A 72,089-nucleotide genomic window follows, 5' to 3' on the forward strand; every position below is an offset into this window, starting at 1 on the left:
GTAATCGCCTAGGTAGTAGCAGCAGTAGTAGATTATTTCACGTGCTCCAGGTTGAGCTTTTAAACACCTGCCTGGGTAGTAGCAACAGTAGTAGTTTAATTTCACTTGCTCTAGGTTAAGCGGGTAGTAGCAAGGGGGTTGTAGCTCAGACCCACTTGCTCCGCAATGGGTGTTTCTGTCCACGGTTAGCTACCAGGACATGTTGGGTTTGGTTATATAACCGATAGATGATATCATCAGCCATAGGACAGGCATATATCATATGCATATATGTGTTTTGTTTGATTGTGCATTAATTGGGCTTGCCTATGTGATTATTATGATTATCTGCTATATTTGCTACCTGCTGTATCTGTATCCTACTTGTGTTTGCTTTGTCTGTATTGCTTGTCTGTGCATCGGAGTTTTGGAGGATTGGAGTAAGGTAGAGTTTAGAGCTTAAGTTAGAAGGAAATTAGAAATAAGAACCTTAGATAACCTACTCTGTTTATGGTTTTCAATTTATAAACTTTAAGATTTAAATCTGAGTGTCGGAGTCCTAGGATCGCCTCTGGCTTTTTCGGGACCTTATATATTATATATGTGGGAACTATTACCATGCTGAGAACCTCCGGTTTTCATACCATATCTATGTTGTTGTTTTTAGATGCACGTCGAGATGTGTCTCGGTGAGCATCTGGAGGTTTCTTTGGCAAGTGAAGTTAGGAAGTTATATTTTGCGGTTGTCTATTATATATTTTCTGTTCATAGACTCTCCTATGTATACATATATATAAATGATGTTTAATCCTCTTAGAGACTTTTTGGAGAACTAGGTATTTTCTTTATGCATGTTGGGTTATTTTTGGGATATATACTTATGCTTATACATGTATTTATACTCCGGCCAGCCTTAGCTTTGCAAGTTGCGTCTGGAGCTTTATATTCTGTATTTTGGTACTCGACTCCTTGTACATACTCATGTCTTACCCATATCTTTTCTCCGATTTTATGTTTTCGAGTGTAATGCGCTTTTCTTTTTGCGGTTTTTGCTTAAACCTTTTGGTGCACGAAATTGTGATCTCTGAAACGGTGCCAAAAATTTGGTACGCACAATCATAATCTCAACTCTTTTTCACAACTCCGCACAACTAACCAGCAAGTGCACTGGGTCGTCCAAGTAATAAACCTTACGTGAGTAAGGGTCGATCCCACAGAGATTGTCGGCTTGAAACAAGCTATGGTCATCTTGTAAATCTCAGTCAGGCAGATTCAAATGGTTATGAGGTTTTAATAATTAAAAGATAAATAAAATATAAAATAAGATAGAGATACTTATGTAATTCATTGATGAGAATTTTAGATAAGCGTATGGAGGTGCTTTGCTCCTTCTGAATCTCCGCTTTCCTACTGCCTTCATTCAATCATTCATACTCCTTTCTATGGCAAGCTGTATGTTGGGGGATCACCGTTGTCAATGGCTACCGTCCATCCTCTCAGTGAAAATGGTCCAAATGCACTGTCACCGCACGGCTAATCATCTGTCGGTTCTCACTCATGTTGGAATAGGATCCATTGATCCTTTTGCATCTGTCACTACGCCCAACACTCGCGAGTTTGAAGCTCGTCACAGTCATCCCATCCCAGATCCTACTCGGAATACCACAGACAAGGTTTAGACTTTCCGAATCTCAGGAATGGCCGCCAATAATTCTAGCTTATACCACGAAGACTCTGATCGTGAACCAGGAAGCTAAGAGATATGCATTCAAGCTTGTTTTCATGTAGAACGGAAGTGTTTGTCAGGCACGCGTTCATAGGTGAGAATGGTGATGAGTGTCACATAATCATCACATCCATCATGTTCTTGTGTGCGAATGAATATCTTAGAATAAGAATAAGCTTGAGTTGAATAGAAAAATAATAGTACTTTGTATTAATTCATGAGGAACAGCAGAGCTCCACACCTTAATCTATGGGGTGTAGAAACTCTACCATTGAAAATACATAAGTGATAATGGTGGTCATTGGCTTCGGCCCCAGAGGGGGAACCAGAATAACCAAGATGAAAATACAATAGTAAAAGGTCATATTTATAATGAACTAGTAACCTAGGGTTTATAGAAATGAGTAATTGATGCAGAAATCCACTTCCGGGCCCACTTGGTGTGTGCTTGGGCTGAGCATTGAAGCTTTCACATGTAGAGACTTTTCTTGGAGTTAAACGCCAGCTCTGGTGCCAGTTTGGGCGTTTAACTCCAGCTTTTATGCTAGTTCTGGCGTTTAACGCTAGAATAGGGTAGAAAGTGGGCGTTTAAACGCCAGTTTGTATTATCAAAACTCGGGCAAAGTATAGACTATTATATATTGCTGGAAAGCCCAGAATGTCTACTTTCCAACTCAACTGAGAGCGAACCAATTGGGCTTCTGTAGCTCCAAAAAATCCACTTCGAGTGCAGGGAGGTCAGAATCCAACAGCATCTGCAGTCCTTTTTCAGCCTCTGAATAAGATTTTTGCTCAGGTCCTGATGCACGGAAAACTTGTCTCGCAATAAATTTTCCTTCGGCAAGTATACCGAATTGTCGTCAAGTAAAACTCACAATAGAGTGAGGTCGAATCCCACAGAGATTAACAGATTAAGCAATCAATAGTTAATTGATTATCCTAGTTAGACGGTTCAGATTTGGATGATGAGCAGCAGGAATTGTAAATTGACAGAAAAGTAAAGAAAGCAATAAAGTGCAGAAAAGTAAAATGGCAAGAAAAGTAAATGTAAGAACTAAAAATAAAATAAACATTGGGATCAAGAGATATTGCAATCCTCCAGATCAAGTTCATTCATATCTCTTCCTCAATCAATGCATTCATTGATCTCCTTGGCAATCTTAAGTGATCGAATTACAATTCTTTGTAATTCGATCTCTCAAATCTTTATCAATAGCCATTTCTTGGTCAATTGCTCATGAGAAGAGATGAAGTATGGTCACTGATTATACCACATGCATTTCCCAAATCAAGTGTTGGAAGGATTATAGTCACATATCCATCCACCCCCAATTTGGTCCAGCATGAGAAAGCATTTCTAGCATGATTTCTTCATTCCTCTTTCAAGGTTCAGAAGAGATCCAAGTTTGAATAGCCTCTTTTCCAAGATACTACCCAATTGGATGAAGATCGAAAGCTTTCAAGTAAAACCAAGAGAAAAGAAAGAAGAAGAAGAATAAGAACTACAATTGATCCATTGAATCACAATAGAGCTCTCTAACCCAATGAAAAGAGTTAGTTGATCATTGTTCTACAAAAATAGAAAAGAAAGAAAGTGCAGAAAAGTAAAGATGAAGATAAAAACTGAAAATAAAACTTCCAAATTCATAAATGAAAAATACAAATAAAAGAAAGAGAAGGAAAAGTGTGTGAGGGGAGGGAGTCCGAAGACCCCTCTTCAATCCCCCATTTCCAGTATTGTCCAGATCCCTCCCCGATTTCCCTTTTCAATGTAAAGACTAAGGCCTTTATATAGGCTCTCCTAAATTACAAAATGAAATTAAAAGCAAATTACAATTAAATGAAAATTCCTATTCTAGATGCTTCTTGTGGTCTTGATTGGTTGACAATTGTGGGCTTGCTTGCTTGAGCTTTGAAGTGGACTTGAGAGAGAAGTGGGTCAAGTTGAGGTCCAGGTGCTAAAGTTAGTGCTAAAGTTAGCCACACTAATGCTACAAGTGTGGCGTTAGTGCTAAAGTTATTGTGGCTAACGTTGCACTTGCTGCCCAGTTGGTATTTTTGGGGCTTAAAAGATGCCTCTTGTTTGTGCTCCAATTTCATGCCCCCTATAGAGTATTATAAATCGTTGGAAAGCTCTGAATGTTAGCTTTTTAACACAACTAGAATCACCTCAATTGGACCTCTGTAGCTCAAGTTATGCTCCTTTGAAGTGGACATGGTCGCTGGCCTAGTTGCTAGCGTTAATGAAAAACTTGAGTGCCAATAACGCTAGCGATCAGGGCTTCATTATTGCCAGTTTTTGAAGCTCAAACTTAGTGTCCACCCCATACTATTATATATTGTTGGAAATCCTTGGATGTCTACTTTCCAATGCTTTTGAAAGCGCATCATTTGGAGCTCTACAACTCGAGTTACACTTCTTGAGAGGTGAAGAGGTCAGCTGGCCTTACTACAGGTTGATACCATATTCATCTTTGCACTTTCGGGGCAGGTTTTCTCCCTCAAATTTAGTGTCAACCATATAGTGCCATATATTCTTGGAAAGCTCTGGAATCCTACTTTCCAATGCCACTGGAATCACCTCATTTGGAGCTTTGTGGCTCAAGTTATGCGTGTTTGAAGAAGGCATGGTCAGGCTGCCAGGTGGGACTTTTGCCTACGTTAACTACCACGTTAACTAAGTTAGCGTGGGAGTTAACGTGGCTCATAGTGGCTTGTGTGGCTCATTCCAATGTTAGTGACAATGTTGGGTGTCACTAACGTTGGCGATCACCTCCCTTCTTCACGTTAGCTTCCACGTTAACTAAGTTAACGTGGGAGTTAACGTGGCTTATTGGGGCTTGTGTGGGTTCCTTCTAACTTTAGTGACAATGTTTGGTGTCACTAACGTTGTCGACCACCTTGTTTCTTCACGTTAGCTTCCACGTTAACTAGGTTAACGTGGGGGTTAACGTGGCTTATTGTGACTTGGCCAACGTTAGTGATAAAGTTGAATGTCACTAACGTTGGCTTCCCCTTTACTTCTTAGCGTTAGAGGCCACGTTAACTAAGTTAACGTGGCCACTTATGAGCTTGGTCCAACGTTAGTGATAATGTTAAGTGTCACTAACGTTGGCTCCATTTCCTTTCTTCAAAGTTAATGCCACTAACTTTTTTCACTAACGTTGTGGCTTTCCTTCCCTCCACGTTAGTGTAACTAACGTAGCCACTAACGTGGCTCTTCTCTTCTTCTTTTGGCCTGAAATCAATCAAACAAAGTGCATCAAAGTCTTGCTCTTAATCATGGGATCATGCATCATCCAATTTATCATATAATTCATGTAAAATTCTCATGAAATCATGTAAAGTGCACAATGTATGCTTGAATCAAGATGTAAGTGAATATCTACCCAAAACTAGCTTATTTCCTAAGAAAATGTATGAAACTAACTTAAAAACAGTAAAGAAAAGGTCAGTAAAACTGGCCAAAATGCCCTGGCATCACAACACCAAACTTAAAGCTTGCTTGTCCCTAAGCAAGTACTGGAACAAGAGAATGATGAATGGAATGCCAAGAGAAATAAGTCATTCTTGTGGAAGTTATGTCCCTAGTTTTATGGTGGTTTCATGCATAGCAACTTAGGTTCATTCCTGGCTTTCAGACCTTTATCATGTCTTAGAATACTCACTGTGATTACATCCCATGAGACTTTTATTCATTGATCCTTTTGTTGTCATTTCAGGGCTTATTTTTGTTCTTAGGCTAAGTGTTCTGTAAGGGGGCAACTCTTTAAAATAAACTTTCAGCCAACACTCCCGAACCAGTTGGTTCAAGGTGCTAGGTATTGAAGCACCCCCTAAGGACTTACTTGCTCAAGTCTCTCCCCCATACATACACACCACAGGCATATGGTTTATTTATTTTCTTTTCTTGAGACCTTGGTGTCCAGCACCTCTTTGGGTTACTAAATGCTCTGTAGTGAGGGTTACTCTTGATAGTGGAATTTCGGCTGATAATCCCGGGTTAGTTAACCTAAGTTACCAAGTGATAAAGCACCCAAAGAGCTTATTCATCCAAGTAGATCCCTCACACAGGAGCACCACAGACACATGCTTCAAGATTAAAACCATTGGTGCCTAGCCTTATTGCTTACTTTTTTTCTTTTATTCTTCCACTTTCATTGTTCTTTCCCTCTTTCTTATTAGGATCTTCTTATTTAGCTAGTCTCATGGGGTGTGTCTCAAGCATAGTATTCATGACAGATAGTTGTCTTCCCACCCTTGTGGTTGAACCAACTTAGCTAACCTATGACCACACCACAAACTCATGAACTCATTCTATAGTATGAACTCTACTCTGGTCTTTTAAAAACACTCATTCTCCTTTCATTTGATTCAAAAGGACAAGCATACAAGTAAGTAAGGAGATGATGCAGTAATGACATTCAGACTAGCAAACACAGCCCTAATCAACAAAAAGTTTAAAAGACAGAATTGACATGCTTATTCACAAGGAGAAAGCACACATACATACAAAGAACATAGAAGACAATCATGCAAATTAAAGTGCTGGAAATAAGTAAGAGGAGAAAGGAACTTTACCACCTTGTATTTTATCTTCCTTGTTGTTGCCCTTTTCCTCTTATTCTTCCCCTTCCCACACCAGACATAGAATGATTGCTTATACTCAAGCAACAATTAAAACAGTGGTGACGGGGTTTATGATAGATCATGAATGTCTTAAAATAAAGTGTGAGTATGCATGTGTTTCAGCAAGCAAGATTATGGATCACAACAAAAGCACAAGAAGTAAAACAGAGACAATGTGATTGCATTAATAAGTGGTGTTGGCATGGTACTTTGCTTGAAAGTTAAGTGGCAACACCAAACTTAGTGTTCCACTGTCAATTTAGACTGTTGCAAGTATCCAGTGAAGATTGGAAATCAAATTGTTGCATGGCAACACCAAACTTAGAGTGCAATCATATGCCAAATTATTGAAAGTAAACTAAGCAAAGCAAGAAAATGTTACCTACGGTTGGGTTGCCTCCCAACAAGCGCTCTTTTAATGTCATTAGCTTGACAAGTTGTTCACGACTTTCTTCCTCTTCTTCTAGTTTGTTAAGAGGAATGACCTCAAGAGGAAAGAGGAGCCAGCTAATGCCCCTTGTTTTGAGTGCCTCTCCCCAGCAAGCCTTCTTCTGTTGTTAGCTTGAGTAAACTTGCTTGTTGGGGTAGGGGTGGGATGGCTTGTGGTTGACCTTTTCTTCTTCATGAATATTGTCCTTCTTTTCTTAGTCACCATCCTTTTGTTAGTGTTCATGTTGATTGTCTTTACCACCTTGATTTCAGAACTTGGGTATTGTATGATGGTTGGAGCATCCTCTTCATCAAGATCTTCTTGAATTGGTGGTTCAATGAACTCACCCTCTATGCAACTCTCTGTTTCATTGGAGTGTGGGTTCCCTTGATTGACTTCCTCCCTTATTCTTGTCCTTTGAATGAACTCCTCTGTTTCTGGAGAGAGTGAAGTGGTCTCCCTTTGTGATCTCAGCTCTTCAATGAATTGTTCTTCAGAATAGAGTTGTGCATTCTGTCTCAATTTTTCTTTATGGTCTCTTTCTGCTATTTTCTCCTCTTCGATTGTCTTCATTATTTCTTCAAGGAGGAGTTCTATCCTAGCGAGTCTCTCCTCTACTCTACTTCTTCTGAGTTCTTCAATGATGAGTTTCACCCTAGCAAGTTTATCTAAAGGAGGTTGGGTAGGTTGTAATGGTTGGGCGGGGTTGGCTTGTGAATGGAATTGGTTGTTTTGTGATTGTGTGTCCTGAAAGTGGTATGACTCTTGTGGGTAGTGGATTGAGTTTTGTGGATGGTGAAATGAATTGTATAGATTTGGGATGGACTTTTGTGCTGAGGCATACTCAAATGATGAAGAATTTAGGCATGTAAAACTTGGAGGTGAGGTTGTATAATTGAGAGGTGATGGCTCTTGATGAATGGGGTATGAATGAGTGAAATCTCTTTGATTATGATCTTCCCAGCCACTACTTGAGTAGTGATCAATTTCACCAAAATATAGACCATTTTGTGGCTCTTGAAAGTACCCCATTTCATGTTCTTGATACTCCCACCCACCATGAGCATAGTAGAGTGAATCATTATGTGGTGGTGGAGAGTTTCCCATGAAATATGATTGACTAAAATATGATGGATGCTCCTTTCTTTCTTGCAGAAAGCTCTGTCTCAAACAATAATCACCAAAAGAAATTAGAATCTCCATTATCACAGATGAGGAAATTCCCAGTGAGGCAATATCACAAACAGTTAGTCAGCAAAAGAAAATAAAAAAACAAAAGAAAACAAAGACAAAAGAAAAGTGTCTAATCTAGTAAATCAATCAACCGGTAGTTTGTTAATCATAATTATTCCCCGGCAACGGCACCATAAACTTGATGCATGGAAAACTTGTCTCGCAACAAATTTCCCTTCGGCAAGTATACCGAATTGTCGTCAAGTAAAACTCACAATAGAGTGAGGTCGAATCCCACAGAGATTAACGGATTAAGTAATCAATGGTTAATTGATTATCCTAGTTAGACGGTTCAGATTTGGATGATGAGTAGCAGGAATTGTAAATTTACAGAAAAGTAAAGAAAGCAATAAAGTGCAGAAAAGTAAAATGGCAAGAAAAGTAAATGTAAGAACTAAAAATAAAATGAACATTGGGATCAAGAGATATTGCAATCCTCCGGATCAAGTTCATTCATATCTCTTCCTCAATCAATGCATTCATTGATCTCCTTGGCAATCTTAAGTGATCGAATTACAATTCCTTGTAATTCGATCTCTCAAATCTTGATCAATAGCCAATTCCTTGGTCAATTGCTCATGAGAAGAGATGAAGTATGGTCACTGATTATACCACATGCATTTCCCAAATCAAGTGTTAGAAGGATTATAGTCACATATCCATCCACCCCCAATTTGGTCCAGCATGAGAAAGCATTTCTAGCATAATCTCTTCATTCCTCTTTCAAGGTTCAGAAGAGATCCAAGTTTGAATAGCCTCTTTTCCAAGATACTACCCAATTGGATGAAGATCGAAAGCTTTCAAGTAAAACCAAGAGAAAAGAAAGAAGAAGAAGAATAAGAACTACAATTGATCCATTGAATCACAATAGAGCTCTCTAACCCAATGAAAAGAGTTAGTTGATCATTGCTCTACAAAAATAGAAAAGAAAGAAAGTGCAGAAAAGTAAAGATGAAGATAAAAACTGAAAATAAAACTTCCAAATTCATAAATAAAAAGTACAAATAAAAGAAAGAGAAGAAAAAGTGTGTGAGGGGAGGGAGTCCGAAGACCCCTCTTCAATCCCCCATTTCCAGTATTGTCCAGATCCCTCCCCGATTTCCCTTTTCAATGTAAAGACTAAGGCCTTTATATAGGCTCTCCTAAATTACAAAATAAAATTAAAAGCAAATTACAATTAAATGAAAATTCCTATTCTAGATGCTTCTTGTGGTCTTGATTGGTTGACAATTGTGGGCTTGCTTGCTTGAGCTTTGAAGTGGACTTGAGAGAGAAGTGGATCAAGTTGAGGTCCAGGTGCTAAAGTTAGTGCTAAAGTATTTCTGTAAACTATTTTCATTCATGTTTTAGTTTTGGCTTTTTGAAATCTACTTTCCTCTACTTTACCCAAACCCATTCATGAATGCAAGGCACGCATTCTTATTCTCTTTGATTTTCTTGTTCATATATTGCATTTTTTATGTTTGATTCCAATTTTTGCTATTTCTATATCTATTTGAATCCTCATCAACCTGTTTTCCTTGTTTGGTTATGAGTTACCTCTCGCTTCTAATTATGAATGCTTGTTATTTAGGAACTTATCCTTATGCCACTTACCTTAACCCATTTTTCATTAACTCACTAATTCTAATTTCCTGAATTTTTTTTTTAATTCTAACCAAACTAACCTTTTAAAATCTTTTTTTTGGTTTTTCATTTTCTTTTAACCCTCTAACTATGGCATACTGATAATTTTTCCTACTCAACATGCTTTCTATTATATTTTGGATTGTAAATTTTTCCTTTCGAACTTTTAACTCATATACAATCCTTAATGCACATTTACTTAACTCATTTACCTCATTCTAATTCTCCTTTGCCACTTTGTGTTTCTTTTGACTGTTTGCCTATTTGTTTTCCTATTTTTATTATATCCTGGTTCTCTGTTTTTCAGGATGTCGGATTTTCAGAGAAAGGGAAAAGGAAAGGCTACCACTGGCAAACGTAAAAGAGGAGAATCATCTATGTCTATCATAGATCTCATGCATGATGCCTCCTGGCGGGAGAAAAACTTCACCCCGCAGGAGAAGGCCGACCAGTTGCTCCCTGCTAATGACCTAGTGAAGTTTGCAAACCGATACTATGAGCTGAAGTATCCGGTGTTTGCAAACTCCAGGAACCTATACCTGGAAAGGACCTTAAAGATCCTAGGAGAACTCCAGCAATACACCTCTGATCAGATCAAACAAAGAGGCTGGTTCTTCCTGGAGAGACCCCTGACTGAGGTCAATGCATCTTGGGTTAGAGAATTCTACTGCAATTACTTCAAGACCTCCCTAGATGTAGTGAACCTTAGGGAGAAGCAGATTCTGGTTATTGAAGAGGCAATAGAAGAGGTTCTGAAGCTTCTGCCTAAATCTGATCAGCCAGATGGTTATCAGAAAGCTGAGGAAGACATGCGCTTTCTAAAGTTTGATTGGGATGCAGTCAAGGCCTGGATAGCCCTTGACCCGACCGTTCCTTGGATTATGGGTCAGAACACCACCATGCCCAAGGGAATCAAGTGGGCATACTTGAATGATGAGGCTCAGCTGTGGCATCAGATACTTAGCAACTTCATTATGCCGAGTACTCACGAGACCGATATACATGCCGCTATGATCACCCTCCTATGGTGTGTGATGGAGGGTAAGGACCTGTACCTGCCACGCTTTATCCGGTTCTACATGGCCAGGGTCCACGTCCGAGGCACTCTTCCCTTTCCCTATTTGGTTACACAGCTGGGCTGTCAAGCTGACGTGCCTTGGGAGGACGCTGATGAGAGGCCACCTACTGCAGAATGCAAGAAGATTATCCCGCACAGCAGGAACTTTCTGGCCTTGGGCTACAAACCTCCAGTCCTCACTGCTCCTGGTGACACTACCACACCATCTGCCGGCCCCTCTTCCTCTACAGCTACACCTACCACCACCACTGCACCTCCACCTGCCCCAGAGCCCATCTATCATCTAGTGCACCGCCTGTTTCGACGGCTTGACCAGATGGATCATCGCAACAAGCGACGCTATGAGCACCTGAAACTGATGATACGATCTGGCGACATCCCCTCCGAGCCTGACACGCCATCCGAGGCATCTGAGGAGGAGACGGATGCGCCCGAGGCAGAGACACACCCACAGCAAGAGGCAGAGTGGGCAGGCACCCAGCAGGCAGCACACCATCAGGAGGCTCCGCCCCAGATTCAGGCTGTAGACCCTGCGATCCCTCTTCAGACAGCCCTTCCTCCACAGCAGTCAGACCCTCAGATTACCACCTCAGAGACTCCAGCTACCATCCCTTCCAGTGATGACACTCCTTCACACCCTGCTTGAGTGAGCATCGGGGACGATGCTACATTTTAAGTGTAGGGAGGTCGCCATCTCTGGCATTTTTTTTTTTTGGTGAACCACTACATACCCTTTTTATTTATTTTGCTATTTTTCTGTATTTTTCTTTTTATTTCTATTTTGCAGTACTTATACATTGCTACTTTTTATGTATTTATACTCTATGTCTGCATTTTACATTTTTAGTTCATATTTTAGCCACTTAGTTTAGTTGCAATTCTAACTTATTAGTTATAGAAATTGTAGATTGATTAGTATAGTTTACCCTTTTTAGCATAAGATAACTCAGAATAGATTGAAAAGAAAAAGGAAGTAAACTAAAGACTTTAACAGAATCAAAACAACCCACACCTTGTATATATAGCATTACATGTTAGTTAACAACACTTCATCAAGGAGAAACACTAGAACTTTAAAGCCATTCAATATAAGTTTTACATTGAGAATAATGGGAATTTTTAACTAAACCTGCATGACATACATAAGTGATAAATGATTTTTGAGCTAGAGAACACATAGCCTGTGAGTTTTGAGCTTAATTGTATGGTTACACTCAAACCATAAATTTTATTCCTGTGTGTTCCGCCCTTCTTTTATATTCTGGTGTTCTTTACTTTGTTTTAATCTATATGTCCGATTATAGAATGTAGATACATACCAAGAGAGTGATTGAGGCCATTATTTGATTTTAGCTCACTTAATCCCAAAATAGCCTACCTTTTACATCACCCTTGTTAGCCCCCTTGAGCCTTTAAATTCCCTTTTATTCTATTAGCCACATTACTAGCCTTAAGCAGAAAAACAAAATAAAATCCCAAGTTGAATCCTTGGTTAGCTTAAGATAGAAAATTATGTATAGTTTAAATGTGGGAAAATCTATTGGGAACATGGATAATATAAAAATAAAAGGTAGAAAGGTTGAAAAAGAATAAAGATGTTTCAAATAAAAAGTTTTGGGAAGCGTGCTCATGTAAAATCAATTATAATTGAATTACCATGTGCATTAAAAAAAATAAAAAAATAAAAAAAATGTTATGAATAAATGGGACACAAAAAGAATTTCCCAATTATGAAATAAAGCAATGCACATGGGATAAAAATAAATATTGTGATATGAGCATGTAACATCAAAAGTGAGAAAATATGGAAAATAGGTAAAGAAGCTTTGATTTAGAAAGTATGTATGTTAGGTGAGATCTTAGTCTAATTAAGGATTCACTTATTAGCTCACTTAGCCTTATACATATACCCTTACCTTTACCTTGGCCCCATTACAACCTTACTTAAGACCTCATGATTTTTGGTATGTCTATATTCTACAATTGTTGATTGGTTAGATGAAGAACAAAGTTATAGAAAGAAAGAATAAAAAGAAGAATAGAGTGATTAACCCAGTAAATACTGAGTGATTAGAGAGTAAACACAAAATCCAGTGAGGGTTCAATAGCTCATTAACATATATCTTTGTTTAAATTATTAATTGTCTTGCAAGTTTTTAAAATGTTTCTCTCTCCCATCTCAATTGTAAAGGCACTTTATCACTATCTAAAGTTTGGCTATATATATATATATATATATATATATATATATATATATATATATATATATATATATATATATATATATATATATATATATATATATATACATGACTCCTTGAGAATGTGAATTAATTTAACTACATGCAAGCTTTATATACAAGTGAATAAAAATTGAAATTGCATGATGCATCATTCATCTAGGTAGTTGCATTTAGATTAGATTGCATTACATGACATTCCACCACTTTAACCTTACTTTTTACCTTGGATTTAGCATGAAGACATGCTATTGTTTAAGTGTGGGGAGGTTGATAAACCCATATTTTATGATATATTTTGTGTTTAATTTGAGTAATTTATTCAATCCTTCACCCACTTATTCATATTAATTGCATGGTTTTACTTTCCCTTCCTTATTATGTGATGTATGTGAAAAACATGTTTCCTATGCTTTAAAATTAATTATTTTAATTACCTTTATTTCCATTCGATGCCGTGATTAGTGTGTTGAGTAGTTTCAGATCTTCTAAGGCAGGAATGACTCAAAGGATGGAAAAGGAAACATACAAAAATGAAAGGAAAGCACAAAATGGAGTTCTAAAGAAACTGGCATCCACGCGATCGCATGGGCGACGCGGACGCATGCCAAGCGCGAATCGATAGCGACGCGGCCGCATGACTGACGCGACCGCGTGACAAGAAAAGCTCCGAATGACGCAACCGCGTGACAGAGGCCACGCACCAGAAATTGCAGAAAACGCTCCCAGCGAATTCTGAAACCCTTTTTGGCCCAAATCCAAGTCCAGAAGGCATAGACCAGAGGTTATAAAGTGTGGGAATGCATCCATTCAAAGGGAGCTCGCCAATTTAGTTACTTTCCATGATTTAGATCTAGTTTTGAGAGAGGTTCTCTCCTCTCTCTCTCTCTTAGGATTTAGGATTTCTCTTAGTTTTAGGAGTGACTCTCAATCCCAGGTTTAATGTTCCTTTGCTTCAAGCTTCCCTTTTACTTTTATTCCATTACTTTAGTTGATTATTTACTTTTGCCATTTAATTTATGAATTGTTCTATTTACTTTCAGTTTATTACTGCTCTCTTTTATTTATGTTATTGTTGCTTTACATCTGAAGGCATTTTTATTCCAGTAATTTTACTTTTTCCTCTTTTGGTCTTGGTTAAGAAAGCAGTAACTTAGGAGTTATCTTATCTCAACATAATTGATAACTGTTATCTTTGCTAATTGAACTGAACTTCAATAATCCCAACCTTTTCTTAGGAAATAAATAGGATTCGAAGATCAAACTAATTAGTCCCTTGACATTCCTTTGCTTTAGTAAAGGTTAACTAAGTGGAATTAAAATTCAACTTTCATTATTATTGATAAGGATAACTAAGTCTGGACTTCCAATTTCTCATACCTTGCCAAAGGTTTATTTTACAGTTATTTATTTATCTTTAATTGCCATTTAAATTATTTGTCATATTCGTTCCTCATTCTTAAAACCCCAAATTTGCAATCTCCATAACCAATAATAAGAACATACTTCCCTGCAGTTCCTTGAGAAGACGACCCGAGGTTTGAATACTTCGGTTAATAATTTATTTAGGGGTTTGTTACTTGTGACAACCAAAACGTTTGTATGAAGGGATTTCTGTCGGTTTAGAGACTATATCTACAACGCGACTGTTTTTATGAAATTCTTTACTGGCGAAAATCCTGACGTCACTCTTCCTCCAGGGTGAGCTATTTTTAATGCTGTTTTTCTTTCTGTTTTTGATTTTTCAGTTGTTTTTGTGACTTCACATGATCATTAACCTAAAGAAAACATAAAATAGCAATGGAAAATAAATAGATATAATTAAATAACATCAGGTTACCTCTCAATATAAGCGCTTCTTTAATGTCAATAGCTTGACAATGAGCTCTCATGGAGCCTCACAAATAATCAGAGCAGGGTTGGGGCTTCTCAACACTAAACTTAGAGTTTGGTTGTGGCCTCTCAACACCAAACTTAGAGTTTGGTTGTGGCCTCCCAACACCAAACTTAGAGTTTGAATGTGGGGGTTTTGTTTGACTCTGTATTGAGAGAAGCTTTTCATGCTTCCTCTCCATGGTGACAGAAGGAGAACCTTGAGTCTTGAATACAAGGTAGTCTTTATTCAACTTAAGGACCAACTCTTCTCTGTCAACATCAATCACAGCTTTTGCTGTGGCTAGGAAGGGTCTGCCAAGGATGATGGATTCATCCCCATCCTTCCCAGTGTCTAGGATTATGAAATCAGTAGGGGTGTAAAGGCCTTCAACCTTCACTAGCACGTCCTCCACTAGTCCATAAGCCTGTTTCATTGATTTGTCTGCCATCTCTAGTGAGATTCTTGCAGCTTGTACCTCAAAGATTCCCAGTTTTTCCATTATAGAGAGTGGCATGAGGTTTATCCCTGACCCCAGGTCACATAGAGCCTTTTCAAAGCTCATAGTGCCTAAGGTACAAGGTATGAAGAATTTTCTGGGATCCAGTTTCTTCTGAGGTAATGTCTGCCTCATTAATGCATTCAGTTCATTGGTGAACAAGGGGGGTTCATCCTCCCAAGTCTCAGTACCAAATAACTTGGCATTCAGCTTCATGATTGCTCCTAGATATTTAGCAACTTGCTCTTCAGTGATGTCTTCATCCTCTTCAGAGAAAGAATATTCATCAGAGCTCATGAATGGCAGAAGAAAGTTCAATGGAATCTCTATGATCTCTGTATGAGCCTCAAATTCCTTTGGTTCCTCAAAGGGAAATTCCTTTCTGTCCAGAGGACGTCCCATGAGGCTTTTCTCACTGGGACTCACGTCCTCCTCACTCTCTCCAGGTTCGGCCATGTTGGTCATGGTTATGGCCTTGCACTCTCTCTTGGGATTTTCTTCTATATTGCTTGGGAGAGTACTGGGAGGAGTTTCAGTAATCTTCTTACTCAGCTGGCCCACCTGTGCCTCCAAATTTCTAATGGAGGACCTTGTTTCATTCATGAAACTTAGTGTGGTCTTGGATAGATTAGAGACTATGGTTGCCAGGCTAGAATGGCTCTGTTCAGAATTATCTGTCTGTTGCTGAGAAGATGATGGAAAAGGCTTGTTATTGCTAAACCTATTTCTTCCACCATTATTATTGAAACCTTGTTGAGGCTTCTATTGGTCCTTCCATGAGAAATTTGGATGATTTCTCCATAAAGGATTATAGGTGTTTCCATAGGGTTCTCCCATGTAATTCACCTCTACCATTGTAGGGTTCTCAGGATCATAAGCTTCTTCTTCAGAAGATGCTTCTTTAGTACTGTTGGATGTAGCTTGCAATCCATTCAAACTCTGAGAAATCATATTGACTTGCTGAGTCAATATTTTGTTCTGAGCCAATATGACATTCAGAGTATCAATTTCAAGAACTCCCTTCTTCTGAGGCGTCCCATTGTTCACGGGACTCCTCTCAGAGGTGTACATGAACTGGTTATTTGTAACCATTTCAATGAGTTTCTGAGCTTCTTCAGGCATCTTCTTCAGATGAAGAGATCCATCAGCAGAGTTGTCCAATGACATCTTGGACAATTCAGACAGACCATCATAGAATATGCATATGATGCTCCATTCTGAAAGCATACCAGAAGGACACCTTCTGATCAATTGCTTGTATCTTTTCCAAGCTTCATAGAGGGATTCTCCTTCCTTCTGTCTGAAGGTTTGGACTTCCACTCTAAGCTTACTCAAGTTTTGAGGTGGAAAGAACTTTGTCAAGAAGGCATTGACCAACTTTTCCCAAAAGTTCAGGCTATCCTTAGGTTGTGAGTATAACCATGTCCTAGCTCTGTCTCTTACAGCAAAAGAAAAAAGCATAAATTTGTAGACCTCAGGGTCAACCCAATGAGTCTTAACAGTGTCACAGATTTACAAGAACTCAGCTAAAAACTGATGAGGATCTTCCAATGGAAGTCCATGATACTTGCAATTCTGCTGCATTAGAGAAACTAATGAGGCTTAAGCTCAAAGTTGTTTGCTCCAATTGCAGGAATTGAGATGCTCCTTCCACAGAAGTCAGAAGAGGGTGCAATAAAGTCACCAAACATCTTCCTTGCATCTCCACCATTGTTGTTGGGTTCGGCCATCTCTTCTTCTTTTTCAAAAAATTCTGTCAGGTCCTCTCCAATGTTGTGCTTTAGCTTCTCTTAGCTTCCTCTTTAGAGTCCTTTCAGGTTCCGGATCAGCTTCAACAAGAATGTTCTTATCCTTGCTCCTGCTCATATGAAAAAGAAGAGAATAGAAAAGAATAGAAATCCTCTATGTCATAGTATAGATATTCCTTTATGTGAGTAGAAGAATAGAAGAGTAGAATGAAGAAGAGAGAAGATGAAGAATTCGAACACAGAGACGGAGAGAGGGTTCGAATTATAGGAAGAAGAGAGGTGTTAGTAAATAAATAAATAAAATAGAAAGAGATGAGAGAGAGGGAGAGAATATTCGAATATTAAAATAAAATAAATAAAAAATATTTTTGTTTTTAATTTAATTATTAGTTAGAATTCGAAAATTAAGGGAAGAAATAAAATAAAATTTGAAAACTAAATAAATTAATAAATTAAGAAGATTTTTGAAAAGGTGGTTAGTGATTTTCGAAAATTGGAGAGAGAAAAGTAGTTAGGTGGTTTTGAAAAAGATATGATTGAAATGGTAAACTTTTAAAATCAAACAAAAAGTCAAGTAGTTAATTGAAAAAGATTTGAAAATCAATTTTGAAAAGATAAGAAGTTAGAAAAAATTTTGAAATTGATTTTGAAAAGGATATGATTGAAATCTTATTTTGAAAAAGATTTGAAAAGGAAATTAAAAAGATTTTATTTTGAAAATTAAAGTTGATTACTTGACTAACAAGAAACTAAAAGATATGATTTTAGAATTTAAAGATTGGTCCTTTCTTAATAGGCAAGTAACAACTTGAAAATTTTTTAATCAAAATATTAAATGTTAGTATTAATTTCGAAAATATGAAATAAAAGTAAGAAAAAGATTTTGAAAATTAATTTTGAAAATTTTCGAAAATATTAAGAAGGAAATTGAAAAAGATTTGATTTTTGAAAAAGTTTTGAAAAGATAGGATTTTTAAATTGAAAATTTTGACTTGACTAATAAGAAACAATTAAATTTTAAAATTTTATGACTAAATCATTTCAAATTTTCGAAATTTATGAGTGAAATAAGAGAAAGATATTTTTTTATTTTTGAATTTTTATGAGGAGAGAGAAAAACAAAAAAATGATGCAAAACACAAGAAATTAATATCAAAACTAATAATGCATGCAAGAACACTTTGAATGTCAAGATGAACACCAAGAACACTTTGAAGATCATGATGAACATCAAGAATTTATTTTTAAAAATTTTTAAGAAAAGAAAAACATGCAAGACACCAAACTTAAAAATTTTTAAACTTTAGACACTAATAATTCAAGAATGCATATGAAAAATAAGAAAAGACACCAAACAAGAAAATTTAAAGATCAAACAAAGAGAATCATCAAGAAAAACTTGAAGATCAATGAAGAACACCATGCATGAATTTTCGAAAATAAGAAAAATGCAATTGACACCAAATTTAAAATTTGACACTAGACTCAAACAAGAAAGAACAAGCAAGGAAGAACAAGCAAGTTGGCAACTTGGAAACCAAGTTGGCAACGTACAAGTGTGTGTGCAGGAAGGATGCACGTTGTTACTGGCGTGTCCAGCAACAACTTTGGCAACAACTTGGGCAGCAACGCCAGCAACCCTGGAGGGTGATACATTGCAAGTTGCCAACTTGAGAACCAAATTGGCAACACCAGGAAGCTACCAGAGGAGAAGGCTTGCACGTTGTTGCTGGCGTGTTTGCCAACAACTTGGGCAACAACGCCCATGCAAAATGGAGGAGAAGGCTTGCACGTTGTTGCTGGCGTGTTTGCCAACAACTTGGGCAACAACGCCCATGCAAAATGGAGGAGAAGAACTGGCGTTGTTGCTGGCGTGTTTGGCAACAGCTCCAGCAACAACTCCAGCAAAAATTGGCAGGCTGACCATGTCTTCTTCAATTGAGCATATCTTGAGATAGAAAACTCCAAATGAGGTGATTTCAGTGGCATTGGAAAGTAGACATCAAGAGCTTTCCAACCATATATCAGAGTATGAGATTTGAGTTCATTTGAAGACTCAAAAGCTGGCTTTATTTAGAGTCTCAGAGACTAAGGACGTTGTTGCTGGCGTGTTTTGCCAACAACTTGGGCTGGCAACGTCCAAGCACCAAGTTCCCAGCCCAGAAAATTCTTGGGCACGTTGCCAACGTGCATAAAGCTGGCGTGTTTGCCAGTAACGCCAGACCATTGGGCCAGAAGCGAGAAGAATGAGCTCTATTTCCTCTGTTTAGCAACACTTCCACCATTGAGCCAATATTCAACAAGGATAAAGCCCACATTGCTAACCCAATTGAAGATCTCCAAATGAGTCTTAGGACTAGTATAAATAGAGAAGGAGTTTGTACTTTGAAGGAGGATTATTTTTACTTTTACTTTTTAGACACTTTTACTATTACACTAGCATTTTTATTTTTTTTACTGCATCTCACCCGTCTTCTATTTTGTTTTTCTTGCAACTTTGAATTTCAGTTTTAAAGGAATACTTCTTCTTCTTCTTCTTGATTCTTCTCTACACTTAGTTTAATTTTCAACTTTTACATTTATTGTTGAATTTAGAGCTATGATTCACTAAACTCCACCTTCATTAGGGGGAGGAGCTATGTTTATTTGAATGGGTTGATAATTCTTCTTTTCCTTCTCAATTCAAGTGGTTCATCCAAGAGGAAACTCTTGTTCTTCAAAGATTCAACTACATTCGAGAGAAGGGTTGAATCTACATGAATTATATGGTAAACTTGAGAAAGGAGCCATGTAACTCAGTTTAGAGTTCATCCTTTCATGATTTCTTTGATCAATACACTTTGGGTTGGTATGTGAGATGTAACCTCCCTTAGTTGAGATCCTGGAAGTTGTGTGGCCTTGGATTAGAAATTGAACTTCACCTCTTCTCATGACCAATTAGATCACGAGAGTGGCAATTGATTGTGTTGAAGAGAAATTGAATTGCCAAGAGATTGGGATTCAATTATTCACAATCCGCCATGGATCTATACCCATGATTGAGAAGGAATTGAGTAACATCAATTCATGACAATTTATATCTCTGATCCCTAATGATCTCTCCGTCATTAATTCTCATCTCTTTTGTTCTTTAGTTCTTTGAATACCCACTACCCAATTCCCTTCTACATTCTTGCAATTTATCATTCTTACCATTTACATTTTGTTTCTCTATTTCTTGCAATTTACTCTTCTGCTCTTTAAAATTATGCAATCTTTACTTTCTTGCAATTTATCTTTAATGTCATTTAAGTTTCTTGAAATTTAAGTTTCAGTTATTCACTTTCATTTTCTTTCTTTATTCTAGTTCTTTAAATTCCTTGCCATTTAAATTTTTGCAATTATGTTCAAAAAATCACAAATCTCATGAAATTAAAACCATGTTTGCTTGACTAAATTCACCATTTAACTAAAGTTGCTTAATCTACCAATCTCCGTGGGATCGACCTCACTCTTAGTGAGTTTTATTACTTGATACGACCCGATATACTTGCCGGTTGCGCGTTTATAATATTTAAAATTTTCGCGTATCAATATTATATAGAATATAGTAAAATTAGGGATTTTAGGGTTTGGATAGTGTAGGAATTTTAATAAAACTAGAGGTTAGAGTAGTAATTGAAAACTAAATTCACCCCAATAAAATCATTTCAAGAACACTATTTGTTTATCAACTTACTAATTGATTTTCAAATAAGTACTCTAATTTAAAATTATAGATAATATAATTAATTTTTTTATTCATAAAAGTTAAATTCAAAACCTCCATATTTAAATTAAATTAATAAATTCTCCTTATTATTAAATTTTCAAAAAATTTGAATTCTTACACTTAAACTTATGAATCACAAAGAAATACTATATATAAACTTTACTAACACAAAATTAATTATAGGAATTAATAGGATACACACGTGCATAATAGAAAATATTAATAAAATTATATATTAACGTTAATATTATATTTATGGCTAACTATATTTGATTAAAAATTATATTATAATAATTGACAATCAATATAATTAGAATGATTGAAAATATTAATGATTGACAATTAATATAATTATGCATTAAATGCTGACTTTTATATAATTATAAAGAAGATATTTTTTTAAAATAAGTTGAAAAGAGAAAGGTATTAAGTATGCATACTAGTATTAAAACTCGTCACATCAGCATATTTGCTATTAAAATACTATTAATTGTAGAATAATAATGATAATAATAATGATATATTAGATAATAGATAGATAGTTCCTGTTAAATGTATCATTAGAAAAAAAAACCACAATTTTTGGCTTAAAAAATATTGTTTTCCATAAAGTAATTCTTTAATACTTTGTTTGGATGCAAGATAGAAAATGAGAGAAAAGAAAATGGAAGGAAAGAAAATGAGAAGAAAGAAAATGGAAAAAAAAGTTTATTTTTTTTGTGTTATTTGAATGAAGAGAAAATAAATTGAAAGAAAATAGGAGAAAATTTTTCTTTTGTTTGGATGGAAAGTGTTCGGTAGCTCAGATTCGAAGCAGGTTTGGTGATATGGAGTTCGAGAGTTAGTGGGGCTGGATGCCTGGCCTGGGTGAGCTCCGAAGGGCAGGTGAGAAAGACTCTTCCGAGCTTACGAGGAGCGGGGTACCATCTGCAAGGACTCCAACGCTCAAGTCAGGGACCGTATAAGAGGCGGCAGTTAGGATAAGGTGAGTGACGTACCTGGGGGAGGGGTAGGGTCCTCCCCTTATATAGTCTGTACCACAGTTGGTCCCACATGAGCAGACCCTCTTTCCTGGAAGCTTCCCTTTCCAGCTGTCCAGGTTCATGCAAAAGGGGAGGTGATGTGCGGGTCACCTCTCGGGTCGGGCGCGGCTATCTATTGGGCCAGCTAACCGTCTGGCCACGAGTTCTTAGTCTGTTGAGTTGGGTCGAACCAGAAAGAAAAATTATACCCAAGTAAAATTACATTAAATACCCTTACCTATATTATATATAAATTGTAACATATTAATGTATTCAAGTCATTTTTCTAATAAAAAAGTGATCCAAATTGTATTTCAAGATTTTAACATATTATCTTTGTTAACAATAATATTTTTTTGGAGTTATCATTTTTTATTGTCTTTTAAATGTCATAAATAAAAAGATGTATCATTGTTTTTTAAATATATACAAATAAATAATTTCATAAAAGAATAATAAATTTACTCATAGGCTACATCATTAATCTTTTTAATCATATTTAAAAAAAAAATTTCACTAAATCATCTTTACAAAATAAAATATTAACATCATAAGTGGCTAGCATTTCTTTCTTACTACATGCGACAAAAAATTATATACAATTTTTATAAACATATAACAAAACACTAAAAGAGTAACAATGATCAAGAATCTAGGAGAGTACTATTTTATCACTACACACCAATTTCAAAAAGGGTATTTCTTCATATTTAGAGTCATCAGTATACGCTTACTTTCAAAAAATCAATTTTACATAGCTTGAGCCATCTGTTCACATCTAATTCAAAAAAAAAAAGTTTTTTCCTAATTAAAGATATTAACACCAATCTGAACAAAATTTAAAAAATATAACCTTGTACAACTAAAATTACATGATAATTACGGGTACTCAAAAATTAATTTATACAGACAGATTTATAACTGAAGTAAAACTGTTCTATATATCTTAAAAAAATTGAACTAAAACTGTAATTTTTTTTTATAAAAACCAGTTTAATAAAAACCTGTGTAATAGTAGTATATATATTTTTCTCTAACTTAGTCAAAGATTTTTGCTTTGCTAACCTCAAAATCTAGCTTAATTAATGTCACACTTTACTATTTGACAACATCACTTTTGAGCTACTTAGCTTTAACAATAATAATAATTACAATAATATATAACTTGGTTACAAAATACATAGAACATTTCATACAAATAATCAGAAATAAAAAACTTTCATCTTGTGTAATAAGTCAACTTTCACTCAAATTTTTCATATAAGCTAGTACAGTCAAAGGCTTTTGCAACTCAAATATGAACGTTTAAGAATTCAATTTAAAAAATATAACCTCATACAACTAAACTTATGTGATAACCTTTAAAAACATGTTTAATAGTAACATATTTTTTTTTTAGCTTAGTAAAAAAATTTTTGTTTTTCTAATATCAAAATATAGCTTAGTTAACATCTCACTTTACTCTTCAACAAATCGCTTATGTTCTACTTAGCTTCAACAATAATAATAGTTATAATAATAATATAACTTGGTTATAAAATAAATAGAACATTTCATATCGATAATAAAAAACAATACTTGCATCTTGCGTAATAAGTCAACTTTCACTCAAATTTTTCATATAAGTTAGTATAGTTCAAGAATTTTGCAACTCAAACATAAATTTTTAAGAATTCAATTTCAAAAATATTACTTTGTACAACTAAAATTACATAATAACTAAGAGTAGTCAAAAAGTTAGTTTATGTATCTTAAAGATATAAACTCTTTCCACATAAATCAATTTCAAAAATGAAATTAAGCATATGTTTTTTTAATAAAATAAAATGATATGCCATTGATTTATGAGGTTGGGATCAATATGCTGTATCTAGATGACCTACCTGAAAGGAATACAGAATAAGTCTCGCAGTCTATTATTGCAATCCTAACGATGTGTGACAAATAGGAGTTTGCTTCTACTAGAGAGAGTATTGTTAAGACAGTTGTTACTAATTTTCATCTCCTTGATCTTCACATGGGTGATGTTCCTTTCAATTGTCTAATGTGATTTGTCTTAACGAATTTTTACCTATGAATTATGAATAGTCTCTGCATATTATTAGTTATGAATGCTTATAGTAGAAAGCCTAAAATTAATTAATGCGTTGATTTATTGCCAAAATTCAGTGATATCATGCTATTAAAAGTAATTAAAGACCAATCAAATTAAAAATTCTTTCTTTTTGGACCAAACATAAATTGGTGCAATGAAACACAAGATCAAAGATGTTTGGATGTTTGGGTAATAACGACAGACTCATTTAAAAGTAGAAAAGGATGAATAGGCTAATTTTTTCATAACAAAGATAAGAATCATCCATGCAATATAAAATCAAAACAATATTTTAATTGAAAAACAAAAGAAATTTACCAACTATGTGCAGTGATTTTTCCATTTTGTTTTGAGAGAAATTATGAAAACAACGAAAAAAAAGACTCACCTTTGTTGAGGATGCACGAATGAAGATCAGGTAGAGCTGTCACGACGATGAAGACGCTGTTGTGGCGCTATAAACGATGATGGGAAGCTATTGAGGATGACGGTGAAACGAGAACGTGTGTTTTTAAGTTTCAAACGAAGTGAATTAGGAATTTTGCTTTTTGCAACTAAAAGTATAAATTCGTACTTTACCCTTGTTTATCTTTTTTCACCAGTTTTCTTCGCAACCTTAAAGAAGAAAAATTTATATGGACTTCACATACGCTTTTTTATTTTCTACTCAATTTCATTTTTAATAAAAAAAAAATTCATTCATTTTCTTTCCTTTTAAACTTTTTGGATACAAACATTGAGTAAAAAATGATCTTCTAAAGATTACTTTCACAAGAGAATTGATTCTCTCAATTTTTTTTAACAATTGAAGGAATAAAGTGTGATCTCCCACCATTAATTTTATAAATAGAATTAAAAATAAATATGAAAAAAAATAATAAAAAATTAAAAATCATACTTTACACTCAATTTTTTAACAATTAAGAGGATCTATTTTTCTTCACAAGATACACCAACCATTGATCATTAATTTTATAAATAAAATTAAAAATAAATATAAAAAAATAAAAAAATTAAAAATCATATTTTATATTCAATTTTTTTTTAACAATTAAGAGGATGAATTTCTCTTCACAAGATACACCAACCATTGTAATTCCTAATGTTTAACATATCACAGTCCACAGAAGCAAAATGGTGCACTTTAGGCAAATCTACGACGTTTTTTATTTTATTTACATTTATTTTATCCAAACAAAATATTTAGAAGCCAATATTTATCGCCGTAAAGTGTAATATCATGATATGTCGAATATGGTTAACACAAAAATCTGTTAGTACAGATTCAGGCCTTCAACTAATCAACTTGATTCAAAAGGACATTATTGTCATTTCATAGAGGTGACCTAAACTCGGTGAACGCCGTGAACTCCGTGAGCTACGCTGCTAGCAACATTAGTAATCGGAGATTTCGACACGTGTCACTCGCAAATCTCCAAGATCCTCTCCGCTTCGATATCCACCCTCCAGCACCCTGCTTTTGATTTCGTCCACGTCAGCATTCCCAACCCCCAATTCCCTATACCTACGTGGAAATATCTCTAACCACGTGCCGCTTCTCGAACATTCCACACCTTCCTTTCTTCCACGTCAGCAACCCATTCCGATATCTTCGTGTTTATTTCTTTTTTCTTTTTTCTTTTCCCCCTTCTCCCAAACAAACTAACGTCGGCGTTATCCCCTCTTCCCTAATACCACCGTGGTTTTCTTCAGATTGGGTCAAGCTTCTTTCACTCACCACTTTTAAAGTTTAAACCCGAAAACATTTTTTGCCCCTTTTCTTTCTTTTTAAAAAGTTATTTATCTCAATTCAATTGAAAGTTCTGGTTTTAACCATCATCGTTACTATTATTATTATTATTATTATTATTATTATTATTATGTAATTGATGTAATTGATTAGTTGATTAATAATAATAGTACTAATGTTTTCTGTAAATAATGATTTCCTTCTGGATCGAGCTTCGTAATGGCGATTAGTGAAGCTTCCCAGCTGGTAATCTTGCTTTTCCGTTTTATTTTGTTGGATTATTTTGATTAGGAATTAAAAAGTTATCTGTGGATGCAAAAAAATTAGCTGATTTATCTTCTTTGGCAGTGTGTGAGATTTATCTTCAGGAATAGGATGCATCGTTTCTGGTTTCGGATGTTCATGTTTAAGGAAAGATCTCTCTGGTGTTTACGGTTACATCTCTGACGTTACTTTTGGCGTGCTTAACCGGCTTGGATTCAATTTTTTAAGTAAACCCGAGTCAAATCACGGAACTTCTCTCAGTTAAGACTTCAGTGTTCTTCTTTAGCTTAGTTAGGGTTTGGAAGATACTTTGCGAATTGGAAAAAACTCATTTAGTTTTGTGTAAATCATTATTTATTGAAGAGAATTATATGAGGAAGGGCAGGGATATGTATGTAGTAGTAGTTTACATGATGCTAGGCTTAAGGTTGGTGTTATTGTGTCTGATATGATGCTCTGCTGTTGCAGGGTGAGAACTGAGAAGAGCTTAAAAGGTTTTTGTTTCGGGGCGCTATGGATATTTGTCCAGGCTGTGTGTGAATATAAAATCTTGCCAAATATATGTTATTGTAGTTTTTTATTTTTATTTTTTACTTTCATTAATTAATCTAGTGGTTTACAGTTGTGTTTGGGTTGGTTGGGTTTTGTGAGAACTATACGCTCCGTTTGCTGCACTTTTGGATGAGGACCAGTCATAATCGTTGCAAATTAGGGCCTTTTGGATGACAAGGGAAGTCCAGATGAGTGTTGATGGCGATGAGGAAGAGCTGAAAGAACTGAGCCAGCGCTTACGTGATGGGAAGAGGACGTTTCCCGATGGGGTTGCCAGTGAAGGACAAGGTTTACACGAGGATGATGGAGCAAAATGTAACGGAGTTGGTGAAGATGTTAAGGTTGGAGGACAGGGAGGGACCGTGGAATCCTCTTCCGTCCTGCAGCATGTGCCACAGCAACAGCCTCAAGGGGCAGTGATTTGTTGGGAGAGGTTTTTACATATAAGATCTCTTAAGGTCTTGCTTGTGGAGTATGATGACTCGACGCGCCATGTTGTTACTGCATTGCTACGCAATTGTAGCTATGAAGGTTGGTTGTTATCATGATCTTATTGAATACCTTACTTTTTTGGGTTAAGCTTGGACACTTTTCCTGCTGCTTCTGTTGAGAAGTACTGCATGCTTATCAAACTTAATTTTCCTTTATTCCGTTGATTTTCCATACGTTGTAATGCATGCAGAAAGTAGGGGTGTAAATTTTATTTCCCTTCTCTATGTGGTATATAGTGACTGTACATATAATATGCCAAATGTCTGACTTGATAATATCTGCATGTTACTCAAACCTATTCAAACTTAATATTGCACTTGGATGTCAGCTGGTAATTAGTTTTACTGGAGTCTGGGGATGCTTGCTTGTGGAATTCTTTTGGCTTCGGTCTGCATCTTTTCTTTTGTTCTACAGAGGAAAAAAGAAAGAAAAAGAGAAAGAAAAAAGAGGGGGGGGGGGGGTGCATCTGGTTAATTGTGCTGACTATTGCTTTGCTGTAGTTTGAGCTGGTTAAATATCTTACATGTGCTCAGCTATTTTGCAATTTCATAATCGACTCAGAAGATTAAGTTTGTTAGGGAAACAAAGTGTTAGGATGTGCGGGTGTGGATCTGTTATTTTTTTATCCTTTATAGTCATTCAGTAAGTAATAATAGGTTAGATTCACTGAATGTTATTGAATTTGTCATCAAATCAGATTTCTAATACTTTTCCCATTTCTTTTGAATATACCTGAAATCTTTATAATGGTTTATGTTATTTATCAAATGTAGTTATAATTGCCTTTCAGTATGGGAGTTCTACTAAACAGTTTCATCATGAAAATGGCATACACTGGCTGCCCCAATTCATTATGTTTGATCCTCCCATCCCACCCCACCCTCGGTCTCTTCTCTTCTCTTTTTTCTTTTATTTATATTTATTTATTTATTTTTTGGCTTCTTTATTTTTCTTCTCACCCAGATAATAAAAAAATTTAACTTGGCTGATCCTCCAATAATCTGTTATTAATCTTTGGGAGTAGCTCCTTGAGAAGGGAAATTATTAAGAATAGTTTATTTTGAGATATGTCATCATGTGCCATGATTGTTGTCGACAGTCGACCATTAGTGGCTTGATGGGTTTAAATAAAGAATTTTAACATTCAACTTGCCCTTTTGTGTACTCCCTAGAAACCATTTAATCAAAGAAGAAAAGGGAAGTTAATTTTCTTGTAGTATTCTTGTTAAATTCGTCTTTAACTCCTACTGCAAAGCAAGGTTGATTTGCTGAACCAGAAGATAGTGCTCAGACTGAATTTGGTTAAGGAATCAAGTATGGTGTAGGGAACAAGATAGTACCCAGAGAAGAAGTATATCCTTTGAAGCATGAAAGGTTCGTAACTTCCAAGGAAAGTTAACTACATGAAACAAAGTTTAAATAAATATCTGAGGCAAAATCTGTATTGGCCAGCTTGTATATAATGAAAATGAATGCTTGCAATATTCAGAGTTTCCATCATGACTAGTGTGGGATGAGGAGGCCAGTGGTATTTAGCATGCGGGATGTCAGTTCTGTTGTCATGTTATGGAAAATCAAGTCCCAAAAGGGTGGAAAGATTACTCCCCCCCCCCCCCCCCTTCTTCTTCTTTCAGTTATTATTATTATTATTATTATTATTATTATTATTATTATTATATAAAACCCTCAACTGGTGGTTATATCTCAACAATTAGCAGTTATGTTTCAATGATTTCATGGTATTGCTGATTAGATTATTCGATAATTGTCCCTTCTTTTACATCTGTTATAAATTTATAATTCAATGAGTAAAGATACAGATGCTAGTTGCAGTGTAAGAAATTGTATATATAGTGACCATGCAAAGGCATCATGCAAGCTAAAGGGTTGATAACAAGTCTCTCTAAATGACCGATATACTTGTCATGTCCAAGAATAAAATTGACTGCATAGTTCAATTTTACTACAGCTTGGTTTTAGTTTGTCAAGTTTGAAAGTAATGTATGCCTTTGCATATTAGGTTGTGAGGGAACAACTTGTCAACCAAATGGCAGGAATATGCCTGCTATTGAAAAGTATTGGTAAAAATTTTACATTTTATGCAGTTAGACATGTTCTTTTATTAATGGTCAGAATTTATAAAAAGGATCTAATACCAAAAAGGAAGAGACATCATTAGAAAAACATTGGAGTGAGATGGATTAGAAGGGATGTGGGCTGCTGGAAAAGAAAATTAGTGGCAGTAGACAGAGCAAGAAGAGTGGAGAGTGTGGAAGAGATGGACTTGACATCAAGAAGGAAACCCTATGCTTCGCTTTCAGTTCAAATTACCGGGCTAAGTTATCCTCAACCCTGTTTGTTATTCATTAAAAGGAAAAAATATAAAAAAATAGTGATAGCATCAGTTCTATATGAGCCATGAAAAGCTGCAACACGCACACCTGACAACTTCCATGGCAAAGTTTGATGTGATGCTGCTGCCTCTGACATGCTCACAGAATGTGTGACACCACATCAGTTTGAAAAGTCACTATTGACCACTGTCTACTGAAGTTTCTAGATTTTTTTGTTTCTTACTAGATTGATCTGTTAATTGGCTCACTTTTACTGGTTTGGTTAGGTGGCTTGCCTTGTGATTGTATGATCATGTAGAAACATAGTTCATGTTTTAAATGTTTTCTCTGATCCAAGGTGGTCTGTAATATTTTAAATTGGGATGGGCTATAATTGTAAACTAAAAATAACAGAGGAAGTAGTTGGTGATTGTTTGCAGCCGAAAAGTTGTGTTTTGAACATCTTATATTTTAACTCTATGAGCAAATACATTGTTCATGGCATCAAAGTAATCACATAAGTGTTATTTGATAGTATTTGTTCTATAGTGTAATTTTACATAATAAAAACAATATATTTTCATAGAAGCAGGTGTATTGTTTTATGGAAAATCTCATGTGTTTAATTTTCCAGTTATTGAAGCCGCAAATGGATTGCAAGCTTGGAAGATTTTGGAGAATTTAACCAATCATGTTGACCTTGTTTTAACTGAAGTAGCAATGCCTGGCTTATCCGGCATTGGTCTCTTATGCAAGATTATGAGCCACAAGACACGGAAAAACATTCCAGTAATTAGTAAGTTTTCCGAAGTTCCCGTTTTGTTGTAATTATGAGTTATCTACATGTTTAGTTTAAAGCATTTTAACTTCCTCATTACATTCTCCATAAGAAATACTCTTCTCTACCGCCTTTAATGGGATTTCTGTGCAGTGATGTCATCTCGTGACTCTATGGGTTTAGTCTTCAAGTGTTTGTCAAAGGGTGCTGTTGACTTCCTAGTCAAACCCGTAAGGAAGAATGAGCTTAAAAACCTTTGGCAGCATGTTTGGAGGAGATGCCATAGTGTAAGTTGACTCAGTTTCCTCTTTTTATGTTATATTTTCTGTTTCTTTTCTGACCAATGTACTGTGATGCATTGCTGTTACCTTTTTCTAGTCCATAAAGTCCAGTGATGACAAGATAATTTAGCTGTCTATTGAACTACTTTTATTTCCTTCTCAAAAGCAGAGAGGATTTTGCTGAATGTAACGACATGTTCCCATATGCTTAATATAATTTGTTTGATATTGGATTGGGATTCAACTTTAAAGTACTTTGTTGATTGACTCTATTTTTTAAGTTGACCCACCTAGTGGGACAAGGCTTTGTTGTTGTTTTGTTGATTGACGCTATTTCTTCGTTTTCTTCCCTCAGTCCAGTGGCAGTGGCAGTGAAAGTGGCACACAAACCCAGAAGTCAGTAAAATCAAAGAGTCTTGAGAAATCTGATAATAATTCTGGAAGCAACGATGAAGATGATAATGGAAGTATAGGCCTGAATAATGGGGATGGAAGTGACAATGGCAGTGGCACTCAGGTATAACTTTTCCCCCTTGATCTTTTGTTGGAACCATTCTCATGCGTGCATGTTTGCTCTTCTGTTTGCAATTCCATTTCGATTCACTTGTAATTGAAAATGTATAATTGACTTCGTCTATGGTGTTGTATGAAACACATTCAAATTATCTACCTATAATTTCCCGTCCCAGTATCCACTTTTAATTGTAATATTGCTTAGCATGATATTGCTGGAAATATCTCTAAGTAATTGCATGGGGATAATAAGAATCAGAGGAAATAATTGCTGAAATGGCTTAATTAAGTTTTTGATCCTTATAAAATTCTTACTTTTTGGTTTTAGTCCAAAAAAGTTTGAATGTTGTCTATTTTAGTCTCTTTGTTAGTTACTTCCGATGAGTCTTGAGTATCAATTTGCTGGGTGCTGAATCACTCAACGGATGTGTGTCTTCTCTTTCGTCTTAAAAGAATACCATCCTTTGTGATCACTTTGCTGAGTTCCTTAAAAAATGAAATACAAAGATTAAAAGTTTTATTTTAGTCCATGCAAGATAAGTGAATCACCCTACTAGTCATTCAATGGTTTTTAACAAGATATGCCCTTTAAGATGAAAATGTTGCCACTGATATCTCCTGTAACATGTTGATTGCTTCCCTGGACTGTTGAATGCTGCATAGACATCACATTAGTTCCCCAGTCCGAATATCATGTCTCAGTAAACTTTTCAAAGATGAATAATATTAATATCAACATATTATGATAGCATTGTTGCCAGAGACAAGATCGAAATTGATTTGCTGTTAAGAGTAATTAATGGGTACTATTGTGGCACTATCTAAGTGGCTGCAGTATGAGATATTGCCAACATTTGCTATTGCAGTTGTCATGGCTGCAATTTGAAATGGGTCGTGGTTATTCTAGCATCATTGCAGTTGCAACTGGAGGGGATGTGGCATTGAATTGTTGAGCCTTCTTTGAAACCATTTCTTTTAATTTTTCCAAGTTGAATTTCATTTTGGCCTCGCTTAGATTGAAACTTTATGGCCTTCATTAATGTATTAAGTTTTTATTTATTGCCCGCTTATTTAAACTGGTGAATATCTGGGTTGTCTCTACACATAAACAGATACAATTTCTCTTGTAAATGTGTATTTTCCCTTGGAGCATTTGTTGCTCCAAAACTCTTTCTCCTCCTTTTGTAGTCGAGTAATAACAAAGCTTTTGCCCTTTTTTTTTTGGGGGGTGGGGGGGGGGGGGGGACTATATTGTCACTCTTCATATGTTAGAAAAAATGATCTCTGAGGAATGGTTTCCATATTGACTTGTATTTAATGATGTCTCTTTTTTTCCCTTTTTTACCTTTTTTCAGAAGTAGAATTTCAATACCAATCAAAACAGGGCTTGCTGTTTTCTACATCATATTACAACAGTTCATATCTAATATATTGTCCTATTACTTTGAATATCTATTTTCTAGCTTCTTCCTTTCCTACCTAGAATCAAAATATAAACATTTTTCTGCTCTCAGACTAGCATGCAATGCAGTTATTTCTAATATTTGGAGAAATAGGAGCCTCCTTCTCATGTCATTATTATCAATGCACCACATATTTTGTAAAAATGATAGTTTAGGAGCAAAGACCACCGCAAGCTTCCATTTAAATTTATGAAATTCAAAATCAACTAATCGTAGTCATATCAAATTCTGAATTGTGTATTTGCAAAAGAAGTTTGGATGCGTATAGAGATTGTATTCTACTTATTTGGTAACCAAATGTTACTAGCCAATGTCATCTTTTTCTCCTTTTGCAGAGCTCCTGGACCAAACAAGCTGTAGAAGTTGATAGTCCCAAACCAGTTTCCCGCTGGGATCAAATAGCTGAGTGCCCTGATAGCACATGTGCTCAGGTTGTCCACTCCAATGCTGAAATATGTGGAATAAAGATGGTTCCTCCATCTACAAAGGAGGGTCAAGAACAAAATGAACGTCTTAGTAAGACAAGTTTTATCTTCTTGTTACTGCAGTCACTAGTTCCTCCATCGCACTGTTTGCGTGTGATGCTTGTCGTAGTGATATGTTGTGTTTATTGAAGCTTTTCATAGTATTAAAAAGCGGAGAACTGCTTTCATATGATTAGTTAGTCCTATGTAGTGAATACCACGACTGTGCTTGGATGATTGCAAAATTGCACACATACACACATTGTTTGCGTGTGATGCTTGTGATAGTGATATGTTGTGTTTATTGAAGCTTTTCATAGTATTAGAACTGCTTTCATATGATTAGTTAGTCCTATGTAGTGAATGCCCGACTGTGCTTGGATGATTGCAAAATTGCTCCTATCTGTTCAATTTCTTTTGTTCGAAAAATGCTTTAGATGCCGTGTCACTGTTGATGCTTTGAGGGTTCATCTCTTTTTCAAATAAAAAGTTTATGCTGTTATGTTTCCCGTTCCTTTTGCGCATCACACACTGCTGATTCCATTATCTTAATGTGAAGCTAGCTAATTCGTATATGCGGTTATGTAATTTGATGCATATCCATGTATTTACAAGTATCTTTCTTTGCATATCCAGTCAAAGCTGCAGGTTCAAAACATAGCAATACAATTGATGTAGGGCCCTCAAAATTCAATGATCAAAGTAATAGAGGACAGCAGGATAATTGTGGGAATCAATCCAACAACCCTAGCTGCAAAGGTCCTTCACTGTCTGATGCCATCACTAGCACTTCTGGATCTCAGATGCATACAGCAGAATTTGAAGCCAAAGATAGAAGACCCATGTCCTTAGACATTGAAAATAAATGCACTATTGATGCTAAGGACTTACCATCTCTTGAGCTTAGTTTAAAGAGGCTTAGAGGAGTTAAAGATGCTGGCATTACAATTCAGGATGAACGGAATGTTTTAAGACGTTCTGACCTTTCTGCCTTCTCAAGGTATATGATGATTGGTATTTGTTATGTATTTATGTTCTTAAGATGGAGGAGTGTACAGTTTTTATGAAGTTTTTTGCTTCAGGTACAATGCAGCCTCTAACACTAAGAAGTCGCCCACTAGATATGCTGGAAGCAATTCTCCACATGATAATAGCCTAGAAGTTACAAAGAGGGATTCATCTCGTGACATTCAGTCACATTCTAGTGGCAATCCTCCTAATCAAAATTCAAATGGTGCGAGCAATAACAATGATATGGGTTCTACTACTAATAATGCTTTTACAAAATCTGCAGTCATAAGTGAGCCAGCAGTGGCATCAACAACAAAATGTTTGTACCAATCATCTGCTTTCCAGCCTGTAAAGAGCAACCTTAAGTGTACCTCCCAAACAGTTGTTTTACATAATACTGAAGATCCAACAGCAACAATGCTGGTACCACCTAGGGTAGACACTCACAAGGATTTGACAACTAAGGACTTCCATCACCATTATGAAAACCAGAACATCATTGCTAACAACATGAAGCACCAGCTTCAACCTGATCATGATGCTGAATCATCAAAGAAATTAGCTGCTGCTGCTGCTCCACATTGTGGTTCTTCAAACGCAGTTGAAGTGCTAGTTGAAGGTAATATTGGAAATTTTAGTCTCAACAGAAGTGCTTCAGGCAGCAACAATGGGAGCAATGGACAAAATGGAAGCAGCACAGCAGTTGATGCTGGAGGGACAAACATAGAAAGCAGCAATCCACTTGCTGGGAATAGTGGAAGTGGTGATGCTAGTGGGAGTGGAAGTGCCAACAAGGTAGATCAAAAGAAGAGTTCTCATAGGCAAGCAGCCTTAACTAAGTTTCGTCAGAAAAGGAATCAGAGAAATGAGAGATCCTTTCATAAAAAGGTAATTGACCATTGAGGAGTTATTCCTGATAATCATATTGATCTTTTGCTTTGTTGCCTTAATTTTATTTTTCACCACTCTTCCATGCATCTCTATTTTCATTACTCACCCTGCTCTATTGAAGTTTAACTTCTTTGCTAAGTTATTTCCCTGAACTTGTGTGTTTAATCTAAACGGTTGATGGAGGAAAGAATAAAAATTTCATGTTTATGCCTTATGCAAGCCTAAGCTAGCTATGCTAAATTTCAGATTCTCCGGAGTTCATAAAATTTTTGGTTTTTTGCTGCATCTCTTAATTATAGGGTGGTTGTTGAGTAACCTACTTAAATGGAGAGTATGGATAGGTTAGAACTTCTGTAGATTCTGTATTGAATGCTTCTTCCAGGTGTTTTTGCAATAATATGCACATCGGTTGCTTAGATAAAAGGGTTACGTTGGATTATTACACTTTTTAAAATCAACTTCTCTCCCTATTTTACTTCCTATTTTTATTTTCTTTAATCTGCTCCTGATTTCAGCAAGGGTGTGTTTATTTAGAGGGTAAAAGTAAGGGTTAAATTTCTTGTATGAGCATTGTTGGCATAATTACAAATTGAGCTCATACATGAAATTTTACCGGCAGACCAAACACCTTACAGTTATAGCCAGTATTAACTTCAAGAGTTTAGTTAAATCGCAGTTGTATGCAAAACACAGTGAGGACTACTAAATAAGACACAGGGAAAAGAGGATAGGACCAAAAATACAATTAAACACTACATGATTCTGAATTCTGAAATCAAATAAAGAATCTTATTCAACCGATTTATTGGAATAAAAATGCGATATATAAAAATTTCATGATTCACACTCCCTTAACAGGATTCCTATTGCTGCTTCTGCTAGTTTGTATATGACACTGAATGTAACAGACTCACAGATGGCGATGAAATCATAAGAAACTGTAATTAGATGTTTGGTTAGTGATTAGCTTGTTAGACTACGAATGTGATGCTTCTTGTTCTGTAATATTATTATATGAAGTCAAGCAAAAAATAAAAAATATCTGAAAAAATTAGGGATTTGACTCTATCATGCACAAGTAGGTTAAGGGGGAAACTAAAGTGGGTCGCATACACAACGCAAGTTCATCATCCAAGTGTGTTTAAGCCATTAGATATTTGGTTGGTGATCAGGAGGTTAGACTGGGAATGTGATGGTCATTGTTATGTAATATTATATGAAGTCAAACACAACTAAAAATGTCTTTAGAAATGAGCAATTTGCCTCTGCTATCATGCATAATTCAAGTTTATTATCCAAGTGTGTTTAAACACTCGATTTCTTATTTTACCAATTCGTGTACTTTTAAGAGGGGGCATATGCATAGAGATCATGCATTACCGTAGTTGAAGTATGAAAGTGCAATTTGATTTCTCACATCCGGTGATTACTTTCTGGTTTTTAGATTTGGTTTCACTCTTTCATTAGTTGATGACTAATAAATGATTGTTGATTGACTTGGTATCAGTAAATTTTTGTGTTATGGAAGTGTCTCTTGTGAACCAATAAATGATTGTTGATGGGCTTGGTATCGGAGTGAATTTTTTATGTTATGAAAGTCTCTCGTGGCTCCCCGTTGCTTCTAGAAAGCTAACTTAGTAGTGTTTGAATTTCAGGTTCGATATCAAAGCAGAAAGAAATTAGCTGAACAGCGACCGCGATTCCGTGGCCAATTCATACGGCAGTCGTCTAGTGAAACTGCAAGTGATGCAACAGAAAAGTGACACGGAATTTGCCAGTACGCTGTGTGATGGGGATATGGTAGAGAAAGGGTCAAAGAGCCGTCATGTAGAAATTTGGGGAATTGTTCGGTTTCTTGGGTGTATTTGTTGTGTTAATGTACAACGGACTGTTTAATTTATGCCAACTTGTTCATTTGAAACCTGAATCAATTTATGTTGTGGAGAAACATTGTTATTATGCTTGGAAAAATTCACATTCAGCGACCGTATAATCTAATGCGTTCTCATTGATATTGTGCTGCATTATCAGATTTATGAAGTGGCTGCATTTGCAGGTGTTGGGTGTGTTGATGCTTGATGTCGGCTAATAAGTCCCATCTTGGATAAAATAAACCTGTTAAAGCAGCTTTCAACTATGAAGATTATGATGCATACACGTGTATAAGTTAGTGAAGTCTATGGTGTTTATAGTTATGGTGATTGTTATTAAAATTAGAGTAAAGGACCAATTGGTTCTTGATCTGTTTTTTTTTTTCTACGGATATTTTCGTCTTTTAAGAAATGGAAAATTTGACCTCTGCAAAATGTAGATATATTAACTCTTCCGTTGAATTCAGTCCGTTGGATCTATTGGGAAAATTCTGACGGGAAAATTCTGACGTGGCAAATGTGGAACTGATATGTCCGTTACAGGAGTTCACGTGGCTCTGAGCTTTTGGAAACTGGACATATAAGTCCCTAGATACAAAAATGACGCCGTTTCACTACCTCCCCTCTAATCACAGTTTAATCCCCTTATACAATACCCAGAAGACCCATACTTTAGTTAGAGAATTACTTAAAACCCTAAGTAATAGACGATCAAACTCCCTCTTCTGTATTTCTCCCTCCAAAACTTACAACACGTAGAAGAGCAATCGGTGCGGGGTTGAAGCTGGTGTCAGAGCTAAGAAGAAGGTTGCGCCGAGGTCGTGGTTGTTGTCTTCGTCAGAAGGTAAGATCGCCTTGCTTAGCGATGAAGGCATTGTTTGTGCATGTTTACAGTGTGGGTAACAATGGTGGAGTAAAATTTGAAAAAGTGTATAAAACGTCCTGTGTAGAATTAGAGGGAGGGATTGTGTTAGGGCAATGGTGTTTCTTTCATAATTTGTGTTTCTATTTTTTTGAATTTAATCATAGTTGTTCATGGATTAATTTTAGATGGTTGATGTTTTTGTGGTGCCGGTATTTCACCATGAAGGCAACTTTGTCAGAGCAAGTGATGGATTCCTGGTTTATCAGAATGAAAAGGAAGAGAGGTTCCCTGAGATGGACATGGACTTTGTGAATTTCGGAGACCTTGTGACGTTATTTAAGGGCTTGGGATACCTGTCATACAAGGCAGTATACTGGTATGATCCATCAAGCGCTGACATTGAATCCAAACTGAACATATTAACTGGAGATGCAGGGATCAATGCATGCAAGAGAACATAATGAAGAATCCACAGAAATCTGAGTTTCATCTATACTTTGACCACCCTGTTAATGATCCCGAGGTTGTTGATGATGCTATCTAGGACAAAGATACTGCAGTGGAGGTTGATGAAATTGTAGAGGGACTGAATACATCCTCTTCATCTGATGACGGGTACGAGAGCACGGAAGACGTGTTGTATAAACCTCCACCAGCTGGAGTTGAGAGTGACAGTACTGAAACTGACAGCAATGGCGGAGTTGCTGCTGGCAAGAGAAAACGATGTGTGAAGGATAAAAGGAAGGTAGTGACTCCAAAGAAGTCAGTTGCAAATAAGCAAGGGTTAAAGAAAAAAAATCTAAGCAAGGAAAGAGGAAGATGCAATTTGGGACGAGGGTTAACGAAAGAGGAGAAGGTAGTGGGAACGAAAATGCTAGAACACGTGGTGAAGTTGGGGATGAGGGGCGTGATGTGCAGCCCGATGATGTAGTGGGTGGTGGGTTTTATGTCACTGAAGTCCCAACAGAACCAAAGGAAATCATGTTTGAGTATGAGTCTGAGGACTTGCACACTCCCATATCATCCGAGGATGAAGGCGGAGGTAATAGTTTTCCTGAATTTGATGATGATTATGCTCATGGTGAGGGCAGGTTTGAGTTATGAACTAGGTTTGCGACTATTGATAGGTTTAAGGAGGTGGTAAAAGATTCTTTCATTGCTGAGGGGTGGGAACTGAAGTGGATAAAAAATGACAAGGAGAGAGTCAGAGTGGGGTGCGGGGACGACGAGTGTCCTTTCTTGGTTTATTTGTCATACAACAAAACTTTGCAGTGTTATCAAGTCAAGACCTACCATCCAGAACACACTTGTGCAAGAGATTTGGGCAGTAATGCAGCTGATCAGCACTGGATTAGCAAGAAAATTGAGAAGCGATGTCAACCCAACCACACATGAACACAAAGGCGGCAACCAAATTTCTTAAAGAGGAATTTTCCTTATGTCCCCAACCTAAGATGATTTACAGAGCAATAAAGGAGGCCAGGGACAAGATCATTGGAAACAAAAGGGAATAATACAAGAGGACGAGGGATTATTGTGAGCAAATTCTGAGTAGCAATCCAGGTTCGTCAGCCAGGCTGGAGCTCATGACAATTCCAAAGGCTCCTCCTATTTTTGATAAACTATACATTTGCTTAGATGCTTGTAAGCAAGGCTTCAAAGATGTATGCCAGCCTTTGTTGCATTTGGATGGTTGCTTTCTGAAAACATATTATGGTGGTTGGCTTCTAGCAGCAGTTGCCCATGATACAAACAACCAGTTTTATGTTGTTGCATATGGGGTTGTTAGGGTTGAAACCAAGGATGCCTAGAAGTGGTTCCTGACCAATCTTCAAGGGGACATAGGAGATGACACAAACCATGGCTGGAACTTCATATCGGACCAACAGAAGGTAAATTAATTGATGGTTATGAATGCATTTAACTGCAAATGTGATAACTTTGGTCTAGATTTTCATTCCTTAGTGAAAATGTTGCCTACCACTGTTCAATGCAGGGTTTGATGCCTGCGCTCAAGGAGGTCATGCCACATGCAAAGCTCTGCAATTGCTTCATGAACATGTGAAAAAATTTCATAAACCGCTTCAAGGACTTGTACATTAGAGAGGTTGTATGGGAGTGTGCTAGATGCACGACTGTTGCTGAATTTAAGGAATGCATGGAGAAGTTGAAGACAGTTAACCTAGGTGCTTGGGAATACCTCAACAAATTTGATCCAGAGACATGGGTAAAGGCTTACTTCTTCCATGGACCAAAAGTACATATCCTCACAAATAACATGTGCGAGGTATTTAATGCTAAGATCGTAAACTATCGCTGCAAGCCTATCCTAACCATGTGTGAAGAGATCAGGTGTTACCTGATGAGGAGAATGGTGAATCATAAGCGTGTATTAGACAATCACTCTGGGAAGCTAGCACCAGTTCAGGAAAAGAGATTAGAGAGGTTATTAAATATTAGCACTAAGTGGACGGCTGAATGGGTTGGTGACAATGAACGAAAGAGGTTTGAGATGAGCCGCAAAGCAACCAAGGTAGATGTAGACCTTATTAAGTACACTTGCTCATGCAACAGATGGCAACTGACTGATACTTTCTATTCTCACTTGAGGTCTTTGTTTTGTGATGTTGTAGTGACTGTCCTTTATTGTTTTCCATACCATAACTTACCTGTACTGCATTACCTCAGGCATGCCCTGCATACATGCACTTGCTGCCATTAGGAAGAGACGTGACACACCCCAGGACTATGTTCACCCTTGGCTGTGCATGGAGTCAATCAGGAGGACATACGCGCACTGCATTAAGCCTGTTTCAAGTCCAGAATTTTGGCCAAGAACCGAGTTCTCGAAGCCAGACCCACCCAACATCAAAAGACCAATTGGACGTCCAAAGGTTCATAATATGCAAAAAGATCCTGCTGAGCCACTCATACAAGGGGGAAAACTGAAGAAATCATTCACTGTATCTTGTAGCAAGTGTGGGAAGAAGGGCCACAACTTCAAAACTTGTAAGGGAGCTCCTACCAATCCTAACTGGAAGCCAAAGACAAGGCGCCCTAGGAAGAAAGGAGCTAGCTCCTCCCAGTCACTAGTTGTCCTTCCCTTGTCACAATCTGCTCCCCCACTAGAGGTAAGATCACTTCTATTATCATAATGTTTTTGGTTACGTGCATTACAAGCCTACCAAGTTGCCCTATTAGTTGGTAAGGGATTATTTTGTTCAAGTACTATAATTGTTAGGGATTACTTTGTCTTAGTATACAATTCTTAGGGGATCAATCTGTCTTAGTACACTATTCGTCAGGGGCTATTATGTCGCAGGTTCAATCTGTTCACATGTTAACTACTATTTCCAGGATGCCTCCAGCAGCCAACCAGGTAGCTCAACAAGCTTGCAACAACATCCCATTGTAATAATACAATTTTTTGTCACTGTAATTAGTTTGGTATATGAATTCATTAAAACCTGTGCTACGTCTTTTTCATTTTGTATCACTTTGGTCTCCTTCCAAATCCAGGTTGTGAATGCACCTGCCCCAAGTCATCCAACTGTTGCACTAGCCCCAACAAGAGTGACAAGATCCACACTTGTGATAGCATCTCCAGGACCAACAGCTACTCAAGCTAGGCCACCAGCCCCAACTTCAAGCTGTCCATTTAAGTCTCTAGGAAAAGCTCGTCCATCCATGGTCCACGATAGAACAAGCCCACAACAGTCAAAGTTCAGGCCAAAGTAGAAGATCTTCAGGCCACCAGCTCCAATGGCTGCCGGACCAAACCCACCTAACACACAACAACCAACTCCATCTGACACACCATCTGCTACACTGAATCAGGAGGCTACACCTCCAACTTTGCCAGCTGCATCAACATTCAAGGCTTCAAAAGAGTGAAGATTTCACCCATTAAGTTATTTTGGGATTACTTTGTGCTGTTGTAATGGTTTATGACAAGTACTAGATACAATTTTTCTTTTTGTTACATGCTTTTTGATTACCAATTGTAGGTCAGGTGAACTTTGTGCTGTTCGAAACATGGATGTTTTCTTTGACAGCTTTTTTGTCAATTATGTAATGCTAGATTATCCATTACTTATCCAACTTTAATTTCATACAAACCTTGCAACAGACATATAGGGTAATGGAATCAGTTATACAAAGAACATGTTGATTTTTTTTTCTGCAACAAAATAACACACTTTCTCCTTCATTCATCAATTTTTACAACTTAAAATAGCAACACTCAATACAATAAAAATAACACAAATACACCATCCTATTGGATTTTTTTCATCTCTAGAGCTAGTATCCTCTTCTCCAAGCATGTGATCCTGATTTTCATGTCATGTTTCCCGTGATACTCTTCAACATTCCCAGTTTCCTTCTCTTCTAGATACCTTGTTTCGGTCATCCCAAGTCTTGCAATGTGCTCATCAAGCCACAAAAAAAATTTGCAATACAGTTGTCTTGCCTAAAGAAAATCAATCCACAGAAGTCAGAAGAAATTAGGTATTCGAGGATAAACCCGAACATAAATACAGAGACACATTCCACAGAGTTGCTTCCCATACCTTATAAAAGGGACAGCCCAGACACAATCTGTTAGGATTGCTTCGCGTCTTCGACATGAAAAGGATTGCGTTTTCTCCATAGAAGCACTTTGGTGAGACACCATCTTTGTCATCCTTCCCGTTAGGAACCGAGCTCGCAGCAAACTGGTCTTCTCTTCCTCCACTTCTTCTCAAGCTTGATGATACTCATTCAGATGCCATGGCACGAAGAATTTCCTTTCTTCATTCAGAACTCCACAACACCGACTTTGCTGTTTCTGTGTAGACGAAGGATTAGGGAAGAAAATTTTGAAAGATTGGGGGTGGTAGTGAAACGGCGTCATTTTCATGTCTGGGGACTTATATGTCCAGTTTCCAAAAGCTCAGACCACGTGGACTTCCGTAACGGATACATCAGCTCCACGTTTGCCACGTCAGAGTTTTCCGACGGGTCCAATAGACTGAATTCAACGGAAGGGTTAATATGTCCATGTTTTACAGGGGTCAGGGACATGAATGTATTTTCCGTTCCTTGAGGACGAAAATATCCGCATGAAAAAAGGTCAGGGACCAATTTTTCCTTTACTTTTAAAAGTAAAATGATAAATTCTTTATATTAATTTTTTTAAATTTAAAAATATTGTTAAATAGTAAAAACTATTATATTAATTAATTTTAGCAATATATTTATTAAGGTACTATAATTATCAAAGTATATATATATATATATATATATATATATATATATATATATATATATATATATATATATATATATATATATATATACTTTGACCTAAAAAGACAAAAGTTAGGTCCAATATGGACGAAAAGGCCTAGCCAAATAAGATGGTCTCTACCATTTATCCAACCTCTTTAAGAGGTCGAATACGATAAGAGGGGCCCGCTTTGCTTACCTAAATAAGTAATTGTTTTTCTGAATCTCTTCTACTATCTCTATTTCTACTAAAAGATAGGCTTTAACAAACTCCTAAGATAAAAGCAACAGTCATCTACCAACAAAGGTGGAATTACTCTAAAAGGTGGTTATCGACTTTACTATAAATACACTGACACTCCTCAGGTATATACACGTTCTAATCTACTAAAAGCCTGTCTAAAGCCCTTGCTAACTTAAGCATTGGAGTCTCTTGCAGGTACCACCCCCACCTCCTCACAAGGAACTCGGATGGCAGCACTTCAATGCAAGAACAAGTCGGACACTGCCTTATACAGAGTCTGAACCTCACGTTTAGGCCCAAATCATTGTTTCAGATAACCCTCGGAACATTGGCGCTGTAGCCTGGGACTTGGAATTCAACCCTTGATAATGGTGGAGGACCAATATGAAGACAGTCACACAACATCTGAATCGGAACCGGAGCCCCATCGTGATGACCTCACATTCGCAATACCTCCTCCTCAGGAAAGAGCGCACATTTCCCACGGAGAAGGAACTCCGGAAAATCCCCAACCAAGGCGGATCCAATTAGAGGTCCATCCACCAGAAGATGAAGAACCTTCACATCCAACAGAGATACTAGGATTAGTCCATGGTCACCGTGGACGACCAGAGCAACTTGAACTAGAAGCTAAACGACAATGGGAAGCAGAACGGGAACTACGAAGGGAGGTACGACAACAATCAAGCAATTATGAATTGGATAATGAATGGATATTGATCGATGTGCAAGTAAACTTAGTGAACAAAATGGTATATGAAACTCACAAAACAATCAATGACACATATTGACGTTGTTGCAACACCTAAGTGACATAGAAGTGAAACACATGGATGCTATAGAACTTAGGAAAAAGAAGACAGAAGTGAAAATCAATCACATAGCAAGCATGGTCCACAAAGCTTTACAAAGCTAAAAAATATGTCACTAGGTAAGCTTTCGATCCAACTTCACAATTCAAAAATTTCAATGCATGAAATAGGTGATGTCAATAAAGGTAAATCACAAACAAGCATCACCTAAAAAAATGCAATGATAATATACAATTGCCTAGCGATGGATGATGAATGCATGGTGGCCAAAACATGCAATTCAAAAGAGTTAAGAAGCTTAAAGGCAATGTAACAGGTACTTGGTGTTCACGAATGTTAAACACGAAAAATCAAAACCAAGTAACAAATTGTAACCTCAACAAAGAAATCCAACAATGAAAAATGAAAACAATTATACTAAAATAGCATTCAGTTAATAATAGGCAGCAAGAATTAGCAGCAAAATTAGTAATCTAACACTTATAATGAAAAATAGAAAATTAAATGAAAAATTAAACTAATTAAACAAGTAACTAACTAACTAAAAGAAATGGTTATGGATGGTGTTTGATAGTGTTGGATGATGAGTAGGAGAAGGGAAGAAGAAAGAAGAAGGAAAGAAATGGAAAGAAGAGGAGAAAAGAAGTGTAGTGAAGGAAGAGCTTCCACGCGTACGCGTATATCACGCGTGCGCGTGCATGGCAAACCAGAGAGGGGACAATCCCTCTATTCCCCTGTTTGAAATTTTATGCCCAAGGACAATCCCTTCAGTCACCATAAAGTGACATTTTTCCCAGTTTAAAATCAGGTTGGTCTCTTGGCATCTTTTCAAAACCAGTGTCAGGTGATCAAGACAGGAGCTGAATGAGTCTCCATATACTGAGAAGTCATCCATGAAGACTTCCAGAAATTTTTCCACCATATCAGAGAAAATAGAGAGCATGCATCTCTGAAAGGTTGCAGGTGCATTACACAGCCCAAATGGCATCCTTCTGTAAGCAAATACTCCAGATGGACATGTGAATGCTGTTTTCTCTTGATCCTGGGGATCTACTGCAATTTGGTTGTAGCCTGAATAGCCGTCCAAAAAGCAGTAATAATCATGACCTGCTAGTCTCTCTAGCATCTGGTCTATGAATGGTAAAGGAAAATGATCCTTCCTGGTGGCTGTATTGAGCCTTCTGTAGTCAATACACATGCGCCACCCTGTAACTGTTCTTGTAGGAACCAGGTCATTTTTTTCATTATGAACCACTGTCATGCCTCCCTTTTTGGGGACAACTTGGACAGGGCTCACCCAGGGGCTATCAGAAATAGGATAAATAATCCCAGCCTCCAGTAATTTGGTGACCTCTTTCTGCACCACTTCCTTCATGGCTGGATTTAGCCGCCTCTGTGGTTGACCCACTGGCTTAGCATTATCCTCCAATAAGATCTTGTGCATGCATCTAGCTGGGCTTATGCCCTTAAGGTCACTTATGGACCACCCAAGAGCTATCTTGTGTGTCCTTAGCACTTGAATTAGTGCTCCCTCTTCTTGTGGATTTAAAGCAGAGCTTATGATCACTGAAAAAGTATCACCTTCTCCCAGAAATGCATATTTCAGGGATGGTGGTAATGGTTTGAGCTCGGGTTTAGGAGGTTTTTCCTCTTCCTGAGGAAATTTTAGAGACTCTTTTAATTCCTCTGAATCCTCTAGATCAGGCGGAACATCTTTAAAGATATCTTCCAACTCTGATTCGAGACTCTCAGCCATGTTGATCTCCTCTACCAAAGAGTCAATAAGATCAACTTTCATGCAGTCTTTTGGTGTGTCTGGATGCTGCATGGCATTGACAGCATTCAACTTAAACTCATCCTCATTGACTCTCAGGGTGACTTCCCCCTTTTGGACATCAATGAGAGTTTGTCCAGTTGCTAGGAAAGGTCTTCCTAGAATGAGAGTAGCACTCTTGTGCTCCTCCATTTCCAGCATTACAAAGTCAGTGGGAAAGGCGAATGGCCCAACTCTGACAATCATGTCCTCAATCACGCCTGATGGGTATTTAATGGAGCCATCAGCAAAGATCTGAGCTCTTTCTGTAAGCCCATAATAGAAGATGTCTAACTGAACCCACTCTGAAAACATTTCAGAGGGGCATTTTCTTAGCATCTCTCTGTATCTCTCCCAGGCATCATAAAGAGATTCATTATCTCCTTGTTTAAAGCCTTGGATGTCCAGCCTTAGCTGTGTCATCCGTTTTGGAGAAAAGTATTGATTCAAGAATTTTTCTGTCAGCTGTGTCCATGTCTTTATGCTAGCCTTAGGTTGGTTATTTAACCACCTCTTAGCTTGGTCTTTTACAGCAAATGGGAACAGTAATAATCTGTAGACATCCTGATCTACTTCCTTATCATGTACTGTGTCAGCAATTTGTAAAAACTGTGCCAGAAACTCTGTAGGTTCTTCCTGTGGAAGATCAGAATACTGGCAACTTTGTTGCACCATGATAATGAGCTGAGGATTCAACTCAAAACTACTGACTCCAATGGAGGGTATACTGATACTACTCCCATATGAAGCAGTAGTGGGGTTAGCATATGACCCTAGAGTCCTTCTGGATTATTCATTTCTACTTAGATCCATGATGGAGAAAGGGAGATGATGTAAAAATTTTATTTATTTATTTATTTATTTATTTATTTATTTATTTCAAAAATAAATAAATTAAAATAAAATAAATAAAAATGGGTGACGATTTTCAAAAAATGAAAATAGTGGTTTAAGAAGTTTTGAAAAAGATATGATTTTTGAAAAAGGTTTTAAATTTTGAAATAAAAAATCTGAATTTTAAGAGCAATTTTCAAAAATTTGCTTTAAAATGGAGAGAAAAGATATTTTTTTGAATTTGATAAGGAGAGAGAAAAACAATAAAATAGCACAAGATTTAAAATTTTTAGATCTAATACTCCTTGTTTTCGAAAATTTTGGAGGGAAAACACCAAGGAACACCAAACTTAAAAATTTTAAGATCAAGACACAAGGAAAAGTCAAGAACACCTTGAAGACTCACAAGAGGAAAAAGAACATGAAGATAGAACACCAAACTTAAAATTTTTAGAAAACCAAACTAAAATTTTTGAAAACCCAAGAAAAATCAACAAGAAAACACGAAACTTAAAGTTTGACACAAGATTTAATAGAAGAATTATTTTTGCAAAAAAGAAGATTTTGAAAAGAATATACCCAATTACCAAGAACATAGACTAACGCTCTAGCCAATTGGGCAGTAAATGTAACACTTGTTTTGAAGAAGTATTTTTAATAACTAAGAAATTTTTTTTTTTTGAAAACTAATGTTTTGAAAAGGCACACGAAAAACAAGAAAAGAAACAGAACAAGAAAAACTAAAAACTAATAAAGAAAAATAATATTTTTGAAAAATTTTTGAAAAGAATATAAAAGACTCTGACCCAAAAGACAAAATTTTCTTTACTCTTGGCCTAGGCTAAGGGAATTGAGTGACCTTGAGTCATTGGGTCTCATTGATTTGGTGATTTGAGAACCCTTGGTGATCAATTTGATATCCATTGACACCAACCCACTACTAATCTAATTAGTAGATAGGTTGGGACTTATGGGTTGATGGGATCAAGCCTATTTGACGTACTTCAAGCCTAGGAGTAGATATTATGTACTTAAGGCTCTTGGAAGTAGACTTAATAGGTTGGCCTCTCATAATTGTCTATATATGATTTGTTGACAAGGATGGTGATCTCGATTACCTATGTCTAGCCAAGAGGTCTTTTCATTTCTTTTATTAGTTAATTGTTCATTTACTTTCCTTGCCATCTATTTTCTTGCTAATTACCAAATCAAACCCCCCACATCTTCATAGCCAATAATTAAACACTTCATTGTAATTCCTTGTGAGACGACCCAGAGTCTAAATACTTCGGTTATAAATTCATTTGGGGTTTGTACTTGTGACAACCAAATTTTTTGATTGGGAGGATTGTTTGTTGGTGTAGAACTATACTTGCAATGAGATTTTATTTATTTGAGGAAATTCTATACCATCACAAGGAATTCACTCGTCAAAATGACGCCGTTGCTGGGGAGTTGCAATAGTGTTGTGTTATTGGCTATTGTATATATGTTAATATGCTTCTTTGCTAGTTTTTGCTTGTTTTAAGAGTTAGTTTTTATTGGTTCTTACTAGTATTTATATTTATTTTCTCTTGTTACTATGAATTCTCACCCCTTTGGCTATGAGTTTGGCTCAAATTATGTTGTAGGGAATGGAAACTATAATGACAATATGCATCAAGGATGGAGCAATCAAGGATAGAGGGAACCTCAAGGGATTGATCACCCTTCTTGGCAACAACCTCCTCCGGTCTCTTATAGGTATAATTCCCATCCAAATACATATCAATCTAATGGATGTGGTGACCCTTATTGTGATTGTCAACAACCACCACCACATGCCTATGAACCATCCCCTCAACATGGTTTTGAACCACCTTACTCACAAGCCCCTGATAAACCCCAATTTTGTGGTTTATATTGTGTAGAATCTGGGGGGTTTTGTCAATATTTCTCACATTTATTGACAAGGGATGCATGGTTTTGTGTTCACTTCATAATATTGCTCCGTAATGAAAAACATGCTTATTTTGCCTTAAAATTGCCATATTTTAATCCTCTTCTATTGCCATTCGATGCTGTGATGTATTTGTTGAGTGATTTCAGGAATTATAGGGTAGGAATGGCCTAGAAGAGAGGAAGAAAGCATGTACAAAAGGGAGGAACATGAAGAATTGAAATTTTGGAAAAAGCTGCATTCGCGCGCCTACGCACTCCACGTGCATGCGTGGATGAGGTTGGCTGGAAGCGGTGCGCAAGGATAGATGCATTCGCGCGGATCAGAAGATTCCTATCGACGCGCACGCGCACTTGGCGTGCACGCATGGATCACGAAAGCAATCGGCGCGCACGCGTGGGGAGCTGCACGTGACCTCATTAAAGGAAATTGTGCCTGGCAATTTCTGAGGCTTATCAGGCCCAATTTCAAGCTGTTTCTGCATGGAAAAGACGCAAGGATGCTAGGGGGAAAGGGGGGATCAATCATTTTACACTAAGACACAATTTTAGCTAGTTTTTGGTTCTTTGTTCTTCTAGAGAGAGAAACCCTTGTTCCTCTCTAGATCTAGTTTTAATTTAATCTTCCCTTGTTGAATTGTGAATTGGATCTTGTTAATTACTAGTTTTAATTGTTCAATTTGAATTCCTTAGTATAATTTTACTTAGATCTTGTGATAGTTTTATGAATTCTTGTCAATTGTCATTTTACACGCATTTCATGAATGTTGTGAATCTTGACTTGTTGATGTTACATTGATGATTTCTATGTTTAATTCTGTTGTTTGGATGATTGTATGTTGATAATTGCTAGTGGGTACTTGTTGATTTCAATTTAATTGCTATTTTGAACATGTCTTTTGTTAATGCTTTCCATGTGTTTGATGAAATGGTTACTTTGATTATGGAGTTGTTCTCTTCACTCTTGGCCTAGGCCAAGGGAATTGGGTAAACTTGAGTCATTAGGTCTAATGGATTTAATGATTTGGGAGCCCTTAGTGGTCAATTTGATAACCATTGACGCTAACCTTCTATTAAGTTAATTAATAGTGAGGTTAGAACTTATGGGTTGATGTTGACCAAACCATTTGATGGACTTCAAGTATAGAAGTAGACTTAATGAGTTTGGTTCCTCATAATTGTCAAGATATGGTTATTAGACAAGGATGGTGACCCCAATTCCCATGCCTAGCCAAGAGTTGCTTTTATTATTCATATTTGAAAACCAAAATTCTCAATTACTTGTCTTAGTTATAGTTACTTGTTTGGTTTAGAATAGAATTATGCGGGATGTTACTTGTTCATTGGAATTGCTCATGTTTTGCTTAGTTAATTGAATTAGTTTCTTACAATTTAAGATTACTTGCTTGTTAAGATTCCCATTTATTTTCTTGCTCATAACTCACAACCCCGGATTTCTAACCAATGTTGAAGCACATGTTTTCCCATTCCTTGTGAGACGACCCGAGGTTTGAATACTTCGGTTATTTCTATTGGGGTTGAACTTATGACAACCAAATCCCTCTTCTAAATTTGATACCCGAGGATTGTTGTTGGTAGAGCTATACTTGCAACGCAATTTTATTGAGGAAAATCTTTACCAATACGCCCTTGGAGTAGCATCAAATTTTTGGCGCCGTTGCCGGGGAATGGTTGCAACATATGCCTTGATATTGGTTATGTGAATATGCGAATATTGTAGATATTTTAATTGCTTTCAATACTTAGCCATACTTTAGATTTCTTTTACATTTGTGCTATGACTCTCAAGTTTGATGACTCGGTCTCAACCGAATTCTAGCTTAGCCGATTTTGATCCCAAGATTGAAAAAACTTTGTTACATACTCGGCAAGCTAGACGGCGGTTGGATTATACGGCTAGTACTTCGGCCTCTCTTGAGGAACATACCGAATCACTAGGCGGTACCGAGAGTGACTTGGAGTCCGCTACTTCCAATTCTTCTGTTGGCACTAATAATACATCTTTACATCCTACAGGTGAGCCACACATGGTGGAGCCACGACGGATCACTTTGCATGAGCAAGGAGCTCTGAATATCATACTTCAACCGTTGCAAGCAATTAAGGTATCCTAACCTTGATCCAAACTTTGAATTGAAGAGTAGCTTGATACATTTACTTCCTAAATATCATGGGTTGCCGGGTCAAGACCCCATTCGACATCTAAGAGATTTTCAAGTTGCTTGTTCTACGGCTCGAAGGCATGGAGCCGATGAGGTGGTTATCATGGTTTTTGCCTTCCCTTTCTCTCTTGAAGGGCAAGCAAAGACATGATTTTATTCGCTACCGGATGAGATTGTGATTAATTGGGATTTCTTGAGAAGAGAGTTTCTAGATAAGTTCTTCCCACCGGAGAAGACCGACTACATCCAGAAAAAGATTTCGGGCATAATGCAAAGAGACCAAGAGAGTTTGTATGAGTATTGGTCTCGGTTCAAGAGGCTATTGGAATCTTGTTCGCATCATGGAATGAACACTCACTTGCTCATTAGCTACTTCACCGGAGGTCTTTGTGTGGAAGATAGAAGATTGCTTACCGCTTCTAGCGGTGGTTTCCTTTCGAAAAATAAGACGGAGGGAGAAGCTTGGAATTTGATAAAGGATGTTGCCAAAGCTACACAACACACAAGGGTGAGAAGTAATCCTCTCAAGGGTGTGGTAGAACCATCCCCTTCCGAATCAAGTCTAACCAAAGCACTTGAAGATATGACTACCATCCTTACCCAAATACAAAAGGCCAAAAGGAATACTACTCCATCCAAGCCGTCCAAGCCCCACCTCCGATTGCTCAACTTGAAGGCCCTCCTAGGATTTGTGGTTTGTGCTCTAGCACCACTCATTACACCAATCAATGCCATCAAATTCAAGAGGAACATGCTCTTGTAGTAGCCAATGTGAATTACAACGACCGTCCACCTTACCCTTCTCAAGGCCAAAACAATTACCATCAAGGTGGTAATCAACATCAAGAGTGGAGGGATAATGCACAAGGAAGCAATCAAAACCAAAGATGGAACAACTCTTCTTCTCACCACAACAATAACCAATCTTCATCCCAATACCACCATAATAATACCAACTACCAAGCCAACCAAGGCCACTCTAACCAAAACCAAAACAACTACACCAAGTACCAAGCACCACACCATAGACAACAAAACCAAAACCAAACCCTTCCATCTTCTAACAATCAAGTTGATGAGCTTAGAGCCGCCATGGAGAAGCGAGATGAGAGCAACAAGGCTCAATTCGATGCCTTGGGCGCTCAATTGGCTAATCTCACCAACATGCTTTCAAAGATGACCATGCCCAACCAACCACCAACCACTAACTCCCAACAACAACACCAACCAACCCTCAAGTTCTTCTAACCTTCCATCCCAACCCCAACCAAACCCAAAGAGCGGTCTCAACGCGATCACTCTACGGTCGGGAACTACATTAGAGGAGATACCTCCAAGGGTCATGGGAGACATTCATGAGGAAGAAGTGGTTGTTGAAGCTACACATGAAGAGGAGGTTGTAGATAAAAGGCATGAGGAAGAAGGAGTAAACCTCAAGGAACCCAAGAGGAAAGCTATAGTGGATGAGTCCATTCCTATTCCATTCCCTTCCATGGTGAAGAAGGCAAAGAAAACGCCAAAATTTGATTTGAACATGCTTCAAGTGTTCAAGAAGGTTGAGGTAACCATACCCCTTCTTGATGCTATTCAACAAATTCCAAAATATGCAAAATTTTTAAAAGACTTGTGTACACACAAAGATAGGATAGGAGAATTGGAGACATTATCCTTGGGTAGTTCAATTTCTTCCTTGATGGAACCTATTCCAAAGAAATGTGGTGACCCTGGACCTTGCTTAGTGTCTTGTTGTATTGGTGGACGCACTTTTCATTATTGTATGTGTGACTTGGGAGCTTGTGTAAGCATCATGCCACTTTCTATCTATGTGCGGTTGAATTTAGCTCCATTATAGAAGTCGACGGCGAAGTTTGTCTTAGCCGATAAAAGTGTGATCACAGTTATGGAAATAGCGGAAGATGTACTTGTAGCGATCAAGGATTTGGTTTTTCCGATTGACTTTTACATCCTTGAAATACCTCCAACGGAAAATAGAAGCTCATCCTACGTTCTACTTGGTAGACCCTTCCTCAAGACCTCCAAATTAAAGTTAGATGCCTTCACCGGCACATATTCCTTTGAGGTTGGAGACAAGACTATCCAGTTCAATTTAGAAGAAGCCATGAAACATCCTCCCGAAGAACATTCCGTGCTCCGATGTGATGTGATTGATGAAGTGATAGCGGAAGTACAAGAAGAAGACCATGACAAGTTGTGCTACCCTATTTTTGAGGAGACGGATGACCAAGAGGATAAACATGAGAAAGTTGTAAAGAATGAACTCCATGAGCTTGATGAAAAGGAACCTCAGCTTGAGGCAAAAAGTGAACTGAAGCTCCTTCCATCTCATTTGAAGTATGCTTTCTTAGAGGACAACCAAAAGTTTCCGGTCATTATTGCTAGTGAGCTTTCAAGTGAAGAAGAAGAAAAGCTCCTAGATGTTCTAAGAAAGTACAAGAAAGCAATAGGATGGAGCCTAGCGGATATTGTGGGAATTGACCCCCGCAATTGCATGCATCGGATATTTCTCCAAGATGGAGCTAGGCCGGTTAGGCAACCACAAAGGAGGCTCAACTCGACCATCCTCGATGTAGTGAAGAAAGAGGTCACCAGATTACTGGATGCGGGTATCATATACCCAATATCAGATAGTGAGTGGGTGAGCCTAGTTCAGGTTATCCCCAAGAATTTGGGCATCACAACAGTCAAGAAGGACGACGGTGAAATGGTCATTAAAAGAGTACAAAATGCGTGGCGAGTATGTATTGACTACAGAAGACTAAACACCGCCACACGGAAGGACCATTACTCCTTACCCTTCATCGATCAGATGCTAGACCGCTTGGCAGGTAAATCTCACTATTGCTTTCTTGATGGATTTACTGGCTACTTCCAGATACATATTGCTCCTGAAGATCAGGAGAAGACCACGTTTACTTGTCCGTTTGGCACCTTTGCCTATAAAAAGGATGCCATTTGGACTATGTAACGCACCCGCTACCTTTTAGCGGTGCATGACGAGTGTTTTCTCCGATCTAATGGAGAATTATCTGGAAGTGTTTATGGATGATTTCAGCGTTTACGGTACTTCATTTGATTGTTGTCTGGAGAACTTGGCCAAGGTCTTAGCTAGATGTGTTGACACTAACCTTGTCTTAAATTTTGAAAAATGTCACTTCATGGTACGACAAGGCATAGTGTTAGGACATGTAGTATCTCATGAAGGCATTTCTGTAGACCCGGCCAAGGTCGATGTTATCACCACTTTACCTCACCCCTCATCTGTGAGGGAGGTCCGCTCGTTTTTGGGACATGCAGGATTTTATAGGTGCTTTATCAAGGATTTCAGCAAGATTGCTTTGCCGTTGTCGCGCCTACTCCAAAAAGATGTGGATTTTGAGTTTGATAGTGAATGTGTGAAAGCTTTTGAAGAGCTAAGGAGAGTTCTTACCATGGAACCAATTGTGCGAGGCCCCAACTGGACGTTGCCATTTGAGATAATGTGCGATGCGTCAAACCATGCTATAGGTGCCGCGCTTGCACAGCACGATGGTAAAATCCCTTATGTCATTGCTTACTCTTGTAAGACACTAGATGCAGCACAATCCAACTATACCACTACTGAAAAAGAACTCTTAGCTATTGTTCATGCTTTAGATAAATTCAGATCTTATTTGCTAGGGTCAAAGATAGTGGTATACACGGATTATGCAGCTTTAAAGTACTTGTTGACAAAGAATGAGTCAAAGCCTAGACTCATACGTTGGATCTTGCTTTTGCAAGAATTCGACATTGAGATTAGGGACCGGAGTGGATTTCAAAACCTGGTTACGGATCATTTAAGCCACATTGAGAATTTAAAATTTGATCCATTTCCGATCAATGACTCATTCCCATTGGATAGTTTGCATGCTGTGTCGGATAGCTTTTCTTGGTTTGCCCCAATGGCGAACTACTTGGTTGCAAGAATCTTCCCTCCCAACTTTTCGAAAAACCAAAGGGACAAGTTGAGGAGTGATTCCAAATACTATATTTGGGATGACCCTCACTTGTGGAAGAGGGGCGTAGACCAAGTAATTCGAAGATGTGTCCCGGAGTCTGAATTCCAACCAATTCTTGAAGCTTGTCATTCGTCCGAATGTGGTGGCCACTTTGGCCCACAAAGGACCGCTAAAAAAGTGTTGGATTGTGGATTCTGGTGGCCAACCTTATTCAAGGATGCTAACCGGTTATGTGTGTCTTGCCATCAGTGTCAGAAGTCAGGAAACACATCCCAAAGGGATGAAATGCCTCAGCAACCTATGTTGTTCAGTGAGATATTTGATGTATGGGGCATTGACTTTATGGGACTGTTTCCCAACTCTAGTGCGTATCTGTATATTCTGTTAGCGGTTGACTACGTGTCAAAGTGGGTAGAGGCTGTACCTACCCGCCTTGACGACGCCAATGCCGTTGTTTTTTTCATTAGGAATCACATTGTATGCCGTTATGGGTCGCCACGAGCAATCGTGAGCGACCAAGGATCCCACTTTTGTAACAGGAAGGTAGAAGCATTGCTCAAGCACTATGGAGTGTCGCATAAGGTTGCTACTGCTTATCATCCGCAAACAAATGGACAAGCGGAAGTGTCCAATCGAGAAATCAAGAGAATCTTGGAGAAAGTGGTCAATCCACAAAGAAAGGATTGGAGCCTCCGGTTAGGAGATGCACTATGGGCGTATAGAACGGCCTACAAGACTCCGATAGGGATGAGTCCTTTTCGGATCGTCTACGGTAAGGCGTGCCACCTTCCAGTGGAGATTGAGCATCGAGCCTATTTGGCGGTAAAGCAGTGCAATATAGATTTAGCCAAGGCGGGTGAAGCTAGGAAGTTACAACTAGAAGAGCTTGGGTGTTTGAGGAACGAGTCATATGAGAATGCCCGAATTTACAAGGAAAAGACTAAGGCATTTCATGACATCACATCCAGAAGAAGGACTTTCAAGAAGGTGATGAGGTCCTCCTCTACAACTCAAGGCTCCGATTTATGCCTGGCAAGCTCCATTCTAGATGGGAAGGACCTTTCAAGGTGAAGGAGATGAAGCCCTACGGAGTGGTGGAATTGTTTGATCCCAAGAGTGAAGCAACTTTCAAAGTGAATGGACATAGAGTGAAGAAGTATCATGGTTGTAAGCCCCCAAGAGAGCTAGAGGTGTACATATTGGAGGATGCACCAAGGAGAGAGAAAGCTTAAGAAAAGGACCGTCCAACTTAAGGACGTTAAAGAAAAGTGCTTGGTGGGAGGCACCCCACCGTGGTAAGATCTTCCTTGTTTATACCATCTTGTTCGTATCTTTAGTTTCTTGTGAATTTTGTGATCTTTTGATGACTGATTGACTGCATAGGAATGCTAGCTTTGTTGCTTTTGTTGGATAGGTAGAATGTTCATATAGATAGGATGTGAAAAAGATAAAGAAAACAAAAATATTTCTTTGAAGAAGGGCACCGACGCGCCAGCGCACAGTGCGCGCGCGCCAGTGGCGAAATTCCACTCTTGGGCCAAATACCCAAGAGTTATGCCCACTTTGTGCCCAACTCGCGCCAGGCACTGACCCGTTCGCGTACATGCTGCCTGCGCACACCCTTGCAATTCAACCATCGACGTGCCAGCGCACGGTGCGTGCGCGCGCCGATGGAGATATGTGGACTCTCTGGTACACAAACCAGAGAGTTGTGCCACAATTGGTTCCTCATAATTGTCAAGATACGGTTGTTAGACAAGGATCGTGACCCCAATTCCCATGCCTAGCCAAGAGTTGCTTTTATTATTCATATTTGAAAACCAATTTTCCCAAATTATTTGCTTTAGTTACAGTTACTTGCTCGGTTTATAATAGAATTAAGTGGAATGTTGCTTGTTCATTGGAATTGCTCATGTTTTGCTTAGATAGTTGAATTAGTTTGTTACAATTTAAGATTACTTGCTTGTTAAGATTCCCATTTATTTTCATGCTCATAACTCACAACCCCGGATTTCTAACCAATGTTGAAGCACATGTTTGCCCATTCCTTGTGAGACGACCCGAGGTTTGAATACTTCGGTTGTTTCTATTGGGGTTGAACTTGTGACAACCAAATCCCTCTCTAAATTTGACCCCCAAGGATTGTTGTTGGTAGAGCTATACTTGAAACGTGGTTTTATTGGAGAAAATCTTTACCAATACACCCTTGGGAGCCTGTCATGAAGCAACTTTCAAAGTGAATGGACATAGAGTGAAGAAGTATCATGGTTACAAGCCCCCAAAAGAGCTAGAGGTGTACCTATTAGAGGATGAACCAAGGAGAGAGGAAGCTTAAGAAAAGGACCGTCCAACTTAAGGACGTTAAAGAAAAGTGCTTGGTAGGAGGCACCCCACCGTGGTAAGATCTTTCTTGTTTATACCATCTTGTTTGTAACCTTAAATTCTTGTGAATTTTGTGATTTCTTGATGATTAATTGATTGCATCGGAATGCTAGTTTTATTCTTCTTGTTGAATAGATAGGATGTTAATGTAGTTTTTCTCATTTTGGTATGGATGAATTGTTGAAGTAGGGAGAATGCTATGTTTTGGATTGTGCATGACATTGTGAAGCATTCTCTTTGACTACTAGCTTAAGCACCTACCAAGTATATATTAGAATAGATCTTGTTATGTTGAAAAAAAAAAAAAGAAAAGATAGAAAAATGAAAAAATGGGCACCGACGCGCCAGCGCACTGTGCGCGCGTGCGCCGGTGGTGCAATTCCACCTCTTGGGCCAAATACCCGAGATTTATGCCCATTTCATGCCCAAATCATGCCAGGCACTCACGCATCCGCGTACTTGCCGCCTGTGCGCACCATTGCAATTTAACCATCGACGCGCAAGCGCACTGTGCGTGCGCGCGCGCCGATGGCGATATCTGGACTCCCTGGTACAAAACCAGAGAGTTGTGCCACACTTGAGCCAACCTTGTACCAAAACTAACGCGTTCGCATGTTGTGCGCGTCCGCGCCAGTCGCAAAATCTCTCAAGCACGCGTCCGCGCAAGGTGTGAGTCTGCGCGCCTGCGCCACTCACCAACTCTGGTCCAAAAACCAGAGACTTATGCCAATTTTGTGCCACTTCTGTGCCAGAGGCACAACTACCCTCGCGCGCGTGCACCACTGACGCGCACGCGTCCTTTGCTAACACCCTCACCGACGCACCAGCGCGCTGTGCGCGCGCGCGCCGGTTGCGCGAATCAGTTTTATAACTTCGCGCCTTGTTCTGTTTCCCCTTTCTCAACCCCTTTTCTTTCTTAATTCTTTTTTCTTCTTCCTCCATCATACCTCCTTCTCTCCTCCTTCTTCCACAATCCACCACCACCGTCTCCGGCCACTCACCAGCGACAACCACCTTTTCCGGTGGTACTACATCTCTCTTATTTCTTTCTCATCTTCACAAAAGAAAACTCAACCTTGTTCTCTTATACTTCTCAAGGTTTCACTTCTTCCATTTCTTTTCTTTCATTTTCTTTGCATTCTTTCTTCTAGTTAGATGCTTCTTGTTGCTTTACTTAGTTTCTCTTTTACTTGCATGATGATGTTTCTTGCTTTTTGTTTGCTTACTTTTCACTTTTCCTTATTTTTCCATGGATGTTGAATTTGAGCTTAATTTGCTTTAATAGATCTTTTGTCATTTTTTTTTTCTTATCTTTGCCAATGTGTGACGTTTATGTGATGATTGATGTTCCATTTTGGGCTTTGAATTGATTGAGTATCTCATAATTACTCTTTGCTTAATAATTGCACACCAAGTGTTCGAGAAAATGCATGAATACCATTTTGGTTTCTTTTAATAATGCACTTTCAATTGGATGCTTCTCCTCGTTTACTTGTTGTCTTCTATACGCATTGCGTCTACTTTGCTTGCTTATTAGATAGTCATTGAACATGACTTGCTCTTTGTTATGGATGCTTGAGATTACTCCTCTCATGCCATTGCATGCTTTACTTCCTCTTGCATCCCATGCTAAGTGTTGTGACCCATGTCTTTATGATTAATATCCTTCACTTGCATGTTTTTATTAAAATGATTCTTTGGGTTTAATATTTTCCTGTTTTCCCTCCTTTCTCAGGATGGCCACCAAGAAAGGCAAGGAGAAAGCTCCAAGGAAACCGGCCGTAAAGAGGGCATCCCAAAGATCTACTTCTAAGGCGCACTCGTCATTGGGAGCCAGATCCTTAACTAAGAAGGCGAAGACACCCGCTCCTATTGATGAGAAGGAAAAGAGCAAGCCGGCGAAAGATTCTTCAAGGTTCCCCAACCGCTTATGTGAACTTATGTTCCCTTCCATAGCTGTACGGAACTATCATCCCGAGCACCTACTTGCTCCGCCGGACAACGTTGCTCCTTGTATTCTACCCCGCATTGAACGACGAGGATGGGAGTTTTTTTTGAGAAAACCAAGGGAAATCAACCTCTCTTGGGTAGAGGAATTCTATACTAACTACCATCTCTCCTCCCTTCAATCGGTATACATGCGACGGAGGCAAGTCTTAGTTTCAGAAGAGGCTATTCAGCAAGTGCTTAATGTCCTACCAGTGCCAAGTGACATGGATGGCTACTAAGAAGTCTTACGTCAGCGAGAGAAGTTTGGATTTGATTGGGACTCGATCCTTCGAGTCATTGCTGAGCCAAAGGCATATTGGATCCAAGGTCGACTCTGGATGAGGCCCAAAAGCATTGACGCTCGCTTCCTCACTGTGGAAGCTAGAGCTTGGGCCCAGATCCTATCTCACTATGTGCTACCTAGCACCCACAAGTCGTCCTTCACGGCGGACCTCACCTTGCTTGTTTGGTGTGTTCTCACGGAGAGGCCGGTGAACATTCCGTTTCTTGTCAAGCAAGCGATGAGTCAAGTTCACGATCGGGGTAATTTTCCATTTCCAGCATTGGTATCTGATTTAGTTGCTGCTGCAGGTGTTCCTTGGGAAGCAAAGGACAGGAAGATTATAGTTCCGGCTAAGGGCGATGTGGTCCCAAGCGGAAAATACTTACATCTTCCCATGAACAACCCAAGACTTGACATAGCCCTTTGATAAACCACTATTTTATGGTTTATAATGTGTTTAATTGTGTGGTTTTATCATGATCTTTATCCACTTATTCATTTAATTAGCATGCATTTATAATTCCTTCTTAAAATTATTACATGATTGAAAACTGCTTCCTAGAGACTTTTAATTATGTATTTTAATTCTCCTTTATTCCGTTCTGCTTGCTTTTTTTCTTTTTTTTGCAAGCTTTGTATTCACTGCTTTTTCTTGCTTCAAGAATCATTTTTATGATTTTTCAGATTACCAATAACATGTCTCATGTTTATCATTCTTTCAAGAGCCAACATATTTAACATTCAAGAACATCAAATTCCAAAGACATATGCACTGTTCAAGCATTCATTCAGAAGGCAGAAAGCATTGCCATCACATGTAATTAATCAGAATTTCTTGTATTAAAAACTCGAAAAATATTGCCTCCTTATCCTAAAGAAAATCTTCTATTTTATTCATGTTTAATGATGATGAGAAAAATAAATTATAGCTTAATTGGAGATAAAATAACTACTAATTACTACTATAACTACAAAGGTAGAACTCAAATAAGAACAATTAACACAGAGTTAAGGCTAAGATTAGGGCTCAACAACCTTGAGTTTGGGATGTGGATGTTCCTCTAGTCTGTGGATGTTCCTCTAGTCTGTGGAGTGCTTGGTCCTTCAAGAGATAACTTCTGACGCTTCAGTTCCTTTAAGTCACGCCCTTGCTCTTCTTGTTCCCTGAGCAGTTTGCAGAGCATACTGTTTTGATTTTGCTGTTCTTCCTTTATTTGGTCTATAGATTCTTGCAACTTGGTAACAGATGCTTCAAGCTGTTCCCAATATTCAAATTGAGGGACTTCTGAGAGGAATTCTTGCGCCCTCCTCTTGATGGGATCATCCTGCACTTGTTGTTTTTCCATTGTGATTTTAGTGATTGGCTACTCCACTGAGATATACTCTGTTATTCCCATCTTTACTCTAGCATCTTTGCAGAGCATAGAGATTAGGCTTGGATAAGCCAACCTGGCATCCTTGGAGTTCTTGTTTGCTAGTATGTAGAATTTAGATGGGATCAGTTGATGAACTTCTACTTCTTTTCCCAACATAATGCAATGGATCATCACTGCTCTTTTAACAGTGACTTCAGAACGGTTGCTGGTGGGAAATATAGAACGCCCAATAAAGTCCAGCCATCCTCTAGCGACCAGTTTGAGATCTTCTCTCTTGAGTTGATTTGGGACACCCTTCGTGCTGGTGGTCCACCTGGCTCCAGGGATGCATATATCCTCTAGAATCTTATCCAGGCCCTTGTTTATTCTCATCATTCTCCTATTGAAGGAGTCTGGGTCATCTTTCAGCTGAGGTAGCTTAAAGATCTCCCTGATTTTGTCAGGGTGGATGTGAACAATCTTTCTTCTGACTACAGTTCTATAGTCATAGAGGGCAGTTTCAGATATTCTCTGCCTGTCTGTTTGCCACAGATTAGCATAGAATTCCTGAACCATATTCCTTCCCACTTTCGTTTCAGGATTAGCTAGGACTTCCCAGTTCCTGTTTCGAATCTGCTCTTGGATCTCCGGATATTCATCTTCTTTCAGATCGAACTTGATTTCAGGGATCACTGATCTTAGACCCATTATTTTGTAGTAATGGTCTGAATGTTCTTTGGTTAAGAACCTCCCTTGATTCCAAAGTGGTTTTGGAATACTCTCTTTCTTGCCTCTTGGAGTGGGTTGTTTTCCTTTAGGAGCCATGATCTTAGTGGGTATGGTTTAGTGATCACGGATAAAAACACCAAATTTAGAGGTTTGCTTGTCCTTAAGCAAAAGAAAAGAAAGGAGAGGGATAGAAGGAGAGCTAGTATTGAATGGTGGATGAGAGGAGGGAGGCCGAATGTGTTTTTAAAAGGGAAGGGGGGTGGGTTTTCGAAAATAAGGAGAAAGATAAGATAGAAGATATGATTTAAAAAGAAATAAGTATGATAAGAAAAGATATAATTTAAAATTGAAAAGATATGAAAGATATTTGAAAAAGATAAATTTGGATTTTGAAAAAGATAATATGGAGATTTGAAAAAGATATTGATTAGTTCAAAAGATTTTAGAATGAAAAGAGATAGATTTGTTTTGAAAATTTGAAAAAGAGTTGAATTGGATTGAAAAAAAAGGATTTGTGCTTATGGATTAAGATACATTTGATATTTTTAAAGTAGGGTTTTTAGAAATTAGGGATTTTAGAAATCAGGGTTTGTAACATGTTTATGCAAGAAATCATGAATTGAAACATGAAAATTAAAATTAAAAATGAAAAATATGAAGTAAAAACGAAATTACCTCCTCCCCACCATCCTGGCGTTAAACGCCCAAACGCTGCATGTTTTGGGCGTTTAACGCCCAATTGCTGCTTCTCCTGGGCGTTCAACGCCCAGCTGTTGCTTCTTTCTGGCGTTGAACGCCAGGAACTTCTTTGTCACTGGGCATTTTTCTGAATGCCCAGATAGCTATCCTTACTGGCGTTTTCTTGCCAGTGAGCTCTTTTTCTCTGTTTTGTGTGCTGAATCCTTCTGTAACCCTGTAAACTTATGCAATTGACTCTTTACCTTAGTATCAATGAACTTTATATAAACAAATAAAATCAAGAATAGGGCAAAATGCTTAGAGGAAGTGATGCCAATGGCTGGGTTGCCTCCCAGCAAGCGCTTCTTTATTGTCTTTAGCTGGACCTTGCTGAGCTTTTTAATCTAGCCTCAGCCTTGAGCATTCTTGCTCAACATTACCTTCAAGATAATGCATGATTCTCTGTCCATTAACAATGAACTTCCTATCAGAGTCAATGTCTTGAAGCTCCACATAACCATATGGTGATACACTTGTAATCACATATGGTCCCCTCCACCGGAACTTCAGTTTCCCGGGGAATAGCTTGAGCCTAGAGTTAAACAACAGAACCTTTTGTCCTGATTCAAAGATTCTAGAAGATAGCTTTCTGTCATGCCATCTTTTTGATTTCTCTTTATAAATCTTGGCATTTTCGAAAGCAGTAAATCTGAATTCCTCTAGCTCATTCAGCTGGAGCAATCTCTTTTCTCCAGCTAGTTTGGCATCAAAGTTTAGGAATCTGGTTGCCCAGTAGGCCTTATGTTCCAGTTCCACGGGCATGTGACAAGCCTTACCATACACAAGTTGGTACGGAGAGGTCCCTATAGGAGTCTTGAATGCTGTTCTATAAGCCCACAGAGCATCATCCAAGCTTCGTGCCCAATCCTTTCTACGGGTACTTACAGTCCGTTCCAGGATTCTTTTCAGTTCTCTGTTAGAAACTTCAGCTTGCCCATTTGTCTGTGGATGATACGGAGTCGCCACCTTGTGGCGAATCCCATACCGGACCATGGCGGAGTAAAGCTGTTTGTTGCAAAGTGAGTGCCCCCATCACTGATTAGTACCCTAGGGACACCAAATCTGCTGAATATATGTTTCTGGAGGAACTTCAGTACTGTTTTAGTATCGTTGGTGGGTGTGGCAATGGCCTCTACCCATTTTGATACATAGTCAACTGCTACCAGAATATAAGTGTTTGAGTATGATGGTGGAAAAGGCCCCATGAAATCAATTCCCCATACATCAAACAACTCAATCTTCAAGATTTCTTGTTGAGGCATGGCGTAACTATGAGGCAAATTACCAGCTCTCTGACAACTATCACAGTTACGTACAAACTCTCGGGAATCTCTGTAGAGTGTAGGCCAGTAGAAACCACATTGGAGGACCTTGGTGGCTGTTCGCTCACCTCCGAAATGGCCTCCATATTGTGATCCATGGCAATGCCATAGGATCCTCTGTGCTTCTTCTCTAGGCACACACCTACGGATTATTCCGTCTGCACATCTCTTAAAGAGATAGGGTTCATCCCACAAGTAGTACTTTGCATCAGAAATTAATTTTTTCTTTTGTTGCCTGCTGTATGCCTTGGGTATGAACCTTGCAGCTTTATAGTTTGCAATGTCTGCAAACCATGGTGTTTCCTGAATGGTGAACAAATGCTCATCCGAAAAGGTTTCAGAGATTTCAATAGAGGGAGAGGGCGCCCCTTCTACTGGCTCTATTCGGGACAGATGATCAGCCACTTGGTTTTCTGTCCCTTTTCTGTCTCTTATTTCTATATCAAACTCTTGCAGAAGCAATACCCATCTTATAAGCCTGGGTTTTGAATCCTGCTTTGTAAGTAGATATTTAAGAGCAGCATGGTCAGTGTACATAATCACTTTTGATCCTACTAAGTATGATCTAAACTTGTCAATGGCATAGACCACTGCAAGCAATTCCTTTTCTGTGGTTGTGTAATTTTTCTGGGCATCATTTAAAATACGGCTAGCATAATAAATGACATGCAGAAGTTTGTCATGCCTCTGCCCCAGTACTGCACCAATGGCGTGATCACTGGCATCACACATTAATTCAAATGGCAATGTCCAGTCTGGTGCAGAGATAACTGGTGCTGTGACCAGCTTAGCTTTCAGAGTTTCAAACGCCTGCAGGCACTCTGTGTCAAACACAAATGGTGTGTCAGCAGCTAGCAGATTGCTTAGAGGTTTTGCAATTTTTGAAAAATCCTTTATAAACCTCCTGTAGAATCCTGCATGCCCCAGAAAGCTTCTGATTGCCTTAACATTGGCAGGTGGTGGTAATTTTTCAATTACCTCTATTTTAGCTTGATCCACCTCTATTCCCCTGTTTGAAATTTTATGCCCAAGGACAATCCCTTCAGTCACCATAAAGTGACATTTTTCCCAGTTTAAAACCAGGTTGGTCTCTTGGCATCTTTTCAAAACTAGTGTCAGGTGATCAAGACAGGAGCTGAATGAGTCTCCATATACTGAGAAGTCATCCATGAAGACTTCTAGAAATTTTTCCACCATATCAGAGAAAATAGAGAGCATGCATCTCTGAAAGGTTGCAGGTGCATTACACAGCCCAAATGGCATCCTTCTGTAAGCAAATACTCCAGATGGACATGTGAATGCTGTTTTCTCTTGATCCTGGGGATCTACTGCAATTTGGTTGTAGCCTGAATAGCCGTCCAAAAAGCAGTAATAATCATGACCTGCTAGTCTCTCTAGCATCTGGTCTATGAATGGTAAAGGAAAATGATCCTTCCTGGTGGCTATATTAAGCCTTCTGTAGTCAATACACATGCGCCACCCTGTAACTGTTCTTGTAGGAACCAGGTCATTTTTTTCATTATGAACCACTGTCATGCCTCCCTTTTTGGGGACAACTTGGACAGGGCTCACCCAGGGGCTATCAGAAATAGGATAAATAATCCCAGCCTCCAGTAATTTGGTGACCTCTTTCTGCACCACTTCCTTCATGGCTGGATTTAGCCGCCTCTGTGGTTGACCCACTGGCTTAGCATTATCGTCCAATAAGATCTTGTGCATGCATCTAGCTGGGCTTATGCCCTTAAGGTCACTTATGGACCACCCAAGAGCTGTCTTGTGTGTCCTTAGCACTTGAATTAATGCTCCCTCTTCCTGTGGATTTAAAGCAGAGCTTATGATCACTGGAAAAGTATCACCTTCTCCCAGAAATGCATATTTCAGGGATGGTGGTAATGGTTTGAGCTCGGGTTTAGGAGGTTTTTCCTCTTCCTGAGGAAATTTTAGAGAATCTTTTAATTCCTCTGAATCCTCTAGATCAGGCGGAACATCTTTAAAGATATCTTCCAACTCTGATTTGAGACTCTCAGCCATGTTGATCTCCTCTACCAAAGAGTCAATAAGATAAACTTTCATGCAGTCTTTTGGTGTGTCTGGATGCTGCATGGCATTGACAGCATTCAATTTAAACTCATCCTCATTGACTCTCAGGGTGACTTCCCCCTTTTGTACATCAATGAGAGTTTGTCCAGTTGCTAGGAAAGGTCTTCTTAGAATGAGAGTATCACTCTTGTGCTCCTCCATTTCCAGCACTACAAAGTCAGTGGGAAAGGCGAATGGCCCAACTCTGACAATCATGTCCTCAATCACGCCTGATGGGTATTTAATGGAGCCATCAGCAAGTTGGAGACATATCCGGGTTGGTTTAACTTCTTCAGTTAAACCAAGTTTTCTGATAGTGGATGCAGGTATTAGGTTGATGCTTGCCCCAAGATCACATAAGGCTGTCCTGGTGCAATTACCCTCTAATGTGCATGGTATCAGAAAGCTTCTGGGATCTTTAAGCTTTTCTCTAAAGCTTTTCAGAATGACTGCACTGCATTCTTCAGTGAGGAGAACTCTTTCAGTTTCTCTCCAATCCTTCTTATGACTCAAGATCTCTTTCATGAACTTGGCATAAGAAGGTATTTGCTCAAGTGCCTCTGCAAACGGAATCTTTATTTCAAGAGTCCTGAGATAATCTGCAAAGCGAGCGAATTGCTTATCCTGCTCCTCTTGGCGGAGTTTTTGAGGATAAGGTATCTTGGCTTTATACTCCTCAACCTTGGTTGCTGCAGGTTTATTTCCTACAGAAGTGGTTGAAGAAGCCTTTTTAGAGGTGTTGTCATCAGCACTTGTGTGTGTCTAATCCCTCACTGGCATTTGAGTGCCAGGGTTGGAAGTTGGAGTGACGTTAGATGCCAACTCCTCATCTGCTCCTAGTGTCTGAAGGCCAGAACTGTGCTTCCTTTGGACGTTCAACGCCAGTTCCTTGCTTGTTTCTGGCGTTGAACGCCAGTCCTGAGCATGGTTTGGGCGTTCAGCGCCAGTCTTACACCCAATCTCTGGCGTTTTAGCGCCAGAATTATTTCTCTCCGGGCTCTTACTGTCCTCAGATGGATTTTGGGTAGTTTGCTCATTTCTTGGCTTCCTGCTACCTTGAGGTGGGGTATTTAATGTCTTCCCACTTCTTAATTGAACTGCTTGGCATTCTTCTGTTATTTGCTTTGACAGCTGCTGCTTTGTTTGCTTTAATTGTACTTCCATATTTATATTAGCCATCCTTGTCTCTTGTAGTTTATCCTTGAATTTGGCTAACTGCTTTGTTAGAAAATCTAATTGCTGATTGAATTCAGCAGCTTGTTCTACAGGACTGAGTTCAGCAGTTACTGTTTTAGCCTCTTCTTTAATGGAAGGGTCACTGCTTAGGTACAGATGCTAATTTCTGGCAACTGTATCAATGAGCTCTTGAGCTTCTTCAATTGTCTTTCTCATGCGGATAGATCTACCAGCTAAGTAATCTAGAGAGATCTGAACTCTTTCTGTAAGCCCATAATAGAAGATGTCTAACTGAACCCACTCTGAAAACATTTCAGAGGGGCATTTTCTTAGCATCTCTCTGTATCTCTCCCAGGCATCATAAAGAGATTCATTATCTCCTTGTTTAAAGCCTTGGATGTCCAGCCTTAGCTGTGTCATCCGTTTTGGAGGAAAGTATTGATTCAGGAATTTTTCTGTTAGCTGTGTCCATGTCTTTATGGTAGCCTTAGGTTGGTTATTTAACCACCTCTTAGCTTGGTCTTTTACAGCAAATGGGAACAGTAATAATCTGTAGACATCCTGATCTACTTCCTTATCATGTACTGTGTCAGCAATTTGTAAAAACTGTGCCAGAAACTCTGTAGGTTCTTCCTGTGGAAGATCGGAATACTGGCAACTTTGCTGCACCATGATAATGAGCTGAGGATTCAACTCAAAGCTACTGACTCCAATGGAGGGTATACTGATACTACTCCCATATGAAGCAGTAGTGGGGTTAGCATATGACCCCAGAGTCCTTCTGGACTATTCATTTCCACTTAGATCCATGATGGAGAAAGGGAGATGATGTAAAAATTTTATTTATTTATTTATTTATTTATTTCGAAAATAAATAAATTAAAATAAAATAAATAAAAATGGGTGAAGATTTTCAAAAAATGAAAAGAGTGGTTTAGGAAGTTTTGAAAAAGATATGATTTTTGAAAAAGGTTTTAAATTTTGAAATAAAAAATCTGAATTTTAAGAGCAATTTTCGAAAATTTGCTTTAAAATGGAGAGAAAAGATATTTTTTTTGAATTTGATAAGGAGAGAGAAAAACAATAAAATAGCACAAGATTTAAATTTTTTAGATCTAATGCTCCTTGTTTTCGAAAATTTTGGAGGGAAAACACCAAGGAACACCAAACTTAAAAATTTTAAGATCAAGACACAAGGAAAAGTCAAGAACACCTTGAAGACTCATAAGAGCAACAAGAACATGAAGATAGAACACCAAACTTAAAATTTTTAGAAAACCAAACTAAAATTTTCGAAAACTCAAGAAAAATCAACAAGAAAACACCAAACTTAAAGTTTGGCACAAGATTTAATAGAAGAATTATTTTTGCAAAAAAGAAGATTTTGAAAAGAATATACCCAATTACGAAGAACATAGACTAACGCTCTAGCCAATTGGGCAGTAAATGTAACACTTGTTTTGAAGAAGTATTTTTAATAACTAAGAAATTTTTTTTTTGAAAACTAATGTTTTGAAAAGGCACACGAAAAACAAGAAAAGAAACAAAACAAGAAAAACTAAAAACTAATAAAGAAAAATAATATTTTTGAAAATTTTTTGAAAAGAATATAAAAGACTCTGAACCAAAAGACAAAATTTTCCTAATCTAAGCAACAGGATTCACCGTCAGTTGTTCAAACTCAAACAATCCCCGGCAACGGCACCAAAAACTTGGTGCACGAATTTGTTACATGTCAATGTCAATATTACTCTCTTACAAATTCGCACAACTAACCAGCAAGTGCACTGGGTCGTCTAAGTAATACCTTACGTGAGTAAGGGTCGAATCCCACGGAGATTGTTGGTTTGAAGCAATCTATGGTTATCTTGTAAATCTTAGTCAGGAAGGCAATTATATTTATCAGTTTAAATTGTGAAAAATAAAAGAGCATGAATTAAATACTTGTTATGCAGTAATGGAGAATGTGTTGGAGTTTTGGAGATGCTTTGTCTTCTGAATCTCTGCTTTCCTCTGTCTTCTTGTTCACGCACGCACGTTCCTCCTATGACAAGCTTTATGCTGGTGGATCACCGTTGTCAATGGCTACCATCCGTCCTCTCAGTGAAAAGGGTCCAGGTGCGCTGTCACCGCACGGCTAATCATCTGTAGGTTCTCAATCATATCGGAATAGGATTTACTATCCTTTTGCGTTGTCACTATGCCCAGCACTCGCGAGTTTGAAGCGCGTTACAGTCATCCAATCCCTAAATCCTACTCGGAATACCACAAACAAGGTTTAGACTATCCGGATTCTCAAGGATGCTGCCAATGGATTCTAGCTTATACCACGGAGATTCTGATTAAGGAATCTAAGAGATCCTCATTCAATCTAATGTAGAACGGAGGTGGTTGTCAGGCACACGTTCATGGGTTGAGAATGGTGATGAGTGTCACGGATCATCACCTTCGTCATAATAAAGCGCGAATGAACATCTTAGATAGGAACAAGCGTGATTGAATAAAAAACAGAAATACTTGCATTAATTCATCGAGACACAGCAGAGCTCCTCACCCCCAACAATGGAGTTTAGAGACTCATGCCGTTAAAGAGTACAAAGTTCAGATCTAAAATGTCATGAGATGCAAAATAAATCTCTAAAAGTTGTTTAAATACTAAACTAGTAACCTAGGTTTACAGAAAATGAGTAAACTATGATAGATAGTGCAGAAATCCACTTCTGGGGCCTACTTGGTGTGTGCTGGAGCTGAGACTAAAGCTTCTCACGTGCCTGGGCTGTTTTGGGCATTCAACGCCAGGCTGTAACCTGTTTCTGGCGTTGAACTCCAACTTGTAACGTGTTTCTGGCGCTAGATGCCAGACTGCAACATGGAACTGGCGTTAAACGCCAGTTTACGTAGTCTATCCTTGAGCAAAGTATGGACTATTATATATTTCTGGAAAGCCCTGGATGTCTACTTTCCAACGCAATTGGAAGCGCGTCAATTGGATATCTGTAGCTCCAGAAATTCCATTTCGAGTGCAGAGAGGTCAGGATTCAACAACATCAGCAGTCCTTTTTCAGCCTGAATCAGATTTTTGCTCAGCTCCTTCAATTTCAGCCAAAAAATACCTGAAATTACAGAAAAACACACAAACTCATAGTGAAGTCCAGAAATATGAATTTTGCCTAGAAACTAATGAAAATAAACTAAAAACTAACTAAAACATACTAAAAACTATATGAAATTAATCCCAAAAAGCGTATAAAATATCCGTTCATCAGTAGGCGCAACTCTCGGATTGTAAGCTGGGGGGTGAAAATGTGCAATCCATGTGTAAGCGTGCATGACGCGTGCGCGTGGATGGTCGGAAATGCTTGATACACGCGTACGCGTGCATGGCACGTACGCGTGGATGGTGCTCTGTTTTTCAAAAGTTTTCAATATTTTTGCACCATACCAAGCATTCCAAACCTCCAAACAACTACCAAAACATCATAAAACCTTATTTAACATACTAGACTCCCAATTAAACTCAGCTAATCAAACAAAACATGAAATTAAACTTATTTTACCAATATGTACAAAAGGGAAAAATGAAAATATGTTACCATGGTGGGGTGTCTCCCACCTAGCACTTTTGTTTATTGTCCTTAAGTTGGACTTATGGGGAGCTCTCATCAAGGCGGCTTGTGCTTGTATTCATCCTTGAACATCCACCAATGCTTGGACTTCCATTGTGCTTCATCATTCAAAGTTAATAACTCCAAGCTTTGATGGAGTTCTTCACAAACCATGGGGCTCCTAAAGTCGCTCCTCCTCTTGTAATCCGGGATCCTACACTTTGTTTTCACACCCGTCTTCAAGTTGATCACATTGGTTCCCTCCGGGTGGTAGAAAAGTCAAATTCTCACGAGGACACCAAACTATCCTCCTATTGAGCACTAGTCCAACCCTTGCTCCTTGAAGCTTCAACCATAATGAGCCTAGACTTACAACGCCAACCACTAAACATCCTCCTCTTACACTTAATTCCGCAAAGCGCCCTAAGTTGGTCATCCGTCTCAAGCATACCAAATTCAAGTGGGATAGTAAAGCTAAGAGTTAGAAGTTTTACCCACTCAAATGAAGGATTGGATGACAACCTAGGTGGAGGAGTTCCCAATGATCTTGACAAGGCGCGCTATACTCCCGTTCATCCTCTCCTAGAGGCTTCCACCACTTGACAAGGTTCTTCAAGCTTTACCTCTTGCTAAACTCCCTCAAGTTCCCATTCTTCTTCACCAAGTTCTTCAAGATCTTCTGCATCACTCAAATCATAAATGGGTGGTTTAGTGAGGTCCACCTCATCATCAATCCCAAGCATAGTGGGGAAGGATTCCTCAAACTCAAAAGGATCATATGTTGATGCGGAATCATCATAAATAGAAGGGGCTATTGCTTGGGACACTTCTTCCAATTCTTCAATCACATTGTGCCTTGGAGGTTGTGCACTGATAAACCCCAATTTTATGGTTTATCTTGTGCTTAATTTGGGGGATTTTATCACCTTTTCCCACTTTTATTCAATGAAATAGCATAGTTTTGCAATTCTCCCTTGATTTGTGCTTAAATGTGAAAACATGCTTTTTAGGCCTTAAAATAGCTAAATTTAATCCACTTTAATTCCATTCGATGCCTTGATATGTTTGTTAAGCGATTTCAGGTTTAAAAGGCAAAGATTGGATTGAAGGAGTGAAGGAAAAGCATGCAAAGTGGGAGAACTCATGAAGAAATGAAGGAACCGTAAAGCTGTCAAGCCTGACCTCTTTGCACTCAATCGACCATAACTTGAGCTACAAAGGTCAAAATGAAGCGGTTTCAGTTGCGTTGGAAAGCTAACATCTGGAGCTTCGAAATGATATAAAATTTGCTATAGTTGCCTGACGTATAGGGGGGCGTACGCACACATGACGTGCACGCACTGATGGATCAGCGTGGGTCCATTTTGGGCAACTCGTTGGGGGCGATTTCTAGCTCATTTTGGGCCCAATCCAACTTATTTCTGATGCTATTGAACCCAAGGATTGAAGGGGGAATGAACCAAGTATTCATATTTTAGTTTTCATCATGTTTTAGATTAGAATTCTAGAGAGAGAAGCTATCTCTTCTCTCTAGATTTAGGATAGTAATTAGGGTAAAAATTAGGTTAATCTCTCTCAAATTTGTCTTTCAATTCTTGTTTTGATTTCAATTCTCTTTATATTTTAGTGTTCTATTGTCTTAATCTTCTTAGTTTCTCTTGTTAATTTCTTGTTTTACTCTCTTTTATGGTTATGAACAATTGTTGGATCTTGATTTCTTTTAATGCAATTTTATGTGCCTATGTCCTTTTTATGTTCATCTTAATTACTATTGTTGATTTCATGCTTGTGGTAGTCATGGGTTTCCTTTAATTCTTGCATTTTATGATGTTTACTTTCCTTGCACACTAGGTGTTTGATAAAATACTTCCACTAGTTTTTGAG

General features: G+C 38.1%; 1 protein-coding gene across 8 annotated transcripts; it reads left to right on the forward strand.

The window, feature by feature from the left end:
- The first annotated feature begins 25,546 nt into the window (after positions 1-25,546).
- LOC107625249 (two-component response regulator-like PRR37) lies at positions 25,547-36,733 on the forward strand. Of its 8 annotated transcripts, none has more exons than XM_088505294.1 (12): positions 25,568-25,925; positions 26,028-26,203; positions 26,412-27,026; positions 27,778-27,872; positions 28,247-28,361; positions 29,955-30,116; positions 30,252-30,385; positions 30,735-30,896; positions 32,691-32,871; positions 33,456-33,819; positions 33,902-34,718; positions 36,377-36,733. In XM_088505294.1, the coding sequence occupies exons 5-12, from the start codon at positions 28,355-28,357 to the stop codon at positions 36,482-36,484; spliced, it is 1,935 nt and encodes a 644-aa protein (XP_088361420.1). In that variant the 5' UTR covers positions 25,568-25,925; positions 26,028-26,203; positions 26,412-27,026; positions 27,778-27,872; positions 28,247-28,354; the 3' UTR covers positions 36,485-36,733. The 8 variants fall into 8 exon arrangements, with proteins under 8 accessions (XP_016183325.1, XP_088361420.1, XP_088361421.1 ...); XM_088505295.1 differs by having other exon boundaries at positions 26,566-27,026; XM_021115790.2 differs by lacking the exon at positions 28,247-28,361.
- The last annotated feature ends 35,356 nt before the right edge of the window (positions 36,734-72,089 follow it).

Source organism: Arachis ipaensis, chromosome B2 (genome assembly GCF_059453495.1).
Source record: "Arachis ipaensis isolate K30076 ecotype BB chromosome B2, ASM5945349v1, whole genome shotgun sequence".
In the NCBI taxonomy this organism is placed as follows: Eukaryota; Viridiplantae; Streptophyta; class Magnoliopsida; order Fabales; family Fabaceae; genus Arachis; species Arachis ipaensis.

Bases quoted from the DNA above. Each gene is read 5' to 3' on its own strand.
- LOC107625249 (XM_016327839.3), top strand. From the start codon at position 26,666: ATGACAAGGGAAGTCCAGATGAGTGTTGATGGCGATGAGGAAGAGCTG. The intron at 27,027-29,954 runs GTTGGTTGTTAT...TTAATTTTCCAG, and splicing joins ACGCAATTGTAGCTATGAAG to TTATTGAAGCCGCAAATGGA. The intron at 30,386-30,734 runs GTAAGTTGACTC...TTCTTCCCTCAG, and splicing joins TTTGGAGGAGATGCCATAGT to TCCAGTGGCAGTGGCAGTGA.